This window comes from Nomascus leucogenys, chromosome 5 (genome assembly GCF_006542625.1).
Source record: "Nomascus leucogenys isolate Asia chromosome 5, Asia_NLE_v1, whole genome shotgun sequence".
Classification (NCBI taxonomy): domain Eukaryota; kingdom Metazoa; phylum Chordata; class Mammalia; order Primates; family Hylobatidae; genus Nomascus; species Nomascus leucogenys.
In genome coordinates, this window is record NC_044385.1 from 29225665 (window position 1) to 29297753 (window position 72089).

Sequence of the window (72089 nt, forward strand, 5' to 3'; positions counted from 1 at the left end):
GAGCAAAACTCTCAAAGCTCAAGTGACTCTCCATAGTCAAGTTGGAGATGGGAGGTTTGCTTTCTCTCTTCTCGACTCAGACCTCCCTGTTCCATCTCCCACGGCCGACATAAAACAAGACATTGACCTGGGAGTTGAAAAAGCTAAGAAAAGGGCCTAGCGTGAGTGTGGGCAGATGTAGTAAATTTATGTCTCAGGTCAACCCAATTTACTCCTGCCTCCTCCCCCCAGTTCTTCCCTGTCCCTCGAGTCTTGCTTCAGACAATGAATTTCCAGGGAGTTTTTTGCCTTTTGATCTCCTCTCTGATCTAATGCAATTGTCCACTGGCAGAAGCGCTGTGAGGTGCAGAACAAAGTAATGAAGTTAATTTGATTTCCACTCCACCCCCACCCTTAAGATCTACATGTCTTTATTGTATTAGATTCCTAATGAGATTCTCAGTCTGCACTCCAGCAAGAGACTTGGAGGGCAGTGGCTGTGGGAGGGCTTCATCTCAGGAGATTTTTCCCCATTTACATCCCATCTTTAATGGATATGGACCTGCCTGCCCTTGAGTCATAGGTGATCATATTTCCCTTCCTGGACTCTACTGGACAAGAAGTGGTAAAACAGCCACAGCTACAGGGAAGCCTGGGACTTCCTTTCAATTCCAGTGGAAAGAATACAAAACTAAAGGTTTGTACTGAGCTGAACAGCTCATGGAAAGAGCTTCATACAAATTTCCAGTCCCAAAGCATCTGTTTCAGAAGGAGATTTGCTCCTGTGTGGAGGTGCCTTTGTTTCTATTTTTGACACCAGCACTATAAATAGTGAACAACAAAAAACATTTCACAGGGCCTTCCCTAGGATATCAAATTATTCTCTGGACCATTTCATTTGCACAGAGGTGATTCCATGGATTTCACATTAAGTCTCATCCAAAGTCTGGCTGGCTAGGGACCATTTGAATGGGACATAAACAGCAAGTCTGTTCTGGAGAAGTCTGTCCTTTTCAACACAATGCTCATTCACTCCCTCAACCCTCCCTACCACCCACAATAATAGATTTAAACCATTTCATAAATGTCAACCCTCCATTTATCTAGTCTGTCCTTAATCTACCAGGACTTTTGCAGTGATACTGATACTACCCCTTACCTATTTTCCAGATCCAAAATTAATTTACCTGTCTCAAATTATAATAGACACAAGGAATATAGTGTGATACAATTTTGCTGTTTTCAGTCCAAAAACTGCTTTTGAACTGGTGACAATCTTGCTGGAAACTGATTTAATCAATATAATGCACTTATTTGTACAGCTTAGTGAATTATCTTAAGACCTAGTATGGGGGGGGCGACAAACAGCAATAATTAACAATTCGCAAGTTGATTATTACAACCTAAAAGACTTTTTTTTACTACTTCAGTTAAATAAAAAGAGAGAAAGTAGAGTGCTGTCCTAGTAGTGGTTTTATAAAAGCAAATATTGCTCAGTTTGTTTCAGACCTCTCTCGAATCTTTGAAATCATGTGAGGAAAGGAAAGGAACGGTGATGGGCATCATGACGACTTTTCTAGGGGGAAAAAGGTAGTTTATATCTAATCTAAGGTCTTTAAGAGGAATCTATCAGCTTTGGTTTGGCTCTCAGTGGACAGGTGTCTGTATCATAGAAGCACCATACATAATTCACCACCAGAGAGCCCCAGAACTTAGCAAGAAGGCTAAATTACCTGTCACTTCCAGAAAAGGTGTTCCCTTCAGGTCAAGGTTGAAAGCTCTGGTAAACCCGTGTGAAGAAGAGCACATCAGACCCTATTTAAATGTCAGCACTGCTTCTCAGCTGTGGGAAATGCAGGCTGGCTATTTACCCCACGAATTTGCCTTCCTCTTTTGCAGGGCCAATTAATACGTTATCATTCTGAAGTCAGATTGGAGAGAAGTGAGGTTGCTTGTTTTAGTGACAAGAAACAACTTTGTTTATGTCAAATCAGTGGATGCTGGGAGAACTCTCTTCATAGAGGGGGTGGGCTGTGGGGGGTCTTGTCTGAGGTGTGAGCCATTAAAGCTTACACTGAATACAAAAACATCTCACTATTACCTGGGGATAGAACATTGAGTCTAGTCCCAGGCCGACTCTGACTTAGGAACACAGTTCATGAAAGGCAGGTGCCATCTGGCTGTCATTAAGCTGCTGATTGTGCCCCTTTCCTTGATTGACTGGTGATTGATTGGCAGGTGAGATGTGGAGTCGAATGTAGCGTGCATCGGGGAGATGGGAGGGCTTGTGTTTCAGCTCTGTAGTTTGGGGAACTAGTTTGAGGTATCACACATGAATTTCTCTTCAGATGTATCATCTGTATTTCAGAAATTTTGTTTTTGAAGTAATATAATACAACACAAAATAAAACGGAAAACATAGAGCCACCAGAGACAGAGAGAGTGTGTGCTTATTTCACTTAAAAGCTATTTCCTAGGGTGGGCATAGTGGCTCACGCCTATAATCCCAGCACTTTGGGAGGCCGAGGCAGGAGGATCACCGGAGGCTGGGAGTTCGAGACCAGCCTGACCAACATGGAGAAACCCCATCTCTACTAAAAATACAAAATTAGCCCGGCATGGTGGCACGTGCCTATAATCCCAGCTACTTGGAAGGCTGAGGCAGGAGAATCGCTTGATCCCGGGAGGCAGAGGTTGCGGTGAGCCAAGATAGTGCTATTGCACACCAGCCTAGGCAACAAGAACAAAACTCTGTCTCAAAATAAAAAAGAAAAAAAGAAACTGATATTTTCTAGGTTTAATTCTGAGCTCAGTGAGACAAAACCAGTTCTATAGTATTTTTAGCACTTTTGCTGCTTTATAATTTTTTATACTTATAAAACATTTTTAGTTTCAATTAAATAATTGGGTTTTATAAGTTCTTTATTTCTAATAAAAGAAAAAAGACTGCTTAAGATTTCTGAAGGTGTTTGAAAAGATATTTTGTTATATTAAAACACTTTAATCAAATTTAAGTGTTAATCAAATTAATAAAATCAAAATTAAGAATCAACTCTGCAATACTTGAGAAGTTTATTGTACTTGGTAATGCAGAGGAGCAGGAAGGAGAAAAAATTCACAGCCACAAAACTTTCTTTGCAACCTCTGCCTCCGGGCTTCAAGCAATTCTCCTGCCTCAACCTCCCAAGTAGCTGGGACTATAGGCACGTGCCACTATGCTCAGCTAATTTTTGTATTTTTTGGCAGAGATAGATTTAAACAATTTCATAAATGTCAACCCTCCATTTTGGAGGGTTTTACCATGTTGGCCAGGCTGCTCTCAAACTCCTGACCTCATGTGCTCCACCTGCCTAGCCCCACAGGCTGGGATCACAGGCATGAGCCACCGCATACCACCACAGCCACAAAAATTTATAAAGGCAAGAAGCAAAATGCAAGACAATTGGGTATCACTGTTATCAGATGTTGCTAGATAAATATGTGCTCAAATAATTGAGAGCTTAAATTTGTCCCAGCTTTAAAAATCTTCAGTGTTTAAATCTGTATGTTCTTTTTGCTGAGAAAACTTTCTCGGTTATATCTCAGTAAAGCATAGTGATTTCAAATTGTGTAAAAAAGTGTATAAAATTGTGTAAAAAAGTATCATTTTAATTTTGAAAGCTCAGAAGAAGTATAAGTGATTCAACAAAGAGCATTTTGTATTTTTTATGGTAGAAATTAATACTCTTTTTAGAGTATTATTTTAGGATGATATACATAAAACTAATGCACTTTAAAAAGTAGCTTTTACAAACATATCTAATTTTATAAAAATAAAATCTGAAAAGTTTTTGCTAACTACTGATTCAGAACTAAAAAGTTATATTTTCTCTTTTATAGGTATTATTTGTATAAATGTACATAAAGTCACAGTGTTTATTTTTATATGCCTATTCCAAGTTCTTTATATATGTTTTGCTTCTAAATGATTCTACATATAGCCAAATGTAATATTTTTAAAGAATGAAATCAAACATCCCTTCAAAGTGTACATATAACACTTAGATGCTGCAAATTCCTAGGTGACCTCACTATACAAGCCACAGCTGTGCCACTGATACCATTAATATGGGATATAGGCCTAACAGATTATTACATCATAAAATTCTGAGGGAGCAGGATATGAAAGAAGAAGTTTCTGTGGCTATTATTTCAAGCTGATTTTTGACTTTCAAGTTAAATGTTTGCAAAAGCTCACTTCATGCCTGTTGTTGAAATTTTTGGGGGGAGAGAAGCACGCTTAGTACATAAAAGCTTAGAGCTAACTTCTGTTCCACAAAGGTGTGAGCATTTGGATACACCTATGGGGCCTACGGCTCCTTTGGGAAACGACTCAAATGGATCCCATGACTTTAAATACCATCTATACATTGATGACTCTCAAATTTGTATCTCCTCCTTGGATGTTTCTCCTGAATTCCAAACTCAGTATATCAAACTGTCTACCAGATATCTCCACTTGGAAATTCACATTTGAAACAATAACAAGTTCAAAAATGAACTTATTTTTTGAATGCATGATTTTTGCTTCTAGATTTGTTCTTCCTGCAGTCTTCCCACATTATAGTTACAGCAAATCCATCTTTCTAGTTGCTCAAATCCCAGACCTCAAATCCTCCTTGACTCTCCCTCCCCTTCACATTCTACATTCATTCTTTGATGAAATCCTGTTGTCTTTTACTTCCAGATTTGGAATCCAGTCACTCTTCACCAACTCCAGGGCTCCCCTCTTCTCATCCTGGATTGTGCGAGCCTTCTGATTGGTTCCCCTCCGTGATTCTCCCCCAACCCGAGCCATACACTATTCTCACACAGCAAGCAGATTGATGTCAAAAAACTAAATAAAGGTAAGTAAGCTCATGCTGCTCCTCCACTTGAAACCCTCCAGTAGCACTCTTCACACCAGTAAAGCCAAGTCCTTACGTCTGTCTAGGACTCTCTCAAGACCCACCTCCCTGCTCCTCTGATTGCATTTCCCACTGCTCTCCCTCTGGTCCCCTGCACCAGCCAGCCCTCCTCTCCTTTTCGGATTGTACCAAGCACATTTTTCCCTCTGGGCCTCAGGGCCTCTCTTTGGCTTCCTCTGTATGGCCATCCTCTCATCTCCTTCAAGACTTTGCTCAGATACGACCTTCCCTGAGAGGCCCTTCTCTCTGTTCCTCTTCTCTGATTCACTTTTCTCTGTGGCACTTACTACAATCCAGTATAACTTAGTTATTTTTGTTTACTATCTTCCTCCACTTGACTGTAAGCTCCCAAATGCAGGTGTTCCATCTCTTCACTGCTCTATCCCCAGAGCCTGCCAGTGCCTGGAATACAGTAGTACTCAATAAATAATTATTGAATGACTAAATGCATTTTCTTAAGCAAGTGTAAAACTGAGACCTGACAACTTCCTTGCTCTCTACTCCTTTGAAAAATATTTTTAATTCCCTTTTTTAATGTACAAAAAGTAGAAATTTATTCTTTTTGCTGTGCAGTTTTATGCATTTCCTAAATGTATATAAAGCCACGTAACCCCTACTTCAGTCAAGATTACAATTCCATCACCCTCAAAGGAATCCCTCATGCTATCTCTTTCAAGTCTAATTCTTTTCTCACCTGTAAGCCCTGGAAACTCGATCTGCTCTTCATTCTACAGTTTTGCCTTTTCCAGAATGCCATATATATGCAACCATACAGTATGTAGTTTTTAGGTCTGACTTCTTTTACTTAGTATAATGCATTTGAGATTCTTCCATATTGTTACATATATTAATCATTCATTCTGTTTTATTGTTGAGCAATATTCCAGTGTATGGATATACCAGTTGGAATTTTAGATATTTCCAGGAGACTATGAATAAAAGGAATATACTGTCAAGTTGTATATCACAAAAACAATTCTTCACAAGAACACATACACTTTTGCAGAGATTATAGAACTAAATTTGTTTGTTTGTTTTTTACCTAAGTATGGAAAAAGATCTGAAGAAAATACACTGAAGTTATTAACAGTGGTTGTCATTAATTAGTAACAACTTTCCTTTTTCTGTTCTTATTTGTCTGATTTGACATATGCTCTTTACAATAGAAAAACTTTAAAAAGATTATACATTTATGTAGAAGTTAAAATATCCAGTGGATATGATTTTAGGAAATAAAAATTCCTCTTATTTCCTTCTGATTTAAATCATAACAGATAGTTACACTTTTATTGGGGGATCAGAAAAACATGAGTTTCAGCAAAAAGTTTACTTAATCCAAAGGAGGAAAATAGATGCTAATTTTAAGGTTATAATTGACAGTTATATCCATAACAATTTTATACCTGCAATCAAGAAGTCTGCTGCCTCTTTAAGAAATGAGGGTCTCCAAACAGTTTATGAAGTAATAGATCATATATAAATGGGTTGTTTGCTCTCGGTACAGATGCCATCATTACTAACTACTTTCAGGCTCTTTGAGAGCTAAATAATTCCGTAATGCATCATTGAACATTTAGTTGCTTCATAGCAGATGGTTTCAGGGGTCCATCTGCTCACAGCAATGTTTTCAACAAGCCCCCTTCACCTTCACCAAAAGGTTCTTAAGTATTAGAATATTCATTCTCCAGTACAGGTGCATTTCCTTGGCTCCCTTTATTAGGGAAAGAGGCCACTGTCTTTTTTTACTCCAGAAAGGAGATGCTGGCCTGTGTAAGTATAAGAAGGCTTACCATAGGTATCAGGGAACCTAGTAGAAGAGTTGCTTGACTTCAAGAATTTGTAAACTTATTCAAGTGTGTGTGTGTGTGTGTGTGTGTGTGTGTGTGTGTGTGATTGCTTTTCTTGGCTGACGAGATTAAAAATAAGATATTAGGCAGTCATTTTGTTCTGTTACTCCTGCCCCTGATATGTGCAGAAGCAGTCAGCTTCTTTAGGGTTTGCTGGGAAAAATAATACATTCTCTCTACCTTTGAGGGTATGGGGAAGTCCCTCAGGCAAGGTCGGGATGAACACACGAAATACATGAAGGAGCTCCAACTCAAACGATGTGGATAAGAGCAGACTGAATCTAATATCTGAATGCTGAGGGGATCTAGGCATAAGTGTTATGGGGACACAGCTAGTTTTATCCTAGAAATCCCAGATGCCCCATTACCTATGTGATCACTGAAATTTGCAGTCAGACTGCTGAAGAAACAGAATAGTGGCATGCAATGAATAAGACATGGGCGGCAGCTGCTCTTTAAATATGTAGAGTTTTCTTTTCCAAATTGGAAAATAATAAGGAAAGACAAAGTTGGAGAAGAAGAAGCACAGAAAATTCAGAGGAGGACTTTTCACAGATCACAAGAAACTAACAGCCAGTTTACTTGTATTGCGTTAATGGATACCTCGACCCAAATACATCGAATATGTGGATTCAACACTGTGAACTGTGTAAACCCCTTTCAGGTACTGAATAATTAGAAATGTCACTTTATCACCAATTTATCAGCAAAGGCAATGGTGAAGAGACTGCTATTTGAGACAACAGTGTAAACGCCGATGCTTGCTCCTCTCCATGGCTGCAGAGCGTACAGAGAAGAGATTATACTGTTTTCTGTTCAAGTGGCTGTATTTTAATTTGCCTTTCTAAAAGGAACAAATGGATTCAGATTAGGATATTGAAGAAAATTACTGTAGCTTTTAGAGTCATATTTCAGAGAGCTGTTTTAAGGCAATTTAATTATCTATTATCTTCTCTTAATATAAAAAAAGGAAAAAATGAAAACCTCTGGCTTACTGGAATGAAAGGCCCTAGCTCTGCAATTGTCATTGGTGGTGGCTCTAACCTTATATTAGTCCATTCATTTTTAATAGGCATTTATTAAATACCTACAAGTTGCACAGAATTGAACAAGGGTTATAATAGAGACCCTACTTCCAACCTCAAGGATCTTCCTAGAGTCTAAGCTGAAACACCTTTGCTAAATGGTTTGTGTCAAAGGTGAATGATTTATTACTAACCACAACTCTGAAGGAGTGGCCTGTGTTAGAAGCTGGAGATGTCAATGTCATCTTGATTATCCTGTCAGGGATATCCACTGAAATTGACTTGACCATCACTCTTACTTTTGCCGTCAAAGCAGAAATACTACTACTGACATGTTTTCTGTGTTTGTGAATGCTCTAGAATTCATTTAATTTAATCCAGTTTTCTTTTTTAGACATCAATTGAATACTTGTGAATGTTCCGCCCTATTAGCACTATAAGAAACCTAAATTAAGTAAAAAGCTTGCTCTATGTTCTCAAGTAGTTTATAATCTAGTTAGGGAAAGAAGATAGACATAACACTGTAAGAAACAATTTAAGAAACTGTAGGAAGCATTTAAGGAGTGTACCGCTAAACATTGAGGACATGATAACCAGAGAAAAAGGAACAGAGAGAGGGGTCACTGAGAAAGCCATTCATCTTCTCGTACATTATGGACTCAGCCAAACATTTGACTTTTTAGAGAAACAAGAGGAGACAAAGAGGCTTGAGTTAACATTAAGGAATTTTAAAGGTGAAAGTGGCTAAAGGGCTGTGTGTTTGGGCAAAGCACAGACTGAGTGAATACACAAATGGAGTGGAATTAAGGAATATTTGGGCATGGAGTTGGTGGGCACCTAGCTGAGGCTAAAGGGCTGTTTTGAAGAGGGGAAAAAGGAAGGTGGCTTGAAACTTACTTAAGATCTACTCTCTTAGATAAGTTGGAACCTGAGATTGGTCAGCATCTAGGGAGATGTGCATATGGAAGCTGAACTCTATTGGACCTATGTCATGTGCAACTCAACATAGCACAACTGAACATAGCACAGCTGTTGGTACATTCAAGACTGGCTGAGATCCAGACCTACTGAGTTGCAACCAGAGCTCTAGAAGCTCTAGAAGCTCTGATTATAGTGAATATTTATTACACTGTCTTATAGCTTAAATGAAGATCACCAACCAGTAAGGATCTGACATTATACATAAGAGAATCGACTTGGTGTTTGAAGATACAAATATTACTTTAAACCTGAAAGGAGGACAACTTTTTAGAAAGCATTTTAACGAAAAGAATCATCAGAATGAGCAGAAGTATTTCAGAGCAGGGGAGGTCCTTATAGTTTTCAAATCAGAGAATAAAGATACCAGCAGATCCGGCTTGGTGACTCAGGCCTGTAATCCTAGCACTTCAAGAGGCTGAGGTGGGTGGATCACCCGAGGTCAGGAGGTCAGGAATTTGATACCAGCCTGGCCAACATGGTGAAACTCCGTCTCTATTAAAAATTGGCCGGGTGTTGTGGCGCATGCCTGTAATCCCAGCTATTGGAGAGGCTGAGGCAGGAGAATCGCTTGGACCTGGGATGCGGAGGTTGCAGTGAACCAAGATTGCACCACTGCGCTCCAGCCTGGGCAACAGAGGGAGACTGTGCCTGAAAAAAGAAAAAAAAAAAAAGATGCCAGCAAACTAATTTAATTCTCTTAAAAGGTTTGAATTCACTGAAAACAAGTTATAATTAGAAGAGTCATTGATTCCTAAGTGTGAATTTCGATATGCTCAGACGTTCATCCAGTGATTTTAAGGGATATTGTGAGGTCGCGTGATCTCAAAAAACCCCAACTTTGAATTGCTTTATCTATCTGCTTATCTACCTATTGCCTGTAACACTGTAGGGTAGACAAGCTGGGAAGGTCATGGCAGAAAACAATGCCAAAGCAATGCTTTTTTATTTTATTTTATTTATTTATTTATTTATTTATTTATTTATTTTGCAAGCAATGTGGCCCTGTTTTCATGTAAAATCTTGCAGGAACCCATTATAACCATTAAAATCAAAAAAGTTTTTTCTGAAGCAAAGGAGAGCTCAGCCTCCAGGCAGTCGATGCCTGGCCCTTGCATCTTCCCAGGAGCCCTAGTGCCAATCATAAACTGTTCTTCTTTTTCTTTTTTTTTTTCTGTGGATTTTTATGTCGCTCTTTTTAAAATTTTTAAGTGACAAATTAGAATTGTAGATATTTATTGTGTACAACAAGATGTTTTGTGTATACACTGTGGAATATCTAAACCAAGCTAACATATGCATTACCCCACATACATATAATTTTTTGTGGTGAGAACCCTTAAAATCTACTCTCTTAGCAATTTTTAAATATATGATATATTGTTGATTATAGTCACCATGTTGTACTCTACATCTCTTGAATTTATTCCTCATGTCTAACTTGAAGCTTTGTATTCTTTGACCAACATCACCCCCACCACCACCCACAGCCTCTGATAACCAACATTCTACTCTCTACTTGTTAGTTGGATTTTTTTAGATTCCGTATATAAGTGAGATCATGTGGTATTTGTCTTTCTGTGCCCACTCAGTAAGCTCCTACACGGCAGCAATTTCTCATTTGCAATCAATTTCTTTAATGTGCAGAGGAAAATGGCATAGATAGTGTCACATTTGGATATTGACCAACTTCTATCTTTCTGTGTAAGCATGTCTGTATTTTCTCTTTACTTACTTGTGCAATAAATGAATGTCTTGCAAGCATCTCTAATAAAATATTCTGTTGTATACTATCCTTAGCATACAGTTTATTTGCATAGTAATCAGGAGATAACATGTCAAAATAACTTTGTTTTAAATACTCTATTTTCTTTTTCTTTTCTTTTTTTGTTTTTTTAGGCAGCGTCTTACTATGTCGCCCATGCTGGATGGAGTGCAGTGGCACTGTCTCTGCCCACTGCAGCCTGAATTTCCTGGGCTCAAATGATCCTCCCTCCTTAGCTTCCCAAGTAGCTGTGAATACAGGCAGGTACCACCATGCCTAGCTAATTTTTTTATTTTTTTTTTATAGAGACAAAGTTACGCCATGTTGCCCAGGTTGGTCTCAAACTCCTGGGCTCAAGTGATTCTCCCGCCTCGGGAGAATCTCCAAATGCTGGGATTATAGGTGTGAGCCATCGCGTCTGGCCTGTTTTAAGCACTCTAAATAATATATTTCATTCACAAATTTGTGTATAATGACCCAGACATTTGAATTGCTGTGCTAAATTTAAAAAAAAAACATGAAAAACATTATTTTTCTTGTAATTGTAAGTAGAGACAGAAGCTATTTAATTAAAGCCCATTGTCATTAAATCTTACTATAAGGCAAGCATATTTGGCTTCCTAGGGCTGTTGTAACACAAACTGAGTTGCTTAAACAATAGAAATGTATTCTCTTACAGTTTGGAAGGCTAGAAGTTCAAGGTCAAGGCCCTCAGCCTTGATTCCTTCTGAGGACTAGGAGGGAAAATTTGTTCCATGTCTCTCCCCTGGCGTCTAGTGGTTTGTTGGCAACCTTTGGCATTCATTGGCTTATAGAAGCATCACCCTGATCTTTACCTTCATCTTCACATGGTGTTTTCCTCCTTGCATATTCGTCGCTGTATTCAAATTTCCCTTTTTTAAATAAGGACACCAGTCATATTAGGTTATATCCCATCCTAATAATCTCATTTTAACTTGACTACATCTGCAAAGACGCTGTTTCCAAATAAGGTCACATTCACAGGTACTTGAGTTTAGTATTTTAACATCTTGTGTAGGGGACACAATTCAACTCGTAAGAGCAAGTGTTATCTTATTTGCCGTTCTTTATAAGAATCACTGTATGTGTGTCTCTCTCTGTCAAAGAGGCAAAGGCAGGCACACAGGGTCATATCTGGTGCAACTTCCAGTGCCTGGAAGCTGTGGTAATTGCACGCACAGTTAGAATACATGTATGTTTCTAGACTGGGAAGCAGCCTTTAAAATACTTTAAGGAACAATATAATTGGCCAGGAAGCAAGCTAATATTAGTGGTTCAATAAAAACGAAATACTTTCAGGGACTTTGTGAATGGTCATGTAAATTCTACCAAATCTCATGGGCCATTTACATCTAGAATTATGGTACAGCATAAAGGTTATTATTTGTTGTAAAATCTCTATCACTTAAATGGAAAACTTAATCAGTCAATAGTGTTAGGGATTTTCTACTGCTGAAGTTTTGTCTGTTCAGATACCATGGAGGATGGTGGTCTTCTCCTCTTTTGCCAACATTTGGACTCCTCTCTAATTGCCCTCCCCCAGCCTTGGCTCCATTTATTACTGAGAGTTGGCCATGAGTTTGAAATCGGGGATACGATGATAAGTAAGATAAAACTCAACCACTTTATCTTAATCGTCTTTTTACCTGTATGTCCCTGTCTTAAAAAGGTACAAACAGGTAAATAGATGACTAAGATAATGTAGTTGAGTTTTGCATAGACTGTTGGCCTCACTGGAGAGTATCAAGACATTACTGGATGACAGAGTACTTAATAAATACTTTCCATGAGCACAGCACCATGTGACTGAGGTGGTATAAAGAAGCGTCATTTATTGTGCTGGACTCAAGACATGTATGGACTTGTGAGGTAAAAATTCCATGGGATAAGACATTATCCCTTATTGAATAATTAGGTCACTATAGGCAAGTTGTTTAATGTCTCTGAGCCTTCGTTCATTCCTCATTTGTATAATGGGTATGATCTGGCTTTCCTCATCCCATTGTGAGGATGATGTGGCATAGCATTCCTCAGTGCCTACCTGGGAGCCTGCTAGATTGCAAGTACTCAAAAGTGTTTTAGTATGATTAGGGAGATGAGACAAGTCCATATTGAAAGATAATGACTAGCCAGAGGTAGGGTGTATTTGAATAAAAAATGAGTGATCTTTAATTGCTATAGGATTCAGAGGAGGGAGATCACTAGGGTTTCAGTGATAAGTGGTGACCGCCCAGAGGATCTGTATAGCTAACTAGAAAGAAGACAGAACAGCAGTGCTTACTTATCTAGAACATTCAATTAACAAGGATGCCCCGTGGCACTCATTATGTTGGCTAACAGACATTGAGTTATGAAGCATTTATAGAAATGAACCCTAGAATGTGAGAATTTAAAGTTCTTATTAAAAAGGTAGGCTATGTATTGCCACATAGAATTTTAATTATTTGTCACAAAATGAAGCAAAGAGAAACCCTTGGAACCAAGGTAAGCCTACTGTCCTGAAAAATCTGTCTTTTAACCAACCCCAAATCTGTGAATTAGTCTTAATTTCAGAACTATTTAGGTTTAGCTTTGTTAAACATAAGATTTCTTCAAATGGATATCTCCAAAACAATACAAATTTGTATTTCCAAAGCCATGAAACATGTGGAATGTAAACTGCTCCATAAATATTTTCTGCGATCAAAACCAAGATCAAGTCTGTTCACCAGCAAGTTTACTACCAGTAGAGTTTCCACTCCTTTTTTTCTCCAGGATATGCTGCTTGAAAGGCAGCACAGCCTCCAGCCCCCAAAGAAAGGAGTCATTCCTGGCCAGGTGCAGTTGCTCACACCTGTAATCCCAGCACTTTGTGGGGCCGAGGTGGGCGCATCATGAAGTCAGGAGATCGAGACCATCCTGGCCAACATGCTGAAACCCCATCTCTACTAAAGACACAAAAATTAACCAGGGGTGGTGGTGCACATCTGTAGTCCCAGCTACTTGGGAGGCTGAGGCAGGAGAATCACTTGAACCCAGGAGGCAGAGGTTGCAGTGAGCCGAGATCACGTCACTGCACTCCAGCCTGGTGACAGAGCAAGACTCTTGTCTAAAAAAAAAAAAAAAAAAGAAAAGAAAAGAAAAAGAAAGTAGTCATTCCTCGTCTTTGCAGAGCTTAAGACTGTGGAGAGCTGGTGACTTCATACTAAATATTTCTGCTTTTAAGGTGTGGTCAAAGGAAATGTAAAAAAAAAAAAAGAGTAATACAGGTGCTCACATTATAATTTATATTGTGAGACAGTAATTTCTATGTCCATTCTCAGTCTCCATTCTGAGGTTTTGTAACTTTGTACAGCTGCCCTTCTAGACACAAAACCAAATTAATAGTTTTTTAAAAAATAGCCAGATAATTATCCCAACATATACTTACTTAAACTATTCAGGTAATTATCACATTTCTACTCATTTTATTGTTGTTGCAGTGGTGGTAGTAGAGGTAAATTTTATGATATAGTTTGCTGATAATATAGGAGAAAGAAAATTACAGAGTGAAGGTAACAGGTTTTCACAGTCGGTGCAAATACCTAAGTAATTTCTGTTAAAAACCATCGCTTTGGTCTCAATTACTAATGCAGTCACAAACTGTGAGGACTTGATCTTAAAATCAGGCTCAGGCAACTCTTTGTAGATAGTTTTATTTGTGCTCTATATAAGGAGACTTAATTATCTTTATGCTTCATTGATAATTTTATACGTCTTTCGAATAAATTGACTGAAAATTTGAAGGTTATTAGTGAAAAACTATGCCCTTTAAATAAAAAGCATTACTACCAACAAACGACTGACCTACATTCACAAAATGACTAAATTACTGTGATTAAATCTGAGGCAATTTAATCATTTTGTTACAATAGGAAATTGAGCTTCTTCCCACATTTATTTATGGGTACTAGCTGCTCATTTTAGCTTTTGGCTCAGTTTTACTCTCTAAAATTAGCAGTATTTGTTGTTTTAAAATAAGCAACAAGAAAGATATGCACAGCTGAATTAAAACAGTTTCCTCGTTCAGAACAGCTTGATTCAGTCAGATGGGTTCATTTCAAAGTACGAAAGCAGAAATCAGGAACTGACATTGACGTAGGGTGGTGATGTTTCCATATTTGGAATATTTTATTTGGGGATGTGGAGTCACTTGGTTTCTACAATTAAGCTTTGGGTCACTCTATAACTTTTTTCAGAGGCACGATAAAATGAACCCACCGCTGGATGCCAAAGTAGGATTTCGCTGACAAAACCTTCTCCCTCGTCACTGTTCCATTTCGTTTATATATAGTGAATGTCCAATAAGCTCTGACTGATGCTGCTTTCCTTCTTAACATTTCCAGTCTCCCAACATTATTGCAGATGGAATCAGAGTCATTTACTTTTCAGTCTGCAGTGCCCCTGGTGCCAGACCGGCTGGAAAGGTTGACACGGCTGAGAAGGCTGCTAATCTCAGTGGCCCTTGGGTCTTTCCTCTAAAAGACACAGCAAGCAAACATGCCAAGTGCTATATATAAAAGGGTGGGATGTCATTGTCATTGCTGCGCAAAAGCACTCATGGTGTTGTGTGTCCACCACTAGGATTTTTTGAGATCATGTACAAGTTGAAAAAGCACCAGTGGCAAGAACAGTTGCCACTCTGAATCACGATTCCTTTTTTACAATACTGTGGGAGAAGGGCTAATAAAGCTTTCAATCCTTCTCTGCCTATGCGTGCAGACAGAGGTCTAAGATGGGACAATACAAAATGTTTCATGTTAATTATTGCCTAACTGTGGAGACAGGCGAGTTCAGGAACAGGGAAAAGTCACTTTGGAAAAGACGGAGGCTCAGCTTTCTTTCCAAAAGCTGCGACAAAAATGAATTATCTTCTTGATGAGAAATACAACCCTTCATTAGGCAAAGTAAATAGAAAGCTTGTACTTGATCTAATAAAACCAAGTTGCTCTGAAATTCTCTGGATACCACTGATCTTCAGAAGTGTCATTTTGTTTTTATGACTGTTTCTATGAAATTAGGCAGCTTTCATTTTTAAAAGGATGAAAACGAACAGCTATATTCTTAAAAATTAATGAAATAGCTGTTGTAGTAACTTAGTTGTTCTAGGAGCTTCACCAGATCTTATTTCAAATGAAACGAAAATAGATAAATTCTGACTTCTTCACCAAATAAAGTATGTAAGTATTTTTGTCTTGGCATTGTCACTTTTTTTCCCTAAAAATCACTTGTAAAGTGATCTTTACTTGATGTAAAGATTTTCACCTAAGTGACACCTATTGTACTAAAAAAAATATAAGATTCTCTATTTTTGCCTTCCTAGTATATTCACAAATTATCAAAAATGAAACATTTTAAATGAATTTAAGATAAAAAATTATAGTTTATAAGGATAATAAATTAAATCTGGTTTGAGATTATAACTTTAAAGGGCTAATATTGACTTTACAAGATATTTATTGTTTAAAATTATGAAAAATATTTACAAAAATTTTAATCTTTCAACATGTTTTTTAAATTAAAAAATGTTTCTTTCTTGGAGAATTATATGATCATACCCAGAATTTCTGACTACTTTGACAAGAGAAGCATGTTAAATTTTATTCTTACCATAGCTAGTTGAAATTTTTTATTATTATTTTGTGATCATTAAATTATTATTTTGTAATAATATAATGAGATATTATAGGACAGAATTACCAATCTCATAAAACCATTTCCATTTCAACTGGAAATAACATAATTTTGATTTTAAGATTAAAAAATATTTTGTAATTAATTTTTTTACTGTGCTTTATGCTTATTTTCAGAGTAGAATTTCTAATGAGAAGAGGACTATAATCTTAACTGAACTACTATTTCAGTTGCTTAAAATATTCAATACATTCACTTTAAGAAAGAAAAATTATTTAAGGTTTTAAACACTAAAATGGTTGAAGTGCTCTTTTTCTCTTGAATGAATATATTTAAAGTTTCAGATCTTTGTAGTAGTAAAGATACGATTTATCGCCAAGAAACAAACCATGGAAGCCAATGTTGGGGGTGGCAGAGGGAGAGGTGGAGGACTGAGGGAGCTCTGTTTTCATTTCTTTTTCTTACTTGTGAAATGCTGTTCACCTTTAGTAGCCATCACTCTAGGTCTTAAATAGTTTGGGCCAACAGCATTTGAAACCCTATAACCTCAATTTTTAAGTGGTGTGCTTTCCTGGCCTAGTTGGGCTGTGACATTATTTCCTCTGCCTTCTGAGTTAAGAAAATTACTTTTAGCAGGTCATAGTAAAGGCAGGATTATTACATAATTGGAAGAAGCATGTTCCATTTTTCAGGAACCAGACAGTATTACTGGGGTATTGCGTGTATGTGTTTTCTTTCTTTTCCCACCATTTACACAAGTGCCCTGTGTTCCTTTCGGATAAAGACAAGACTTCTCAGCACCCATTTCGCCTCCAATTTAATGAAGTTGTTAAAGTAGCAAGACTGACAGGTTAATTATCCTTTATAAAAGGGGGACAAATTGAACTGTGTCTTTCCATCATTTTTTGATATATCAAGAAGCTCTGGAGGTGCCCAGATGCGGCTCTGGTGAATAGAACAGCTAATCCACTCTGCAATTCTTCGCTGACCCCGCTCTCCCCACCGGGGCCTCACTATATTGCAGTTGGTTTTTGTTTCACATTCAACAGATTCCACTTTATTATAAATTCAGAAGGATTTTTTTCTCCCTCTCTCCATATGTTGGCTGACAGCTCCCCTGAAATAACTGATGGCTAAATTTAAACTCTGATGAAAATTAACCCAAGTGTTAAATGCAAACAGGAGCTGCTTGGAAGAGAAAAGAGTTATCATGGTAGATGCCAAACAGTGGAAAATGTGTGTAAATTAATGGAGCCTCGCTGATGACAAGCCGTCAGGCAGTTTGATGGCTCTTGCTAGCGCTTTAGTCCCACTGAAGTTGGCCAGAGGGCAGAATGGACAAGTCCTGCTTTTCAAAAAGACCGCGGGAAGCTTGACAGTAACGCTAACTAGATCATTGAAAGTTCATGGTCAAATAAGAGATTTTTTTTTTTTTTTTTTTTTTTTTTTTTTGCAGAGCTTTGCACTAACCAGAGTTTGCAGACAGCAGAGCCATGAATGAGATATCAAATTGCAAGTGCAGCAAAATGATCAAAAAAAGAGAAGGAAGCCAGTGAGACATGATTTAAAAATCGAACAGACAAATTCGCCACTGATTTTAAAGTTATGTTGAGAAGCTGGTTCTTAATAATTAAAAATAATAAGCATTTGACTTGAAAGATTTTCCACTTAGAAAGTAATACTTCGCTCGCCCTAGGAATTTTTCACATAAATTACACTTGCACTTCTCATTTTTTTTAGATTAAAATATGTAATTTTAGTGAAATTCATTGAAAGGAAATGGAAAACAAATCAAATATAGCTGTTTCTTATTGTGATATATATGTGACAGTCATAAGAATCTAAGAAAAAAGTTCAGGCCGGGCGTGGTGGCTCACGCTTGTAATCCCAGCACTTTGGGAGGCCGAGGCGGGCGGATCACGAGGTCAGGAGACCGAGACCACGGTGAAACCCCATCTCTACTAAAAATACAAAAAATTAGCCGGGCGTGGTGGCGGGGGCCAGCTACTCGGAGAGGCTGAGGCAGGAGAATGGCGTGAACCCGGGAGGCGGAGCTTGCAGTGAGCCGAGATTGCGCCACTGCACTCCAGCCTGGGCGACAGAGCGAGACTCCGTCTCAAAAAAAAAAAAAGAAAAGAAAAAAGTTCAACCGTTCATTCAGTCATTCTTCATTTTTTTCTCCATGAAGGAGGCAATCATCTGCTTCTCTAAAAATATAACATTAATAATGTGCTATTATAACTTAATATTAGTAGGATAAAATGAACAAGGCATTGAATCCTGAAAAAGCAAAATTGCTTTCAGTCCAGGCTCAATCTCTTAACAGTCCCATGATCTTGAACAAGTGAGTATCAGTTTATTCATTTGTACAAAGGGAGTAATAGTAATAAGATCAGGTGGGATTCTGAAGGTGAAAGCTAACCTATACCAAATGAGCTAAAGGAAGCTTGCAAAACCAAAGACAAAAACTTCCAGACACTAAAGAAGGCTCCTGAGCATGGGACAGTGGAAAGAATTTGTGATATCAAGTCACAAAAGTTGTGTCACTCTAATCTCTGCTGCTGATAAGCTGCATTTTCTTGCTCAATAACAAAAAAGGGGTATTTATATTTTTTCAAGATTATTGTGAGCATCGAGTGTGATGATGTCCGTGAATATGCCTTCTGTGAAGCTGTCATGCTCTACGTAACTATTAGTTCTTATTGTGTTGCCTCCTCTTCCTTCATCTGTGTAAATCCTGTACATCAAATGAAGGTAGACCTCAAAGCACACCTTTCTAACCTCCTGGCACTCCAGCCTCCTTCATTTGGTGTGCTTTTCTTCAGCAGGGCTTAGCAGCTTGGGAATAAAAGTAGAGAATTTAGAAGATTGAAGTTTTGAAGAGTCAGCACATCAGAGAGACAATGAAGTGTGGCAAGTACAAATTTAAGTTCCCAAAGCTGCTATGTGACAAGGTATGTATTTTTTTCCTATGACTAAATTCAACTGGTATCTAGAGCCCTCTATTTGTTTTTCATGGTAGGAAACTTAATCTGATAATCCAAGTAAACTTGATCAAATTCACTCATACATCAGTCATATTAGCAAACTAAGCCAAACTTAGGCAAATTCAGGATTCTTTGGTCCTCCTCTCTCTGGCTCCCAGGGATTTCATAGTGTCATGGCAGTTCTCCCGTGGTAGTATCTAGTCAACAGTTGGGGTCTTCTGCCCATTGTTGTACCCCACTGAGATGTAACTCTTAGCATCCATTTTTCAGGTATGTCATCTTCATGAGACTTCTGTTGAGAGATAATAACTGATCTCCACAGGCTGGCCTATACTGTTTCTTCTTTTGCGGCTTCTCTGCAGACTGGTTGCAAATGCCTCTGCAGGTCTACCAGTTAGCTCAGCTACCTTTCACAGTTCCTTCTGGGACTAATAAGAGCATACAGAGTATTAAATGCTCTTTTTGCTATTCTGGAGTTGCTGGAGACTCCACCCTCTCACTACTCCCTAGAAATCCTTCACCCATCACTATTCTCCTGGTCCCTATGCCATTCTGGCTGCCAGGCACCTCTGCAAGGCTTGCTGCATCCCAGAACTCTAGACGGAAATTGGGTGCTTATCCTGTGCCTTCAGATTCTGAAATATTTATGAAGTTATCCCTACCATTCCCAGGACACACTGACATCTCCTTTTTTCTCTTTTCCCACTCTCCTTCTCTTTGCTCTCCAACTGGATTTTTTTTTTTTTTTTGGAATGGGGAGAAAGGGGATTGCGAGAAAACAACAAATTCTGAAACATGACATATATTTTCCAGTCTTTTTTTTTTTTGAGACGGAGTTTCGCTGTTGACGCCCAGGCTGGAGTACAATGGTGTGATCTCGGCTCACTGCAACCTCCACCTCTTGGGTTCAAGCAATTCTCCTGCCTCAGCCTCCCGAGTAGCTTGGATTACAGGCACCTGCCACCATGTCTGGCTATTTTTTGTATTTTTTTAATAAAGACAGGCTTTCTCCAAGTTGGCCAGGCTGCTCTTGAACTCCTGACCTTGGGTGATCCGCCTGCCTCAACTTCCCAAAGTACTGGGAACACAGGCGTGAGCCACTGCGCATGGCTTTTCCAGTCTTTTTTATCTGATACGTGGATTGAGGCTTTTGATGAAAAAAGATATGAATTGGTGTCTTCATCCATCAGTGCTTTCTAATGCAATGGTTGAACACTTCTCTGGCTGCTCAAATTGGAGAAGGTCACAGGCAAGCACATCAATTAAATATTTGAAGTTTTGGTGTTTCTGTGTATGTAATAGGCAAGAGGGCAGGGCCATAGGTGAGAGAGTGGTTGAATGAAGGAGGAGAAGAACTTGGTTAGAGAGAGGAAGAAGTAAAGACAAATTGGGAGGAGGTGGACTTATTGAGATATGGAGCTCTCTGTAAGAGTCATGTAGACTAAATGGAGTAAGGGAGGAAGAACACCAAATGGATTAGAGGTTGTATTGAGAGAGTGGTGAATTTTCATTAGTATTTCTAAGATTGAATCACTCTGAGTATTTCATGCAAAGTAGATTCCCAAAATGGAGGCCAAGGAATTGAGAAGACCAAAAATATGAAATTTGAATGTTAGAAAATTGGTAATCTTCTGGATTCTGAGCTTGCCTTATTCATTACCAAACTCTTATGGCACCAGTTCTATCAACACATACTTTTGAAACTGATTTCTTGTGTAGTTAGTGGCATTTCATGTGAGTTAGGGAGTTAGAGTCCTGTTCCTTGGGGATAGAAACTATGCCTCTTCTTCTCCTTGAGAGAACAGAATAAGGGATATATCTTGCCAGGGAGAAAAGAAAAAGGCTATAAATATTGCACTCCAAGATGCAACAGGAAACATTGTATTTGGATGATGCACTACTTTAAGGTATTTATTTTCCTACTGTATTAACAAATTTAGAAGATCCACTCTACTACCATCCTTATTTTACGACCTGCATTTCCAAAATGCCTCACCTCCCAATACAGCTGAAATGTATTCATAAGTTTGCCATTGATTTAATCAAAGTTTACTGCTTGCCAAGTCATGTAATATATTGTAGAACTTGAGAAAAGTATTTTGAATTAATGGCTTTGTCTGATTATATGTCCGTTTCTCAATTCAAATGGAGTAACAAAATTAAGAGTTGATTAAAGAAAAAAACACATTATTAGCCATTTTACTTATGTGGTTACTCACCTGTCGGGAAATATTATGGAGAGAATCTATTGTACAAAGCGAGCTCTACTTAAGACAATTTTTATATATGTGAAATATTTGCCATCTCTTATTGTACTCTGTAATTTGCAAGCAGTTTTGTGAGATCTGATCATCTCTCATATTGGGAGAGTTACAAAGCCACGTGTTTTTTATGTAATGAATTGGTGGATGGGCAAGCCTAAAACCTATGTCCATATATGTCCATTCTTTCATTCAGATGCTTTCAAAACAAGAGGTTCCTGATTATGTCAAGGGCATTTCCTCATTCTGCAAAATGGCCAGAAATCCAAATGTTTATTTTCTTAAAGTGCTTATCTTCACTTCGGAGTCCTGCCTGGGATTAGAAGAGCCAAACATACTAATATCCGATGTATTCTACATCCAAGGAGGGATCCAAAGGCCTGGGAGGCAGGAGGGCTATGGGAACTCCGGTCAGCAATTCCCGCAGCTGAGCCAGGTGCCGGGAAGGCCCCGCGACCCTGGCGGGAGTGATGGAAAGCCTTTGACATCTGACGGCCCTGCCAGTGGCCTCTGCCAAGAGATCAGGGAGGGGCGCTCGTCCTGGCGGACCCATCTCCACATCACAGCTAGCACTAATTGGTCCTCTCGCTGGCTGTCACGGCAGGGAGGCCTGAGATTGGCACGCGTCTGTGCCGCCCGCCAGGGCCAAGCGCGCCTAGGGCCTGGGGTCCCGCCAGCCGCGGGCACACGGAGGGGTCGCGGGGCGCAGCGGAGCCGCGGCTGACTCAGCGCGATCCGGAGCAGCAAGCGAAGGCGAGAACGGGGCCGTTCTGTGAGGCTGGCACCCAGCGCTGGCTATTTTTAAAACCACAGCAATGATTCATTGGAAAATGTAGAAATCTGCATCACCTACATTTTTTTGGTAAAAAACGTCTTTTTGTTGTTGTCTTTCAAAGAGGCATGTTCTCTTTGTCTCAAACTCAAAAGTTGGCGAGTTTAGCCTTTCAGGAACCTTGCAAACCCTCTTATCTGGTTAGAGCATGCATTATAAATTTCAAGTCGTATGTTCATTTCAGTTATTCATGTGACCTCCATATATTGAGTGACATCAAAATGTAAGCTCTTAATGTGAACTCCTATGTCTGTCTTACACAAGATTCAGGATCTGATATAGATTCCCATCGCCTTCTGATGAGAACTAAGTCTAAGTCACGTGCTTTAAATGCTCGCTAGAGCCCATGGGTTGGCTGATAACGTGATTCTAAGGTTGCCAAGGGGCCGTGAATTCTGATGTTGTTTTTGTCTCAAGTGCATGGGCATTTTCTGATGACCTTAGATCATGTAAATATCTTTGTGCCCTTCCCATCTTGTGCACTTCAGTGCACACTTGCACACACATCACCCAGGGCCACAAATAAGAGGAGACAGAAACATACCTCTAATCAGTCACACTATAGTCCTTTCCTAAAGCCTCCATCCCATTCATTTAATTAATAAGATGATAGTTAAATAAAGTAGGAGGTGGTCACATAGTGAAATACTATGCAACCATTTTAAAAAGATTTATTAGTGTTATATTTATTCACATCAATATAAAGTCCATGGTATATTAGTAAGTTATTTTTTTAAAGTATATAGTATAATCTATTTTGTAACAAAAACCTTTTTAAAAGGTCATATTATATATATTTTTGTATACAAAAAAAATCTGGGACGACTTGCCCCATGAGTATGGGTTATTTTGTCACAGTTTGCATTAATTGTCCCACTTGTTGGTTGCAGAATTCTCCTTTCCTAGACTCAGGTAGGGATGACTGCCCTCCTCAACCCCAGTCAGGAAAACGTACACTTTGGCCTTGCTAGTCAGAATACTCAGACAAGTTGGAGGTTTAACACAAGACCCAAGATGGGCTGTTCAGAGATTTCTCCACATTTTTGGGGGAGTTATTAGAGGAGAAGCTCAATTTCCACTGGGATTGTTCCTCTAGAGGTATGCCCATTTGTGGTCCTTGGCAGCTACTGTGTCCCCTGCAGCAAGACAGCTGGTTAGGAATGCTCAGAGTAGACCCTGGATGGCAAGGGATTTGCCTCTGGATCCAGCCGTGCCTGAAGCTTGAGATCCAACCCTTGACCATTTCAGTTACGTTATCCTTTTCCTCAAGTTAGATTATGTAAACTACTTAATAGGTAACTTGTGTTCTATTCTCTATACCTCTTTATTTTCTAAATCTTTTGCATTTAGCAAAATTTAGCATTGAGTATGTATACATTTATAACCAATATGTGCATACGTACATACCTTCATAAACTATTTTAAAAGATACAAAAAACATTATTTACTGAAGATTTTACTATGTTCCAACAATAGACATATCTAATTCTCACAACAATCCTTTGAATTAAGTGTTATTAACCCCACTTTACAGATAAGGAAACAGACTTGGACAGATTAAATATTCTAGCCAAGATCATACTGTTAGTAAGTGGTCAAATCCCTATGCAAACTCAGATTCTAAAGCCTATAACTAATATTCTTTACTGTGTTAGATTAATTGAAAGAAGAAATCAAGCCTGATTCTCATATGAAAAGGTAAGCATTCTGTTTTGTGTGGCAATCATATCTGTGTGCATTTATCTATATATCTAGATACATAGATGATATATATCATGCACATTTGTGAATGAATATATTAATATATACGTTTTTTGGACAGGTGATGATTTTCCCAAACCTTGCTGTGTCTCCTCAGTAAACTCCTGCCAATCCTACATCAATAAGTGCTCTTCAACCATTCCTATTCCATTTTTTTTTCCTGTAAATATTCCCTCTGATCTATTTGGTTATTTGTAGATTGACCCTATGTTCTACTTTCCAAGGCTGTCCTGGCTTATGCTTATTGTCCTAGTATACTTATATTGACACTGACTTTTATACTCAGCAGTTGGGACAATAAGTGACATAGTTACTGTAGTTACCTGTTCATATTTATTCCTCCAGGGAGGCTTCCTGGAAGAATGATACTGGAGTTGAATTTGAGATGTTCCTTCTCTGTACCCCACAACACCCTGCACAGCTTCCCTCATGGTGAGTCTGATTCTGTAATTACCCAGTTCTTCTCTGTCTCACCTCTAGACTGTGTGTCCAACAAGGACAAGGACTATAGTTTCAGGTGTTTATTTTTTTCTGTGTTTATGTCTTGGGCCTAGCATAGTGCCTCACACATACATGCCACAGTGATTTTCTTGTTCACTTCTTTGCCTGTTTCCCGGGCTGGGTATTCATGGTCAGCCCTGTGGAGAAGACGCCATTTTATTCATCATTGTACCTCAGTGCCTGGAATGGCCCCTGCAATGTCACGTTCTCAATATCTATTGAGAATTTGTTGAATATGTTATTAAAGAATGAGATTTTAAAATCCAAATCTCTGTTCTGTCCATGAGCATACCTTTATTTTCTCCATTACTAAGTTTTTTGAGGAAGAACTTGACTTCTGAATCTGAATCAGTGCTGCAGACCTCACAGTGCCTAACACTGTATCTTGCCCACAGTCAGTAGGTAACATATAAAAGTTGGAAAAAATGACCCAAGTCAAGTCCTGGCTCTATTAATTACTACTTGCATGACTACTGGAAAAGGCAGTCATGTGCACCCCATCTTCTGACCCCTGCAATGGTTGCATAAGGATGTACCTTGGGCCGGCACATTTCCTTGCAAAGAGATAAGGAGCCCTCACAACCTGAGCCGGGCATATCTCTTTGTTTGGGAATACCTTTCCCTGTTCAGACCTTGATGTGCACATTATTGTTCGACTTAAGTGTGTGTCCTATGGCACTCAGTCAACTCCACTGCTCTATCTGTTCCCGGCAGGGAGGGAACAGAGTTCTTTGCCTGCAGCATGAGAGAGGTATGTGCAGACCATCTCCCTGCACCAGCCAGAGCAAGACTCACTGGCACTGTAGACTGATGCTCCCTATTGAAGCTAATCTCACTCTGTTTCTTTTCCATGTGTTAAAGCATTGCTCTATCAGTGTCTGCGTGAGTCATGTCTTCCTTGGTGACCCTGCTGCCTGCAAACCCTGCAGCAGGTTGACATTCTGGGACTGCTGCTCCTGGTGGTAAGCATTGTTAAGCTTTTTGCTATCCACCGTGCATTGGGACTCCTCACCCAGAGGTGGTAACAGGAGTCGCTTGTTTGACAGTGACCTTCGGTAAGTTGCTTCCCTTCCATCCTCAGTTTACTCATCTTTAAAATGGGAAGATATATTCATGTCATCTATGATAATAATAATAGCTAACAGTTTAAAATTCTTTACGTATTATTATTTCTATCCTACAGATTAGAAAACGGAGGCACAGAGTGATTGAGTTACCCAGCATCACACAGCAGGGAAGTGAGAGAGTGTGTGCACCTGGCATGCAGTTATTGCTTAACAAACAGCTGAGTCGCTGTGGTGGTGACTATTGATGTCATTAGTCTTGTTACTATTATTGTTGTTAAAATGGGCCTAGTAAAATCATATGCAGATAATATCACTACTGCATGCTCCTGATTCGAAGTCTGCATCACCTTGGGCTGGAGACAGAAACAGCGACTTATTGTCTCAGCATTCAGGGGCTACTAGGATGCAGGAGGTGCCCATGGCATCCTTTCAAATCCCTTGCTATTGACCAGTGTAGGCTTGTGTACATATAATTCGGCCAAAACTGTGCTCCTGTAAGTCCCACCTCCCTAGAGCTCCACAAGGGAATGCTGGGATTGTCCCTCCTTCAAGAGACTCTAGAAGAAAATCCATCCAATGAAGTGATCACTAGATCCCAGAGCTCTAGGGGTTTTGTAGATTCTTGGGGCTCCTTTCTTGGGCCTCCTTCAGAGGCTCTTTTGGGTGGGAAAAATGGGGAAAATGTGGATGTTTGCAGTATCTTAGGACGGACATAACAAAGTACAACAAATGGAGTCATTTAAGCAACAGAAATTTATCATCTCACACCTCTGGAGGCTGAAGTCTGAGGTCAGTGTCAGTGGGGCCACACACCCTCCGAAGGCTCTAGGGAAGGATCTGTTCCAAGCCTCTCTCCTGGCTTCTGGAAGTTCCTTAGTTGTGGCTGAATAATTCCAGTCTTCACACGATGTTCTCCCTGTGTGTGTCTCTGTGTCCACATTGTCCCTTTTTGTAAAGACACCAGTCGTGTTGGATCAGCGGCTCAGCCTACTCCAATACGACCTCCGCTTAACTAACTACCTCTTCAATGGACCTGTTTCCATATACGATCACATTCTGAGGTACTAGAGATTAGGATTTCAACATACAAATTGAGGGCAGTGGGGGGCAGGAGGGGCATAATTTGTCTCATAACAATATCAGACGCTGCAAGCTGACAGCCAGCAGCAGCTCAGCCTGTGCTTCCAGCTCTGGGCAGAGCAGCAGACAAAGGGAACTAGGGGGCGCTTCTGCAGCCAGGCTGGAGTGGTGCGGATCTGACTGCTCCTGAAACCAATAGCTCCATTCTCCCTGGGATAGCAGCATGAGAGGAAGCATAGCAATAACTAAACTTCAAAAACCACCCAGGGAGGCAGCAAGGGAGAAGTGAAGAAATAAATGGCCCAGCTGCCAAGTAATTCACTGAACGTGGCTGTCCTTGCAGGCATCACAGTAACTTCAGTATTGGAAAAGTGAATTAAATGAGAGTGAGAACCCGCTAACGTGTTGTTAGCTCACTGTTACAATGCAGTGTGACATTTACTTTAAAAATCATGTGGAAGTGGTTAACAAATTCTATTACAGCATTTACAGAACTTCAGTGCAGCTGCTTTTCCCTGAAAGGGAGGTGTGAAGCCATTGAGCCGAGCTCAGCAACAGTGCCCAGAATGTGTAGCACAGGCAGCGGGCAGAAGGAGACGACACTGCATGCTGGGTCTGAGTGACTTAACCTTTCAGAGTTTCACTGTCCTTACTTGGAAAAATAGGATAGCGACAATGCAATAATACATGTCAATGTGCACCACAGCCCACAGGGCAGACGGTGTGTAAAAAGGAGAAAACATAGGAAAAAATTTTAAAAGGTATATAAACTGAGATAATTCACGTCAAAAATTCTGCCTTTTTCCATGTGAACTCATGATTTTTCCATGTGAACTCATGATGTTGTGCCTCAGTTTCTCCTTCACCCTGAATATTATTAGAATTAGTAGAAATCAAAGCCTTTGATATGTTGAAGGGAGATAATTTCTGAAAAACTGCAATATGCAAACAAAGGCATTCTGCAAGCATTTATACTTTACTCTGCAAATGCTCCCAAATGTTCAAAGAAATGGAATAATTTCTGCTTAATTCCTATAAAAGGCAGAATAGTGCTAATGACCAGCAGCCAGGTCAGTTTCTCAAAGGTCTGAGTCATTCAAAGCACATTCAATAGATGGGAAGAACTAAGATCAACTCAACTCAACATGTGTTTGGGTCTCATGGATCGTGAGAACCTGATCATTTGGCTAGTCAGGGTGAGATAAGATCATGCCTAGTTATGTACACACAGAGTAGTGTACCAGGGAGAGGACAAAGTTTACTGGGCCCCACAAAGTGGGGTGGGACAGGGGAGGCAAGAAGAAAAAATGCAGGACAATGAGGAGACCTAGCTGAGCCCCTAAGGACTTCACTACTTACTTTTCATGTCTGCCTAGTTCCTCGCCTTTAAAATACTCCTATTTCACAGACATATTGTGAATACAGAGCAAGATAATCAAAGCAAAAGTGTTATAAAATGTAAAAGGCCCAGTGCAATCGAAGGAATGATTACAAGTCTCCAGCGAGCGCTCTCCAGGCTTTCTGCAATCAGTGGAATGGTTCGAAGGCCGTGATTAAATCTGTGCATCCAACTCCTCCTCCTTTCCCCTCTCCCTACTTTCTCAACAATGTGGTCCCTGCAGTTTAGGCAGCATTCAATATTGGCAGGATTTTAGGTGTTCATGCTGCTATCAATCAGCCCCACCCTGCTCCTCAGATCAGAATGTCACTTAAATCCCCCATGGGAGACCTGAGGGACCCCTTAGATGGCTCATGGTTCCAGAGATTGTGGGGTGGACAGGGTGGCCTTACCCAACCCAAAACATCCCATCAGCTAACACATTGTCTCAAAGAGAACCAAATCCCAGATTCATCCCAAATGGATTTGGCTGGAAGCCCCATTTTACATGCCCATGTTTTTTAAAGATAAGCACCTATCTTTGAAATACTAACTCCAGTTTGTTTGTTTGCTGTTTGTTTGTTTGTTTGTTTTTCTTGCTTTTTCCTTAAGCTGCGGTCTAGGTTGAGACCTTGGGAGAATGCAGAATGAGCAGAGACCAGGTTACTGCCCCAGACTAGATGAAGATTCTTAAAGGTGACTTAGCAGGGAAGGGAAGAGTGTGCAGGTTTTGGTGTAACCTGCCTGCTGAGGAGAAGCAGGAATAGAATAATCCCTATGAGCCTGAGTGTCAAAGGCTAGATGGAGCCTGAGATAGCCCACGAAGTTTCTCCAGGCTGGCACAGTCTTGGCACACTAGACTGATAGCAGTGCATACCAGAAGGACCTGGAATAATAATAAGAAGAAATGGAGCAGCCAATGAAGCTCTCTTCAGCAGCAATCCATATGGACCAACCACCAAAGGGCTGAAGGGAATGATGGATACCCCAGCAGTGAGCAGTGTGGACAGATGACACAAGGGCTTCATGCCCCTCCCTTAGGACTTTCTAAGTCTCCTACTATTTCAGTGAATTCCAGAGGAAGAGAGGATGCTGAACGAAATAAAGTTTCCATCACTCCAGCAGGGCATGATGAGAAAATGAAATTACAATAGAAAAATAAAGTTAGATGTCTCTCATACACTTGGGTTTGCAGACTGAGGCTCATTCAGAACAAAAGCAATGGGCTCTCATTCCCTTTTCCTTTATTTTTATTATTTTTCTCTCTCTGTCATCGACGTCTCCTTTTTGGAAAAAAGGATGTTGAGCATGCAGAAACAGAAAATGAAATGTAGGTGTGGCCATGGAGGTAAGAGCAGAGACATTGCCAATTGCCATTGGCAGACAGTGCCACCAAATGGAATTCCAGGGCTCCGTTGTCTTTCCGGAAGTGACGGTGTTCAGGGATTGCAAGTGCTCATCCCTGTCCTGTGTGCTGCATCTGACTGCCCGGCGCCTGACACTCCACCTTTCCCCAGTCTCTCCAGCACGTTGGGCTTCTCCATCTTTTCCCCTCCTAGCCATCTGTTCCTGCTGCTCCAGCAGTCTCCCTGCTCTCTCCCTGCCAGGGCCTGTCTGAGCAGGAGGGTGTGAGGGCCTCTGATGAGGTGGGCCTCGGCCCCTCCATCACTCGCAGCCTCGAGGAGAGCACCAGCTGTCTGGCTTCATTTGCATTTTTCTCTCCCAAATAATGAAATTAGCCATGAGTTTCCTGAGGTGATGCAAGACGCAAATTTAGGCTAGACATGTCAGTGTGTGATGGAGAGGGAAGGGGAAGGTCAGAGAAGTATTTTGATAACCAATTTGCAGCACTAAAACAGAAGGGGAAAACAATACAAATGTTACTGGAGATGGACATTTTAGCTCAGAGGAAAGTTAGATGAGGCTTTTAAAAGGTAATTTCCAACTCTCTGGGATGAAGGCACAAACATTTTACGAACAAACAGAAAGGGATGCCAGCTAAGGCTGACGCAACTCTCAATTACTGAACATTTTTGGCCACATACAGAATTGTCCTAAAATGCCAACATTTGCTGAGCTGTATAGGCCAGGAAGCCACATACTGCTGCAAAACCCCAGTGAGGTATAGAAGCTGACTGCCTTTTCCTCTGAACTAACATTTCAGCCTTCCTGACTGCAAATAAAGCAGGACTCTGCTCATTCATCATGAAGACTCAGTTACCAGTTCAGTAAATGGTTCTCACGTTTGTCATCTCTTTCTGATATTTTTAAACAAATTAATTGGTTATCATCTTTGGGGCAAATAAACAAACTCTTGGTTCTATTTTGAAGCATGTTCATATATAAGGATTTTTAAAGATCCTGATATTATCCACAGGCTCACAAAGTTGTTCAAATGACCCTCTACAGTGGCAGAGAAAATTGGACCCTCAGATGGATAGACAATGAACTAAATACTTCACAAAGGTTAGATGCCATCCCTCTTCTACTTAGAATGAAATTTAAATTCCTTCCCAGAGTTTGAAAGCCCGTACATAATCTGGCCCCTGACACCTCTTTAACCTCCTCTACTTCTCTTTCCCTCATTCATTCATCCATCCATTCACCAATTTATCAAATATTTTGGAGTGCTTTCTGTGTTCTGGGTACTCTCCTAGGTACACGGAGTATAACAAAATAATGATTTTTGTGTTATGAAACTTAAACTTTACTGTGGGGGCAAGACAGACAATAGTCATTATACACATAAGTAACTGAATTTTATGGTATGTTAGATGCTGACTGCTATGGGAAAAAACATTAAGCAGAGTAAGAGACTGAGCATGACGGGGGTTGTTATTTAAGATAAGATGGTGGATGTAAGTTGCATGGAGAAGGGGACTTTTGTGCAAAGGCTTGAAGGAAATAAGGAGTGAGCCATGGGGAGCTCAGGGGAAGGCAGCAGCAAACCTGAGATACTAAGGAGGAGGACAGAGGCCACTGTAGCCAGAGCAGAGTGAGAAAGGGGCAAGGTGGTAGGACAAGAAATCCAAGAGGCCATAGGGCCAGATGGCATGGGGCTGTATGTGCTCCCATAGGGATTTCGGCTCTTACCCTGTGGAAGGTAGGGAGTCTATACAGTGTTTTGGTAAGAGGAATGGCCTGATATTATTCAGTATTTTTTTGTCATTTTTATCCTTCTGTTTGTCTTCAAAAACACACAAAAGTGAAAGTGGCTTACAAAAATTCACTTTTAAAATACTTTTCAAAATATTTTTTGTAAGTGAGGAAACTAGAATAAAAGGAAAATCAAGGCAGGCAAAATAAAATTAAATCAAAGGTAAGCATAAATCACAAAATGAATGCAAATGTGAATTAATTTGGGAGCTAGAGGTGGGCTGCAATTTGCCTCTGAGTTTCATAGCTGGTAAATCAAAGTCAAGAACACAGTCAGGTAAAAGATAAATAATAAACCATTGTTCTGGGGAAGCATAATCTGATTTTGGTCCTGAGACATGAAAAATTTTTCTTGAGCTTTTAAAAAGAGATGATCATGAGGTGTGTCAGATAGCATCCTTCATAACATCTTAATAGTAATAGTAGATGCAATCATAAATTCCACGACCTCAGTAGAGAAAAATGACACAAACTGAAGCAATATATTTTAATAGGATCATTCTGTTTGAGGAGTTGAGAACAGACTCTTGAGGAGGTAAGGATAGAGTATTAGGAGGTGATTGCATTCATCCAGGGACATGATATCTTAGAGGGTTATGACAATCGAGGTGGCAAGTGGTGGTTATATTCTTGGTATATTTTAAAAGGATGGTGTGTTAGTTTCCTTAGGGATGCCATAACAAATTGCCTAAAACTTGACGGATTAAAATAAGAGAGATAGGCCAGGTGCACTGGATCATGCTTGTAATCCCAGCACTTTGGGAGGCTGAGGTGGGCAGATCACTTGAGGCCAGGGGTTTGAGATCAGCCTGGCCAGCATGGCAAAACCCCATCTCTACTAAAAATACAAATAACAATAATAATAATAATAAGAGAAATGTATTCTCTCATAGTTCAGGAAGTTAGAGGTACTAATTAAGTTGTCAACAGGATTGATTCCTTCTAGAGGCTCTGAGAGAGAAACCATTCCTTGCCTTTCTCTTAGATTCTAGCGACTGCTGTCAATCTTTGGCACTCCTTGCCTGGGGGCAGCGTTACTCCAGTCCCTACCTCTGTCTTCATTGGCATTGCCTTTTTCTCTGTGTCTCTATTTCTGCTCCTCTTCTTATAAGGACACGAGTCATTGGATTTAGGGCCCATTATAATCCATTAGGATCTCATCTATATCCTTAACTAATTACATCTGCAAAGACGCTATTTCCAAATAAGGTCACATTCTGAGGTTCTGAATGGGTATGGGTTTTGGAGAGGACACTATTCAAGCCACTTGACTGCTGCCATTGCTGCAGTCTCTAGAGGTAAGGGGTAAGCAGCAGATAGCAAGGTGAGATGGAGAAGGGGCAGAGAGCCGACGGGGTTTATATACAGGATGAATGAGAGGCATGAAGGAAAGAGAAGAATCAAAGATGACCTAGGGTTTTCAGCCTAAGCAACTGGAAAAATGGAGTTGTCACTTACTGAGAGGGCATGGTTTTAGGAGGAGCAGAATTGGGTTTGCAGTGGGAGTAGTATAAAAAGTTTTATTTGGGGCATGTTCAATTCAAGGTATCTTTAGACATCCAAGTAGAGATGTCAAATACACAATTAGATATGCAGTTGTCTGAAATGGCTTGTCTTGGTGTCATCATGGACATATTTCATGTGGAATGAACATTTTAAGTCTTTTTATCTTCTGGGAAGCCAAAAGTACAAGATGCCTGCAGAATGCCCCATAGATCATGCCAGCCTCTGTCATTTTCACAGACTGCCAAGCTTACCTGGGAAATTTAGGATCTTGCTGCTGGCCACTTTCAAGTTCTGCCATGTACTATGTGGCTTCAGTCGAGTTACTAACCTTAGGCTCAGTTTTCTCATTCATAAAATGGGGATGAAAATAATACCCACCTTAGAAGAGTGCTGTAAGAATTATGTTAGCTAACATATGTAAAGTGCTAGTGGACACTAATAGAAGGTCGTCTGGGGTGATAACTTTCTGACAGTGAGGGCATCTGTATTTTGCTGACTTCTGCACTACTAGAGGGAAGGGCCTGGCCATTTTTACCTTCAGGACTCATTCCATGTTGTGGACCAGATTTCCAAGTGGAGCTAGAGTAAATTTCTTGGACATACAGGGAGGAGATACATATAGCTGACCTTTGTCTAGGCAGGGTCCCAACAGGCATTATGCCCAAATAAGGATATTCAGAAGGAATTGATTTGCAAAGAGACTAATTACAAAGGTGTGGATGGGTCAAGAGGACTGCTTAGCAATACTTTGAGAATCAAGGGTTAGCTATAGCAGAGCGACCATCACTTCTAGGCTCAAAAGGAGGAACGACGGAGAAGTTATTGGAATTTTGAAGAGAAAAGAGTTGTATAGAATTGCCCTATTTAGAGGAGCAAGGACTTTCTATAAAGGTTACTCATGGGGAACCAGGAAAATTCATACTGTGGTTCATTTTCCTCCTTCACTCGATCTGTGATAAGATTCTAGCACTGTTGTTGAGGGAAACCAACCAGACACTGGAGGACACTGGAACTCATTCCTGCAGTCTCTAGAGGTAAGGGTTGAAGAGCAGAGAGCAAGGTGAGATGGAGAAGGAGCAATGGAAGCTATTCAGCAAAAGCTTCTTCTACTTACCATAAACCCAATGCAGAGGCTTGCTAAAACTCCCTACATTTTTCAAGCCTGAAAACTGTCCAGCTGTGTTAGACTATTCTCACACTGCTGTAAAGATACTATCTGAGACTGAGTAATTTATCCACAAAAAAGGTTTAATTGACTCACAGTTCCACATGGCTGGGAAAGCCTCAGGAAACTTACAATCATGGCAGAAGGCAAAGAGGAAGCAGGCACCTTCCTCACAAGGTGACAGGAGAGAGAGAGAGAGGAGGGGAAATACCAGACACTTATCAAACGACCAGATTTCATGAGAACTCACTCACTATCATGAAAACAGCAAGGGGAAACCGCCCCCATAATCCAATCACCTCCCACCAGGTCCCTCCCTCGACACATGGGGGTTAGAATTCCAGATGAGATTTGGGTGGGGACACAAAACCAAACCACTTTGCCAGCCTAGTCTCTTTTTTTTTTTTTTTTTTTTTTTTTTTTTTTTTTTGAGACAGAGTCTTGCTCTTATCACCCAGGCTGGAGTGCAATGGCACAATCTCTGCTCACTGCTACCTCCACCTCCCGGGTTCAAGCAATTCTCTTGCCTCAGCTGGGAGGAGTACAGGCGCTGGGAGTAGCTGGGAGTACAGGTGCCCGCCACCATGGCCGGCTAATTGTTGTAGTTTTAGTAGAGACGGGGTTTCACCATGGTGGCCAGGCAGGTCTCAAACTCCTGACCTCAGGTGATCCACCCGCCTTGGCCTCCCGAAGTGCTGGGATTACAGGCGTGAGCCACCGCGCCTGGTCTTCTTTCCTCAAACTTTAGAAAAAGATACAAAGGCCTGAGGATTGGTGCAGTAGAAGGAGGATTCCACCCCTTCATCCTCGACTTTGCCCTCTCCCGTCCCCCAACCCCATGTCTGTCTCCAGATTGGTCTGTGCAGCTGCTTGCAGTAAAGTGGCCTCCTGGGGGCAGCACCAGCCTTGTTCTTTTACATATAATTCCAATTTTGCCAAAAAGCAAGTTTACCAGCTTTCTTGGGCAGGTTTCTTAACCTCTCTGGGCTATAGCTTCTCATCTGCAAAGTAGTGGTCATAATACCGACCTCGCAAGGTTGTGGCGAGGATTGGAAGTCAGCGTGAGAGTCAGTTAACACAGTTTCTAGTTGGGAAGAGGCATCTCTGTGGAGCAATAGCAGCAGCCATTAAGCACAGGACAAGCCTGGATTTGGGTAGCATCACTATTTAATAATGGAATCCTGTTGTCTGTCAGGACACATCATCACAATGCAAAAGGAAAAATCTGGAATATAAAATGACAGCGTCTTGATATGCAAAGATATCTAAACTATGTGGATATTGGCTGTATTAAAATATAGGATAAGTGATATTGCAAAAATAGGATCCACTCTATAACATTCCCCTTGAAAAGGTCATTGCTAGATGCTAAAACAGGAATAGCACAGATTTGCGTGCTTCTGGACCTCTCTAACATTTTGGTGCATATTTCTATTCAAGGACGTAAACTTTCCTATGTGGTAGCATGGAAAAAATTTTGCTTTAAATTTCATGTTTCTCCTATAATGATTTTGGAATGTGGGTTAAAGATAATATTAATGACAAGGTTTTATTTGATCAAGACAAACTTTATTATTTTTCCAAGTCCCATTCATGGAATTCTTGGATTTAACTGTACTCCTCCAGTCCTTTATCAAGCACAGGTGCTGAATGAACATCATAACTGAGCATGTAGTTTCCTGGGGTGCATCTAAGAGGACACGACTGTGTCTACCAGGGAGTGAGAACTTTCCCTGATTTTCTCTTTCCTCTCTCTGCTCTCCTCCTGCCTTATTGTCATCACTGGGAAAGAAGATTTCTTCTTGACAGCTCTTCATGTCAGTCAAAAGTCTAGGTCAGACACTTATCAATTGACCCAGTGTTAAGGGTAGACACTCATTTCAGCATCTGTCAATAGCTTCTTTTGATCCATTTAGACCAGAGCCTGCATTCCTCCCGTGATTTATATGGAAGCGTGCATAGACTTTTAAAGACAGGGAAACATTTCTAGAACTCTAGAAATCAGCTGATGTGTATGCTGCTGCTTCTGTTGCACTCAAACAAAGAAATCTAAGAGAGAAGATTATGCCTGGGGAATAATCCCGAGACCTTCAAAGATCCTGACTACAGTGTCTGACCATGAAGTTGGGCACTCTCCGAGGCCAGAGTATGGAAGACTGGAGTTCATTCTGCATACCTTGCTTGTGGTCTCACACACTCAGCAGGCTGGAAAGACCTCTACCAAGTTAGTTGAGCTAATTCCTGGGTTACCAGGCTGTGGAGCTCTGTTTCCAGGGGACAGAAACCACAACTAACCTGTAAACTCCCTTGGAAGAGTGTGCAAAGTTACAGGAAGTGGGGCCAGTATGGGATGTCCCTGTGGACTAGTGTGGCCTGCCCCCCGCTTTGATTTGGCAAAGGATCAGCAGAGACTTCCCCCTCAAGCTCAGGTGTCTTTTCACCTCCACACCTCCCTGGTGCCTAACAGGGATAATGTACATTTTTCTTTCCCAGGTGTTTGTCACAAAGCTGCCAATCCCTCCCTACTTGTGGGAGAGGAAAAGAAATGTGAACATGTAAGAAATTCAGAGGGGCTGAGGAAATTTTCCTGACATGCTCCTGCTGTGACACCACGGCAGTTGAAGAAGGCCTGTCATTGGGCTGTCAACCTTTAACCTCCCCCAGACGTATTTTGAAATGATGTGAAAAGAATTGCTGTGCTGTACCACCAGCTCCTTCCAGCTCTGCATGTCTGTCCTTGATGTCAGTCAAAAGTAGTTAACTGGCACCCATGGTGCCTTAAAAAAAAAGCCTCTGCCAAATATCAGTAATGACTTTAGTTAGGAAGACTAGCTCTTGTCAAGTAATGACTTTTTGACATAAGGTATTGTTTACCTAGGCAACGTTCTCTTACTTGCATTTTAATGAGCCTAATTAATAATAAGTTAGGAGTCCTCAGCTATTTCTTCACAGCTGGACCATATGCACTAATTACACTGAATGTGCAAACCTAAAATAATCCATTTAGTCAGAAGAAATAGTTTAAATATGGAAAAAAGCTTGATTTATGTCTATTTCTTCTTCTTCCCCTTTATGATGTCAACTGTGATATCACAGCAATTTGTAAACAATTAAGGCAGATATCACCACTAAAGTGTAGGTTTTCTTTGTGGTTTTTGGTTGAAGTTTTCATTTGTAAAAGTTTCCAGAGTTTGTATGAGGAACTGATTGATAGACTTGCTTGGTCAAACCAGAGTAGTTCTCAGGTTGAAGAATAAACACCAGAGGTAGTGAAAGGTAGTTTCTTAATGACACTATTTTACTTATAACAAATAAATAACCTCCAAAGGGACATTTTGGAGCTTATAAGAGTCTTTATGTATTATGTAAAACAGGCTTTTATGAGCTTCCCTTAATATTAAGTTTCTAGTTAGCTTTTAAGCAATCCTCAATATAATTTTAGGAACCAAAATAAGTATTTGGAATCAGGGCAAGACAACAACTCCAAAGAAAAAACAACCTAAGTCACTAGACAAAGTTGCCAAGAGTGACAGGACAACTCTGTTCTCACTGTCTACCTGGCTCACAAAAGTACAGGGTAGCCTTGCAGAAACATGCTTTCAGAAAGTGCAGGTAAGACTATTGTTCCAGAGAGAGTTTAGTCTTATCAAAAACCGGTTGCAGAGAGGTGGAGACTTTAGTGTCATTATTTGACTCTTAAGTATTGGGACTGTCACAAGGATATGATGAGCTGAGGTGCAGCTGTTAAAGGAAAGATAATCTGTGATTTAATACATCATTGATCCCTTGAGCACAGTTGTATTTTTTTTTTTTTTCAAAATAAATTGTGCAGTTTGCTTTTAGGTTGTGGAAAGATCCTGGAGGAAATGTCGTGAGGAATGCTTCAGGGAAGGCATTGCTCCAAACCCTACCAGGATTCTCCTAGAAGTCACACTGAAAACTAGAGCACTAAGGCTGCTAACTGCATTAAATGGAAGAGAGAGGAGTTTCTGGCATCGGAGCTGTATTAAGAGACTTCATTTTTAGAGTGACTTTTGGACTTCACCAGGTCCCTATCCACCCATGTTTTAACAAGACATAGTTCAAAGCAGTCAGAGACAATCTGAGCTAATTGGTTGATTCAGCAAGAAACCTGGGAAAAGGTGGTGCTGAGGTTGGAGGCATCAGGCTGGCAGGGTTAGCAGATGCTCTCCAGAAAGGGCCTTGGAGTGGAGGTGCACCCTGCCAGGCACCATATGTGTGACGGACATGACGGAGAGCACAGGATGCCTGAACGAAGGTGACAGCCCAGCTCTCATTCGCAGAAAAAGAAACTTCTCTTAGAGTAAACACGAGTGAAAAAATGTCCACAGAGTGGGCACATTTTCAGGCTGGTGGCCACTTGGCAGAATTTTCCCTGCTGTAATCTTCTTCACTAAGGAGAGAAACCTATACTATTTTCCATGAACAGGACACCTGTCCCAGTTGTCTTGCAAGGCTCCTCAAGACTGCAGAGGAATGACAGAATACAGAGATGCAATCACCAGGAACATTTGGGAGCACATTGCCAGCACATTCACAGGTATTCTCTCCTTGAATATGTTGAATTCTCACATTATCCCAGGTGAGACAGACATGCGTTCATTGACAGTGGAGCTGGAATTCCGACTCATGGCTTCCTGACTCCATGGCCAGTGTTGGTTTCACTGCCTTCTTGGGTTTAAGCCAGAAGAACTTGGGAAAACAGAATTGCAATATATTATGTTGAAAACTGCCATTCCTAGGCCGGGCGCAGTGGCTCACGCCTGTAATCCCAGCTCTCAGGGAGGCAAGAGGCGGGAGGATAGCTTGAGCCCAGGAGTTCGAGACCTGCCTGGGCAATATAGCAAGACCCTGTTCTCCTGAAAGAGAAAAAAAAAAAGAAAACTGCCATTCCTTTCTAATGGAACAGATGCCATTCTCTGAGAGCATTTGCTGGTCTCCAAATATCCCAAGTTTCCCTCTTTTCCTGCCCCTGCTGGGAACTTCTTCCCTGCCACTGCATTGAAAACCTACTGTTTGAGACTGCCCCACTTGATTCTGTCTCCTATACCAAGAGAAGATTCTTAAAAATCTAAATGATATATAGATACATATTATTTCAGTGGAGGTAGGTGGATGGAGGTCAGTTGCATGTTTTTGAAGACTGAACTCACCAAAAAAACTTCAACTCCTTATTGGGTGTGACTTCCAAATAGAAACCATTATTGTCTTATTTATACTCACCACAACCACAAAACATTTGTAAAGCACACTTGATTGTAGATGACAAGAGAGGTCTCAGAGGCAGGTTCTCTGACCCTAGGAGCTCACCATCTTTACATCTGAAGAAATAGGCTTCTATGGGAGGTTTGTCAGTCTTCTCAACAAGGATGTTGAGTCATTGCAGTCACTGCAGATGATTGGACATCAGAAACACCTCCTGAGTCATCATTTCCATTGCTCAACATTGACTGTTGTCATCGAAACCATCTACCCATTTAGGCTTGCAAGTTGCCGAGTAGACAATTCTCACTTTATTCACTTTATTCCCCAGTATACTTTTCAAGGTAACAGAGCTAGTAGATATGACTGGATGGGATGAATCTTATTTACTGATGTGAAAGGTTGGCAGTCAGAGCTCTGGCACCCACCAATACTGCCTCAAACTCCCTCCCAAGCAGCCTGCAGCACCAGCCTCTCACCCAGCTTCCCCTGCCTTTGGGGTCAGCCTGAGTTAGCTCCAGAGTAAGTATTAACTCTGCGTGGTCCTGGAATCTGCAAGGCACAGAGAGAACTTATCCTGGGATTGGGACCAAACTGGAATGCATCTTCTTTAATCTCAGCTGGAGGCTTCAGGATGTCACTTAATTAACACCCAGGCTAGAATTTTCACTCTGGATTCGCACCCTTGGGCCAATCTGAACTGGAATAATTCTCCAGAATCTAGATGAGGAGGTTATGACCCTGGCTCTGTTTAGAGCATGTTCTGGTCCTGGGATAGATCCTGAGCCCCACTCCCTGCCTTTACTCAGGCTGTTCCCTTCTCTGGGAATTTCTTCCCACCTCCACACTCACTTGCCCTATTTTGTTTTATTTTATTTTATTTTGTTTTGTTTTATTTTATTTTATTTTATTTTATTTTTTGAAATGGAGTCTCACTCTGTTACCAGGCTAGGGTGCAGTGGTGTGATCTTGGCTCACTGCAACCTCCACCTCCTAGGTTCAAGCAATTCTCATGCCTCAGTCTCCAGAGTAAGTAGGACTACAGGTGCACACCACCATGCCTCGCTGATTTTTGTATTTTCAGTAGAGATGGGGTTTCCCTATGTTGTCCAGGCTGGTATTGAACTCCTGACCTCAGGTGATCCATCCGCCTCAGCTTCCCAAATTGCTAGGATACAGGCATGAGCCACCGCACCTGGCCACTGCTGAATTTTTTATTTGAGACCTATCTTTTGAGATCCATGTTTAATTCTATCTCCTATGCAGAATCCTTCCCTGTCCCTTAGTTGCAAATGTAAGCTTATCTCTTTTTTTGAATGACATCCCTACCTGCTTCTGTATCTTTTATGACCTCTTTCCTATTGCGTTAGTTGTGCAAGTGGCCACAAATTTAACAACCTAACAGAACATATATTTATTACTATCTCACAATTCTGTAGGTCAGAAGTCTGCCCACGGTGTGGCTCATTTGGGTTCTCTGCTTATGGTCTCACTGGGTGAAAGCCAAGGTATCTACCAGGGCTACCCTTTTCACCTGGGGCTCAAGTCCTCTTCCAAGCTCACTGGTTGTTGGAAGAATTCATTTCCTTCTCATAGTATCTATATGTTTCCTTCCATCTTCAAGCCATCAGTGATGTTGAGTCTCTGTTGAGCTTCAAATCTCTGTGAGATCTCCATTTTGATGCATCTCTCTGCCTCCCTTTCTTTTCCATTCTCATCAGGGGAAAAGCCCTCCTTTTAAGGGCTCAGGTATTAACATTGGTATGGCCGGGGTAACCCAAGATAATCTCCCAATGCTAAGGTACCTGATTAGTGACATCAATTACAATGGCAAAGTCCCTTTTGCCATGCAACATCACATACTCATAGGGATAGCCCCAGAGGGTGAAGGGCATAGGAACCAAAATTCTGCCTATCACATCTATCGAGCAGCCTCTGATATGGCGCTACCTCAGAGAAGGTGGCAGTGAACTGCTGTGGAAACATTGGATTTCCCATTGCCTCTCCTGATTGGCTGTCCTAGAAAATGTAATTTAAATTCTATAAGGGTGTCCCTTAGAGGTTCCCAAATGTCTGAATGTGATCCCAGAAGATTTTAGAACTTCTTAAGTATGAACTAAAGGAATCTTTACAAAAGCAAATAAGGCCTAGACTTGAGTCCAGTTCAGCTTCTTAGTAGGCACAAGCTTTCAGGTTTGGGGTCTTCTAATCTCTCCCTCACCCAGAGTTTTAAAGATCACGTGGGGTCACATAGATGAAAGCATCTGAAAACACTAAAACGCCACACAAATATAGAAGTAGTTTCCTATTGATGCTGTAACAAATTACTAGAATTTTCACTCTGGATTCGCATCCTTGGGCCAATCTGAACTGGAATAATTTAGTGGCTTAACACAACACATATTTATTCTCATACAGTTCTAAAGGTCAGCAGCCCGAAATCGGTCTCACTGAGCTAAAATCAAGGTCTCAGCAAAGTTGCATTCCTTTCTGGAGGCTGGAGGGAAGACTATGTTTCTTTGCCTTCATCAGCATCTAGAAGTTGCCCGCGTTCCTTGGATCATGACCCTCTTCTCTTTCCAAAGCCAGCAATGATGGCAAAGTCTTTCCCACATTGCAACGCTCTGACACTGACTCTTCTTCTGCCTCCTGCTTCCTTATAAGGACCCTGGCGATGACACTGGGCCCACCCAGAGAGATGATCCAGGATAATCTCCTGATTTTAAGGTCAGCTGATTAGCAAACTTAATTCCATTTGTAAACATAATTCCCCTTTCCCATATAACATAGTCATGGGTTCTGGGGATTAGGACATGGACATCTCTCAGGGGCCATTACCTATCTACCTACCATGATGATTATGAGAACAAATCAGCACTCATCTTCTTTAAGATCGAAGTGCCTATCTGGCTCAGTGTTAGGGCTGGGACTACTTCTACAAGGTTTTAGAAGCTACTGATAGTAACTTTTTGTTTTGTGGCTCCACTCCCAAACCCCTCTCCTGTGGGCAGGCCAAAGTGACAGCTGCTTTGCAGGTTTTCCACCCTGGGTGTTGCCAGTTTGTTTTCTTGGGGATAACCCTGTCACTGGGCCTCCAAGTTTCTCTGTAGCTGCTGGAGTCATGCGAAATGGGTACTTACCCTGCAACCTCTTCTCTGGGAGTCAGCTTCAGACTATTTTCTGCTATCTTGACCTGATTCTCTTCATTTCTCCATGTAGTTTGCATACATAACCAGTTAGCGTAAGTTCTATTTAATATCCTTGCCAACCTATAGAGTGTAAATCTTTTGGCTTCATTCACTCATTCACTAAAACATCTATTGAGTGTCTACCATGTGCCACACTAGCACCTACAGTCAACAGTCACCAGCCAGACTCTCAGACTATCTCTTAAAATGCACAGTTGATTCGCATTGTGTGTGGTAGTTACATTTTATAAAGTTATTGTGAACACGAAATTAGCAAATACTTAACCCTTGCTCCTAGGAAAAACACAGAGTTAGGTTCCTGCAAGCCTCTGGTCATAACATTTTTGTAAACTGATCAATGTACAACCTTGTTTTATGTGTGTTTCTGTTTAAAGATAACTTATGTAATATATATTGCTGATTCTTTAAACTGATAGCTAATAAGTATAACTCATGCCTGAAGGAACCTTATCTAACACATATATTTTCTCTGTAAGCCTCATCTCAGCCTTCTTGGACTAACAAAACTAGGCAGGCAGCCCTTTAGCACTGCACTTGGGATCCATTTTCAAAAGCAAAATCACCACAAAACGTCCAAAAATGTGGAAAAGGTGGCACTTGATAGACTACAAAAAAGCTTTACAGTATATAAGACCTGAAACAAGAAGGTAGACCATCACTTTGACCTCAGCTAAGAATGTGCACTCCAATTTTTCACCACTCTATATATGTCCTCAAAATTACATAACATTACCAAGTATATTGACTTAAGGATTACAAATACATTTTAGCAATCAGGCAAATTCATACACGTGGAATTCACAAATAGTGAGGATTGTCTGTATTTTATTAAAAAGGTGGACTTGAAAAAATCAATTAAGAGGCAATATTGTTACAGGTTTCCCCAAAATGTAATACTTTATTTTTAAAAAATAGTAAAAAGTATCATGTGTGTTTATAGAAAATAAACCTTTTCAGAAACAGACTTAAACACGCTGCAGATTTGGATTCCGTAGCACTCAGATATCTGGAATCTATCGATTACTTGACTAATTCATATCATTTCTCTTGGGCTTCTTAGCTAAAATGAGCTCGTTTGCCATCTGATCTGCCCTCAATTATGCATTTTACATTCTCATTCTTTTAGCATCTCTCAGTGCACGGAGGTCCCTGAGTTCAGTCCAACATGCCCTGCTTTCTCGGGGTGGGTCTAGTGGAGGAGGTTGGACCCACCCCCTGCCTCATGCCTTCCTAGCCGGCCTGCCTGGAACTCACAGTGCTTTCCCAATGGAAGAGCCCCGGCAAACTGCTCTTCAGAGGGTGACGAGCTGCAGAAGGAGGAAGAGTAAGCCCAAGCTGCTTTGGTTGGGCTTTTTAAGCATAATCTTCAGTTGTTCTATTTCTGCATATGTGAAATGGGAATTATGCTCACAGTCCTGCCCTGCTTATGGGGTGGCTCTTCTTAGACTGGAATAAGGCAGAACATGTTGGAGAAACTTATACACTGTAAAGAGATATTAAGATTATTAGAATTTATTTGAGCTCGTTGCTTCTTTTCTTACTTTCCTCTTCCTATCTCAGGCTTTGCACTCTCAGGAAATAGCTAAAACTCGAATAACCTTAAAAGATTATTTGTGAGTGGTTCTAGCAAAATGGACATTAATATAAATCTTTGGACTAAACCATAGGTTTAGGGGTTTTTCTTTCCCTTTTACTGTGCCCACATGTAAGGAAAGTTGTCTAGGTCTTGACTTCATTTTCCTGATTTGTCAAAATCAAGCTTTTAGGTCTTGAGAGTTAAAAGCAGTGCTCTTTTGGCAGCAGTATTTCATAAAATAATAATTCAATGAAATGTTTGTCACATTAGGCACTTATTAAATACTCCCAGTATGCCAGACCCATGCCTTGCACTGCAGCAGACATAATGTGAATAAAATACCTTTAAAAAAGTTGGAAATCCTCCTTGAAAAATGTTGGAAATTCTTCCTTTTTTGTTTTTTTATGAGACAGAGTTTCGCTCTTGTTGCCCAGGCTGGAGTGCAATGGTGCAATCTAGGCTCACCGCAACCTCTGCCTCCCAGGTTCAAGTGATTCTCCTGCCTCAGCCTCCCCAGTAGCTGGGATTACAGGCATGTGCCACCACACCCGGCTAATTTTTTGTATTTTTAGTAGAGATGGGGTTTCACCATGTTGGTCAGGCTGGTCTCAAACTCCTGACCTCAGGTGATCCGCCCACCTTGACCTCCCAGAGTGCTGGGATTACAGGCCTGAGCCACTGTGCCCAGCCAGAAATCCTTCTTAACTGCCAACTAATTTTACTTTTTAAAAAAGCATTTAGGCAAAGGCAAATTATTTAAGCAAAGTGTATGGTGCCTAAAGAATTCTTGGTAACTATTTATAGTGCACCTTTGTCAACCAGGGACACAACAGGCACACCTGCCCCTCAAGTATTTTCTAAGCACAGCATGGGGCCGTGAAAGGAGCTAAGTATGAGAGTCACGTAGACATGGATTTAAATCCCGAGCCTCCCACCCACTTAAATCTAGGCTCACATAAGTTACTCAACCTCTTTGAGCTTTAGCTTTTTCACATACCAAATGAAGACACAGAAGTCCCCCATTATTACAAAAGCATATGTTCCAAGACCCCTGTGAATGCCTGAAACTGCAGACGGCACTAAACCCTATATATGCCCTGTTTTTTTTTTTTTTTTTCCCTGTACAGTCATGTATCACTTAAAGATGGGGACAAGTTCCGAGAAATGCATTGTGAGGTGGTTTCTTCATTGTGTACACATCATAGAGTGTACTTCCACAAACCTAGATGGAATAGCTTACCACATACCCAGGCTGTATGATATAGCCTATTATACACCCAATGTATGTGGTATAGCCTATTGCTCCTAGGCTACAAACCTGTACAACATGTTATTGTATGGAATACTGTAGGCAATTGTAACACAATTGGAAGTATTTGTGTATCTAAACATAGAAAACATACAATAAAAATACAGTATTATAATCTTATGGAACCACTGTCATGTATGCAGTTTGTCATTGACTGAAATGTCATTATGTGACACATGACTGTGGTGAAAGGAAAATATCTTGGGCCCCTGAAATCATGAAGCTAAAGGGAAAAGTCAAGCTGTGAACTGCCTAGAGCAAACCTGCCTGTCATTCTGTTCAAAATTACCCCTCTGTTCACTGAGAGAAATGCATATCTGATTGCCTCCTTTGGAGAGGCTCATCAGAAACTCAAAAGAATGCAACCATGCCAGTTGAGGTGGCTTTTGCCTATAATCCCAGCACTTTGGGAGGCCAAGGCGAGCGGATCACCTGAGGTCAGGAGTTGGAGCCTGACCGACATGAAGAAACCCAGTCTCCACGAAAAATACAAAAATTAGTCAGGCGTGGTGGTGCATGCCTATAATCCCAGCTACTCGGGAGGCTGAGGCAGGAGAATCCCTTGAACCCGTGAGACAGAGGTTGCAGTGAGCCAAGATCACGCCATTGCACTCCAGCCTGGGCAACAAGAGTGAAACTCTGTCTCAAAAAAAAAAAAAAAAAGGAATGCAACAATTTGTCTCTTATCTACCTATGACCTGAAAGCCCCCTCCCCACTTCCAGTCCTTCTGCTTTTGCTTTTTGCTTTTGCTTGTCCTCCCTTTCAGCACTGAATCAATGTTCATCTTTCTTATGTTAATTGATGTCTCATGTCTCCCTAAAATGTACAAAACCAAGCTGAGCTCTACCTTGGGCACATGTCGTCAGAACCTCCTGAGGCTGTATCATGGGTGCGCATCCTCAACCATGGCAAAATAAACTTTCTAAATTAGCTGAGACCTGTCTCAAATTTTGGGGGTTCATACTGTACATACCTATGATAAAGTTTAATTTCTACATTAGGCATAGTAAGAGATTAGCAACAATAACTAATAATAAAACAGAACAGTTATAACAATATGCTATAATAAACTGTATGTAAGTGTAGCCTGTCTGTCCCTCAGCATATCTTATTGTGCTGTACCACGGGCAACTGAAACAGCTAAAAGCAGACTCAGGTAAGCGGGGAAGCTACTGTAATTAGATGCCCTCCAGTGGGTTTGTAAGGATTAAGTACAAATTTATCTTCTTTTATTTTATCTTTTTTTGAGGCAAAGCTTCACTCTGTTGCCCAGGCTGGAGTGCAGCGGTGTAATTATAGCTCACTGCAGCCTTGAACTCCTAGGTTCATGCCATCCTCCCACCTCAGCCTCCTGAATAGCTGGGACTACAGACATGTGCCACCATGCCCAGCTATTTTTTGCAGAGATGGGGTCTCACTATGTTGCCCAGGCTGGTCTTGAACTCCTGAGCTCAAACAATCCTCCCGCCTCAGCCTCCAAAAGTCTGGGATTACAATTTTATATGTTAGAGCTCTGAGCCTAGTGACCAGCACATAGGAGATGACCAAATAGGCTCCCTTCCCCCAACGAACCCCCAAATGGAACTATTCAGACAATTTGCTCATGTGGCCACAATCACTTACTATACATTTTTATGTAATAAGCACTCTACCTAGAGTTGGAGATAAAGATAAAGTAATATACACTTTCTACCTTTAAAGGAGCTCGCAATCTCGTGAATTTAATCAAAGAACAGGTCACAGTCATTGCAAATTAAATAAAACTTTATTCAAATAGAAATATTCTTCATACAGCCAATTTCAAAATTTCTTATTCCAATCTTTTCTCCACAGAGACTCTATGGTGATGGCAGGAGTTGTACAGTACATTTATTTGTTTTCCCACAGAGATCTTTTTTTGAAAAATCTACTGAGTTCTGCCAGAAGAAACTCATGACATGTTGTAAGTTTAATTATGTTCAATTCATTAACACAATTAGAGCTGTGAACAAATTTATTGACACAGCCAGAATCACTTAGTAACAGGCAGTAAGTCATAGATTAAAAAACTCATTCTTGTAGGCCTCTAAACTCTGGGAATGAGAAATGGCGAATTCATCTTTAGTTCTCTGAAACAGTTCTAAGAGACCTGACCAGAGGTTGCCACTAATAATTTATTGCAGGAATCGTTCATATTTTAAGAATGGTTCTTATGTCCCTTGGAACATAAATTGAATCCCTTTGAAATACTACTTTTCATTTTAACATAATAAGTGATCCAAACAGGGAGATTTGATGAATATGAATTTGATTTTAGCTGAGCTGAGATGGCCTCTCTTGCAAACAGGGGATGGAAACTGACTCTTGCTTTTCTAGTGAAGGCTAAAGGGATGCAGTAGGTTGAGATGAACCTAATGATCAATTGCCTTACCTTCTGGATTAATCCTTTCTGGGCAAACTTCTGTCCTTCCTCTGAGGTTGATTTGCACAAACAGAAGGCAAGGAAATTTGATGTACATATATGAAGCAATGTTTCCAAAAAAGATTTTTAGTATCTGAGACCATTTTTAAGAATATGTTTTGGATGAAAGTTAATCTGTCATTCAGCAAGTAAAAAATTTTTAAACAGGCATTAATAAATTATTAAGTTGTTTTTTTAAAATTACTAGTAAGAAGTTAACTAAAGGAAAACATTTTTAAAGGTCACATATAATTAGCAATTTTTCAGCCAGAGTTGTGTACTTCTCTAAACAATCCTTAGTTGATGTAACAGCCTTTGCAACTTGACTCCCAAAGTTTCACAAATATATATTTGATAACCAAGGCTAGGATGGATACCTCACTGATCGTCTACCTGAGTTTACCTAGATTTTTGAAGTGCAAGCATATTTCTGACAGTAAGAAGTGATTGGGGCCAGGCATGGTGGTTCACGCCTGCAGTCCCAGCATTTTAGAAGGCTGAAGCAGGTGGATCGCTTAAGGCCAGAAGTTAGAGACCAGCCTGGGAAACATGGCGAGATCCCGTATCTACTAAAAATACAAAATATTAGCTGAGTGTGGTGGCCCCCACCTGTAACCCCAGATACTACAAACAATCCCAGGATTGCTTGAACCCAGGAGGCAGAGGTTGCAGTGAGCTGAGATTTCGCCACTGTCTTTTTTTTTTAAGACCGTGTCTCAATATAAAAAAAAGACCAGACACGGTGGCTCATTCCTGTAACCCCAGTGCTTTGGGAGGCCGAGGCAGGTGGATCACTTAAGGTCAAGAGTTCAAGACCAGCCTGGCCAACATGGTGGAACCCCGTCTCTCCTAAAAATACAAAAAAATTAGCCGGGCGTGGTGGCATGCTCCTGTTATCCTAGCTACTCGGGAGGCTGAGCAGGAGAATCGTTTGAATCCGGGAGGTGGAGGTTTCAGTGAGCCGAGATCACACCACTGCACTGCAGCTTGGGCAACAGAGCAAAACTCTATCTAAAAAGAAAAAAGGAAGATGAAATGATTAGGTCCGAAAGTTCTTAAGCATACTACCTAGGTTTGAGTCCTGCATTCAGACAGTGTAGTTACTAGACTGACTTTACACACGTTTTTATTGTTTCTATGCCTTTGTTTCTGCATCTATAAAAATGACCATAATAATTGTGTCTCTCACAGACATTTTAAGTTTAAATGAGATATATGAAAAAAACTTTAGAGTAGCATCTTGTAAGCACTCACAAAATGGTAGCAATTATCACGTACAGCCTATCATCAACACTACCCCCAATCCAGGGGGTCTTATCATTTAAATTGTCCCTTCCCCAGGTCTAATAATGAAACTGGGACTCTCGTGTTACTTCCCAAGTTTTCCTTGTTGCTTATCAGACAAATTATTTGCATGTACGACAAGCTTGCCACCTTTGCAAAATAAGGAATTTTTTATTAGAAAAAATGTCTGTATGTTATTCCTCTTCTAACACAGACTTACAATTTTCAGCTGACATGCAGTACAGTTTAGTAAAGAAATGGAAAGTAGAATTAGACATGGAAAGTTAGATATGTGGCCCTAAAAATTCAGAGATATGACTTGAAAAATGAACCAAACACTAACTCACATTCATAGCAGAATCTTATTTAGAGAGAAAAAAAAAAAAAAACAGGAGACACAATACATATGCAAGAAGCATGTCTTCAAGTTCCCATTATAATGTGTTTTTAGTCTCACAAAATGATGGGAAGTAGATGTCCTATGAGACAAAAATCAACTGGCATCCTTCATACTATATGTGGTACCCAGCCGAAGCTGAATGTGGAATGGCGAGGATGAGTAAAGCAGCAAATGCCTGTACTTCAGGAGAAGATAGGTGCCATCATATTAGAGAAAATTCAACAGAGATCAATAAAAATGATTAAGGGACTCAGAGAATTGATTTTTGAGAGAAGATTAAGAAAAATAAATGTGCAGTTTGACACATAGCCAAGGAGGAATATGAGAACTGGGTGGTCAAATGAGGTATGTAAGACACTGCCGAGAAGGCATTCCCTAGGTACGTGGAGACAAATTCCCTAACAAGGTCTCTGAGGATACATCTTCCCCAAGAACTGGTGGAGAGCTCTGCCTCTGCAAATGTTGACGACCCAAGTGGCCAGATGATTCTTGAACTTGGCAGCAGGCAGTAAAACTGGACAAGACAACCGTGTATGTCTTTTTTTAATGTAATTGTAATAATTCCTGGGAACGAGAGAATGCATGATGGCAGAGTTACAATTTCAACCAAGCTCCTATTTTCAGGTTGGCGAAATTGTAGGAGAGTATTAACCTATTTCAGACACAAAATTAAAATTAAGGAATGAGGAATAACTATAGCATTCAATTTGATATATCTCTGCCCTTAAATGCATACTCACCGTCTGCGCGTGTAAAAACACATTTGTGTATTATAAATACCTATATGTAAAACAGATGTGTACATGGCATACGCTTACATATAGGTATATGTATATATAAATATATGAATTAAAATGTTTGTATTTAGTGATGTGCCATCTTTTTCCAAATTGGATTGGATGATGATGGAGCTCCTTAGTGAATTGCCTCTGTCCTTTGTTCTGGCAGTTTCCAGAAATGGCTTCTAAGCCAAGTATGAATCATTTTTTCTGGCACTGGAAAAGCCATTTTCAGCAGAGCCACATTGCAGGGTCATTATTCTTAAGGCTGCATTACAGGGCATCAGGGGAAATGACATAATCCAACTCAATTCACAAAGAATGGCAAGTGGAGGGTGCTTAAGGCTACATCATGCCATCTATATATTCTCTTCCAAAAGTGGCAAAACTTCCAACAGTCTCTTAGGGAGAATATCTCTCTAAGGATAAATGCGGGGAAAGGGCTAGAGATAGGCCCTTCTGCTACAAAACTTCCTTAATTATTTAATAATGAATGTATATAATATACATATAATACTGTAGCGCACCTTTATTTATATTACAAAAATAACTATACAATGTTTGGCTGCAATTTTTCACCCTTTCCACAGAGTGTATAAGACCCTTTAATAGCCATCATAATAATAAAATGCAGAGAGGATAAAATGACTGTAGAAAAATGTCAGGGAAGAATGTTGACCTATGTATTTTTGACGACGTAGCCTCACATTCATGGTACGGCGTTACTTAGATTTACTTCCCACATTATTGAAAGGATGCAGGGGGTTAATGTGCCACCTTTTCACTGCTCGAGGACTGAGAGAAAATTTGATTTTCCTCTCAAGTGAACTGTGTTGGACTCCACTGAACAGTTTTCCCAACAGGCCTCTTAGCGTTGTTATCCCTTGAAGAGGGCTTAGCACCACTCAGCATGAAAGAAGATTGGAGTAAGTGGCCATGCTATTATTGGTGTATGTGCCAATATACAAAAGCCAAATTTTAACCCTGTACATGCTCATGTCATTCACTGCAGATTTTCTGACACTTTTTTTTTTGGCTGTTTCTTCAAGTGATATAATCACTGACTTATGCTGCCCTAAAAATGTCTAAATATTACTTGTAATTTTAAAAAATGGAAAAAAACCACTCATTCCGATCTAAAGTATCTTGTACTCTGGGAGATAAGCACACTCATTATTCTGTGAATGAACAGAACTTGGGGAGGGCAGGGTAAGTATTTAAAGCAAAAAAAAAAAAACAGAAAAAAAGAAAAAAATACAAAAACAAAAAGCCAAAAAGTAGTTCTATGTTAATAGGATATTTACGTAAGAATTTTGACTGAGATAGTTGGGTAAGAACCCTCTTCATAACCCCTAAATCTCTCACTCACATTGAGAGTATAAAAGGATCAGGTGTAGGAGATTAGAGGCAGATTTTGGAGGGAGGATTTCCGGGAAAAGTTGTTGCTGTGCTGTGAGTACCACCCCACCAAAGAGAACAGGTGACGGATTCTTCTTTTACCTCAAGCCAAAACAGTAAGACTCTAACAGACAACTTGGAGAAATTACTACATAAGCCACGCAGTGTTGGGTCACAGCAGACTGTAATATGGGTCATTTCTGAGAAACAGAGAGTGATAGGCTGGCTAAGATGGCGGGTGGTAGCAAAACAGAAGGCTGAGGTTTGGAAGTAATTGTCCTCCTAGAGATTTTCAGTGCAAAAAATGCATAATTTTCTGTGAATTACATAAGAATCATTTACAATAGGGAGTAAATATGGGATTTTCTCATATCTTACCCTAGAAAACCACTTGGAGAGACAGACCTCAAAAGAAACAAACTGCAGGCCAGGCAGCATGGCCCAAGCCTATAATCCCAGCACTTTGGGAGGCTGAGGGGGGCGGATCACTTGAGGTCAGGAGTTCCAGATAAGCCTGGCCAACAGGGTGAGACCCCATCTCTACAAAATTGGCCTGGGCGCGGTGGCTTACGCCTGTAATTCCAGCACTTTGGGAGGCAGAGGCGGGTGGAGCACAAGGTCAGGACTTCAAGACCAGCCTGGCCAACATGGTGAAACGCCATCTCTACTAAAAATACAAAAATTAGCTCGATGTGGTGGCATGTGTCTGTGATCCCAGCTACTCAGGAGGCTGAGGCAAGAGAATTGCTTGAACCCGGACAGCAGAGGTTGCAGTGACCTGAGATCGAGCCACTGCACTCCAGCCTGGGTGATAGAGTGAGACTCCATCTCAAAAAACAAACAAACAAAAACCCAAAAATTAGCCAGGCATGGTGGCGCAGGCCTCTAGTCCTAGCTACTAGAGGGACTGAGGCAGGAGAAACTGGGAGGCGGAGCTTGCAGTGAGCCGCGATCGCGCCACTAAACTCCAGCCTAGGCAGCAGAGTGAGACTCCGTCTCAAGAAAAACAAAAAGAAACAAACTAGAAATGGCCCCTCAGACGACTAGCAGCTGTAGGAGTCACAGACGATCAGCCAGAATAGAGGTGAATTCAAGAACACTGCAGGGATGTATTTGTGATATTAAGTCATTAAAAAAACCCATTAAAGATCCCAAGAGAGAATGGACCATCTGAAGCATCTGCCAAGTCCCACAGCATCAAGCTACATCACCCAATACGACCAATCAAGTGAGAACTTTCCTGTTCTTCCCTTTTCTTTCCCTTCTTTATTTTTATGTTTTTCCTTAAATTAAAAAAATAATAAGATTTTACTCTCAGAATGTGCTTAATCTTTCCCTTCTCTAAAACTGGAAGGATCAGGCACTGCAGTTAACAAGGTACAGGAGGAGAAGAGTTGGAGGAGGAAAGCAAGAAGAAATCAACTAGAGAAGACCCAAGATAGGGAAATGGAGACACCTCAATTCTAAGTTTTAATTACTACAAGGAACGAGCCACTTTACTGAAACGAGACTGCGTTTTGTGGCTTAAAGGACTACAGAAATTTTTAGTATCTAAGCATGACTAAAGCAGTCAGGGGAACCACCTGCATTCTCACCCAAGGGCAGAAGATCTAGATCAGTGGAATACATTTACAGGGACAGTAGGAGATGAAAATAAAGTTGCTTGTGATTACATGCCATGACTTGTCTTATTCAATGGAATAGTTATATATACACATATATATATAATGACATAGTTTTACATATGTATATCATTGTGTGCATCATCTGACCAGAACAACTTTGCCAATATATGCTATATATGGTTGTTGACTGTAGAGTTGCCTATTTATAGATTCCAGGCAACTTCTGAATGACCTGTGTATTCCATGGCTTCGTTGACTTCATTATTTCTATTTCTCTGAACCATATCAATACTTAGGCCTGTCAGGAAAAATTGCCTATTGTTTGTAGTTCTGAGGGTTTTCATTATCTCTACACTCTCATTTGTTGTTTCTCATCTACTCCTCATGTTCCTTTATATTTGCTTCTCCCCTTCCTAGATAACATCTAAGTGGAGAAAAAGGGAATAGAATTTGAGGAGTAAAGTTTATAGATTACAGGGGATAATATTGATTTATTTCTCCCATTTTTCTAATCTCCCATGGCATTACAACATACTTTTCTATTGTGTTTGAAAAATGAGTTATTATTAATAACACTTTATACAATTGAGGTATATATATATATGTATGTATGTATGTATTTAACTCTTTATTTTAGAACAATTTTAGATTTACAGAGTTGCTGAGTACAGAGAGCTCCCATAACACCCAGCTTCCCCTAATGTTAACATCTTACATAAATTGTACTACATTTGCCAGAACTAAAACATTAATACAGTAGTCCCTTCTTACGCATGGTTTCACTTCCCATGGTTTCAGTTACCTGTGGGCACCTGCAGTCTGAAAATGCAAAATGGAAAATTCCAGAAATCAACAATGTACATATTTTAAATTGTGCACCATTCTGAGTAGCATGATGAAATCTCACACTGTCTCTCTCTGTCCACACAGGACATGAATCATCTCTTTGGCCAATGTATCCACACTGTCTAGGCTCCCTACCTGTTAGTCACTCAGTAGCCATCTCAGTATCAGATTGACTGTCATGGTGTTACTGTGCCTGTATTCAATAACCCTTATTTTACATCATAATGGCCCCAAACCTCAAGAGTGGTGATGCTGGCAATTTGGAAATGCCAAAAAGAAGCCACAAAGTGCTCCCTTTAAGTGAAAAACTTAAAGTTCTCTACTTAATAAGGAAAGAACAAAAATTGTATGCTGAAGTGCTGAAGTTGCTAAGATCTATGCTAAGAATGAATCTTCTGTCTGTGAAATGGTGAAGAAGGGAAGAATAAATTCATGTTAGTTTTACTGTCACACCTCAAACTGCAAAAGTATATATAGTGTTCGTTTTCAGGCATCCACTAGGGATCTTGGAATATATCCCTTGCAGAAAAAGAGAAGACTACTCTACTTACTGGTATAATACTTTAACTAAGCTATAGACTTTATTTACCAGTTCTTCATTAATGTCCTTCTGTTCCAGGATCCAATTCACATTGCATCTATTTGTCATGTCTCCCTTGTCTCCTCTAATCTGTAATAGTTTCTTAGTTTTCCCTTATTTTTTCATAATCAGCATTTTGAAGAATGCTTGTCAGGAATTTTATAGAATGCCCCTCAATTTTATTTTATAATGAGATTAAGGGTTTTGGAAAAAGGACCAGAGATGTGAAGTATGCATTATATCGGGGTATGTGAGAACAACATGATTAATCACTGGTGATTTTAACTTTCATTATTTGATTAAGGTGATGGTATCTGCCAAGTTTTTTTCCCTGTAAAGTTACTACTTTTCCCTTCCTATGTTTTATTCTTTGGAGGTGAGTCACTAAGTCTAGCCCACATAGGAAAGTGGAATTAAGCTCTATGTCCTGGAGGGAATAATCTCTACCTATATTATTTGGAATGTTTCTGTAAAGAAGATTTGCTCGTTCTCCCCATTTACTTATTTATATCTGTGTGTACTTGTGGGTTAATTATATTTTGGGGATTACAATCCAATGCTCTCACTGTTATTTGTTGCTCAAATCATTCTAGCTTTGGCCCTGGGAGTTCTTTTGACACATCTCCATCCTTCTTTTTTATTAACTTTTATTTTTAATTTTAATTTTAATTTTTACAATTTCTTTCTTTTGTCTAGAAATAGTTATTTTTCCAAGAAGCCCTGGTTCCTTTTATTGTAGAATGGTATTTAGAAACCAAAATCTGGGTATCAGGTGTGCTCATTGCTACTGAGGTATCATTGCTCTTAGGTCATCTCAGGAAATAGGGCTAGAATAAATGTATATTAAGCCATGTATAAACACATATCTACATTTACTTCATATTTATCTATTGGTATATATGTTAAAAGAAATCAAGCTGATATCTCCAAATTTAAGCCACCACAATGGGAATTATTCCAGCCTTCCCCCACCCCCACCCTTGCACCTCTACCTGCTTATTTGCAACTTGTTTCTCTAATAGTAAGCAAGTGAGCTCCCCTTATCTACAATTTATTTTTCAACCTTAGTGAACATGTAAATTAGTTTCAGAATTTATAACCCACACCCCTACGAGAAACAAATTTACCAATCAGAGTACAGTGTTCATGCACAGTTTTTTGTTTGTTTTTGTCTTTAGCTTTACAATGTCAGCCCAAACACCACTGTTACAAAGTTACTTAGATTGGCTCCTTTTTCCTCTCCCCTTCATTATGCCATATATTTGTAATTCATAGATTGTATATTTAGATACAATCTTCATTCCATCCTGGGATCCCCAATATTCTGGTTGATTTTTTTTAAATTTTGAATACAAAAACACTCACTCTTTGTAATGTACTGGTCTATGGGTTTTGACAAATCCATAGTCATGTATCCACCAAAACAGTACCAGACAGAATGGTTTCATCACCCTAAAAATTCTCCTCTGTTGCAGCTTTTTAGTTAACCCCCTCCTTCCTCCATCTCCTGGCAACCAGTGATCTGTTTTCTGTCCCTATAATTTTCCCTTTTCCATAGTATCATGCAAATGAAATTAATTATACACTATGTGGCCTTTTGAGTTTGCCTTCTTTCACACAGAAAAATATACTGAAGATTTTTCGTGCTATTGCATAAATCAATCAGCTCATCCTTTATTTGTTTTAGTATTCCATTAGATGGGTGTACCATCCACTCATCTATTGAAAGACATCTTGATTTCTGTCACTTTTTAGTGGTTTTGAATAAACCATTAATGTACAGACTTGTGTGTAAACATAAGTTTTCAATTTACTTGGGTGAATCCCTAAGAGTGGAATTTGGGGTTATATGTTAGGTATATGTTTAACTATATTAGAAACCAACTGTCTACCAAAGTGGCTATATCATTTTGCATCCCCACCACCAATGAATGAGAGCTCCTGTTGCTCCGCATTCACGTCAGCATTTGGTATTGTCAATTTTTATGGTTTTAATAATTCTAATAGGTGTGTAGTGGTATCATCATGGTTTTAATTCACATGTATTTAATGACAAAAGGTGTAGAACATCTTTTCATATACACATTTGTCATCATTATATCTTCTTTTTGAGGAAGTGTCTGTTTATATATTTTTGCCAATTTTAGAATCGCAAAGTTTTTCTTCAAAAAATCAATTTTCATAAATATTTTCCTTACCCTTATGGCTTTTTATGCAAATTTAAAAATCTTTTGCATATCCATTTGACAATGGGGAAGATACTACAATTGATTCTCATTATTCATGGAGTTAAGTTCTATAAAGTCAGCACAAACACTGAATTAATTCCTACTGAATCTTTGTTCTTAGGGGAAATAAAATATATATATAGGCCTGGCCCAGTGGCTCACACCTGTAATCCCAGCACTTTGGGAGGCCAAGGTGGGTGGATCTCGAGCTCAGGAGTTCAAGACCAGCCTGGGCAACATGGTGAAACCCCTTCTCTACTAAAATGCAAAAAAAAAATAGCCCGGAGTGGTGGTGAACGCCTATAAACCCAGCTACTCGGGAGGCTGAGGCACAAGAATCACTTGAACCCGGGAAGCGAAGCCTGCAGTGAGCCAAGATTGCTCCACTGAACTCCAGTTTCAAAAACAAAACAACAACAACAACAAATATATATATATATATATATCTCACAGAGCTTATTGTCTTAAAACCTGAAAACAACACATTCCGATATTAATAGATTCTATTTTCTTTATTTTACAAAAGACAACATGAGATCCAAAAGCGTTAAGTGGTTGGTCAGAGGCCCTCCACTCACAGATGCCAGAGTTGGGATTCAAACCCCACCAAATGGTCCCCAGAGCAGGAGCTTCTTGCACTACCCTGCGCTGCCCCCTACTGTCCCTGTCCTCTGGCCAGCTTTGCATGAGATGGGAAAGAAGATCCTTGCTGGACCTTAGCAGGAAGGTACTGGTAGAGCGACTCAAATTTTTCGCTACTCTGCGGATGTCCGCGAATGATTACAAAAGCACTGGCAGTATTGATTTTGAAGTTGCAAATAAATTTTAGCAACTACAGAATTTGTGAACAAGAGGATGGAATGTACTTTGAAAGTTTTGGAAACCTACACAGGAAAAAGATAAATAGTTGTTCTGACTTAGAGCCTTACCTTGAATAAAGAAGTTAAATGGAGGCAAAAGCATTACAAATATACAGATGCTCCTCTACTTAGGATGGGGTTACATCACGGATAAACCCACCATAAGTTGAAAATATTGAGGGTCGAAGACAATCTACCGAACATTGTAGCTTAACCTAACCTACTTTAAACATGCTCAGAAGACTTTACATTAGCCTACAACTGGGCAAAATCATCTAACACAAAGGCTATTTTAAAAGAGTTGAATACTTTATATAATTTATTAAATACTGCACTGAAAGTGAAAAACGGAATGGCCATATGGGTACCATCATAAAGTCGAAAAATTGTTAGGTCGAACCATCTTAAGTGAGGGACCATTTACATAACAATCTCATTCCTGTCCATGGCACTTTCCTCCTGGTTTTCATATATCTTGCATTATGTCCTTTTTAAGTAATGCAAAACTTAGTTTGATCTATTATATATTGCTTAACACCAATATTAAAATGTTAATATTAACATCTAATCTAACGAATCAAAGCTCCTATCTTTGAAGAGTAGAGGCATCACCTACTTGCCTCTGCAGTCAGTCAGTTTCATGTTTAAAGGAATTGCCACAGCAGTGCTCCCGCTGTCAGAATCATTATCTCCCTTGACTTTTGGAGCCAATATGCCCCAGATCTTTTATTTTTCCTAAAGCACAAGAACTACATCTATTAGCAATGGAGTGACTAGGGATGACTCGAATGTGCAGAAGCTGATTGATGGAACATGGTGCATCCCTTAATTAAGCAGAAGCTACTAATAAAAATGAACTTACTGGATGATTTGTGGGGTCCTAGCCACCGCCATATGTGTCTCACAGCAATAGGAAACAGGAGTGACACCCAGCTGCTACCAGCCATTAATGGGGATGAGCATTTTTTTGTAAAGGTGGTAGAACTTTGTGTCTGCTTTTGGCTTTGCAGAATGCAAATTGAAAGCCCCTGGCATAACAAGTTGTCTTATGATTCTTCCCTGGCTTAGCAGCTCTGACATCTGCCCCTTACTTCTGCCCTCCCTCCACCGGGAAGCATGGGACAGGTCTAAGTGAAGCTCTCCTTAGTTTCCCCAAGGCTTTGGAGTGGGGCTGGGTGGAAGGAGCAAAAGGGCTAGGGAGAGTGAGAGACTGGAAGGGTAAACTGGCTTGTCTGCACTCAATTAATATATTCCACGGAAGGGCACACTGCTTGTACTGAGAAAATTATTATTCCAGAGAAATACTTCAGTGTAGTCAGATTACATTAGCCTTCTCTTCAAGGAGCTCCTCCAATCTCACTTCCTCTATGACATCATAACGCAGCACAAGCCCGACGCAGACACCTGCCCTTTGGCTAGCATCCCAGCTGACACTAGCACACAGTGCCAATGTCTGATGTCCTGCCCTCCACTCCTAAGTGTTCTTACTTTCTCCGTTGTCATATCTGGGGACCAGGTAAGCTCATGCCTACCAATTCCTGCATCAGTCATTTCCATGGCCAGGTCTTAGATGGTAGGTTCCGGCATCAGCATTCTCAGGGGACCTTCCCTGACTCCCTTATGTCAAATTCTAACCCTTCTCCCAATACCTCGCCTTACCCTTTAGCACTCTCTATATACATTTGCTTAGAACTTCTTACTCTCTATGTACATTTTACTTTAGTTTTTATTCTCTCTCTCTCTCTCTGTCATCAAAATGTAAGCTCTGAGATTGGGGATTTGAGTTTGCTTTCACCTCTACTATACTCCCAGTTTATAGAACAGTGCCTGGCATAGAAGGGACTCAGTAAATATTTGTTGAATGTAATAAATAAATAAACTTTCCTTAATTTTCCAAAGGAAGAAGATATATCTATTTAGTTCACATTATCTAAGCCCTTGAAATACATGAATTTTTATTAAAATGCCTACCCATTCCTGCCTCAGTCATCTCCACAGCAAGGTCTTAGATGGTGTTGGTACCTTTGGCACCTTAGATTTAGCCAATATGGGGATTTGACTTTCCTTTGTGGTCGGTGCTAAATATTTAGAATGGTAGGCCTGCTGCTGCTTCTAATGTCAGGAAGTTTAGCCATTACATTTTGTTTTTCCTATTCAGACCCTTTCTTCACAGTCAAAGCTTCTATAAAGCCCTTTATTGACTCTCAGGCATAAACGTACATAGAAATCAAAATCAATCAATTTTTTTTTCCAACTTTAAGATGAGGATACCATCTGGCTGTTTAGAGCATTTCGTGTCTGTGTAAAGTCCTGAAGCTGAATTCATGTCAACATTCTTTGGAATGAAGCTTTTTTTGTTTTGTTTTTGTATACTGGTGGCTAATATAAACAATACATATTCATAAATGCTGATGAGGTGGTAGATCTGACATGGTCTCCAAAGAGCAGCAGGACAAGTGTGGGTTGGTTGGAAAATGGAGGGACAGTCACAAATATATGTGTCCTTCCATCAGGGATGAGAGTGCTGTTCCCTGGGTCATTTTCTTTGTGAAGGCCACATTTCCTCGAGTGCATTGGTAGTGAAATTTAGGTCTTTTTGACTTTCATTGGACTTTGCTTTATTTATTTATTTTTTTGCAAAGAAATCATATGACAAATGTTTCTTCAGTGTTTATTATATAAAGGACACTGGATGAGGGACCAGGAACACAGAACCACACACAGTCCTGTTCTCTCAACCAAGAATCACATACTGAATTTTATTTGGGGTCCAGCAAGTATTAAAGAAGGATATTTGGAGAATGTTAATAAAATATCTCTGAGCGGCTTGTAGTCTTGGTAAGAAAGTGAAAATTACATTCAGAAAATTACAGGTGAACAATGTAAGAAAAAATGCAGATTGACTACTGTCTTTGGTAGCTCTAGTATTTAAATCTCAGGGTTTGGAGAAGGAAAAGAGACTGTATGCATGACATTATGCACGCAGGCCACTTTAGGAGATTTTTTAAAAGTGTAAACTCTGGTCTCTCCAATGGCTTACACTCTAATCCAGAAAACAAAATGACCTGAATAGATTATTTTTACATAGCTTTTAATACAAAAGCTCTCAAACTATTTTTAGTCTCTTCCACTTATCTTGAAATCTTTTTAAAAGAAGAAAGAGAAAAAGAGAAAGTCAGTGCTGCTTCTAGTATAAAAACTATGAAAAGCTTGCATCCTAAAGCCTATGTTATGCAGATACAATAAGGGACAGTTTTCTTCCTATCTCAGCAAAGCTAGAAAACAATATTCTATACTCCTAGCAGTAAGCAAACTTTTCCTGTAAAGGTCTATACAGTAAAAATTTCAGGCTTCTTGGGACATACAGTCTCTGCTGCAAGTACTAGTCTTGCCGTTGTTGCACAAAAGACGCCATAGACATTAGGTAAATGCAAAAGCTTGACTCATAAAACTTTACAAGAACAGGCAGCTGTCCAGATTTGCAAGCAGTGCCTCTCAAACTTGAATGGGCATATGAATCACTCCAAGGATCTTGTGAAAATGCAGATTTAGATTCTGTAGGTGTGCACTGGGGCCTGATTTTGCATCTCTAACAACCTTCCAGATGCAATGCTGATGCTGCTGATAACTAGACTCAAGACAGCACACAGATAAAGGCAACCAGGAAAATGTTTCTAATCCCCAAACTACTATAGTTACATCATTTGACTGTTTAAATGGGGTGCTAGCTTCTTAAAAGCAGTCAACAAGCTCATATTAAGAATGTATTTAACATTACTTCCTCCATGCATCTTTGATGGTCTGTGTTTGTGTCCTGAAATTTAGTGGATTTAATGTTAATTTTGCCTCGGCCAAGAGCAGTTCTTCCCTGGTGATCTTCTGTCATTCTCTCTTTCTCTCATTTTGGTAATAAATGAGCTCTTAAATTAATGGGATTGGTCTAGAATTACACAAAGTATGAACTGGTCATCACATCTCACTTTCCATGATGATTATTAATGATAAATTGTCCTAGTCTACTCCAGGAATAATGATTTCTGATGATAGCCTCCTATGCCATTTGTAAAGATGCCATTCTATAAAAGCAGTGAAGGAGGTGGCAGTCAGCAGCAAGCAGCTGTAACATTAGTCGATATTAATTGGCCTTGCCCGATGCTGAATCAAGCTTACCTGCTCAACTAGATACTGAATGCTTTGCTTTTTGAGTAGAACATGTCTTTCTCTGAAGGCATGGCAATTGTGGCTTTCAAATTCATTTTAGCTTCCTGTGAGCAGAAGCCTACTCCTACAGAGAGCTGGATCCTAGCTCAGAACATAACTTTATGTTCTAGCATTTCTCATCCCAGATAACTCGGGTACAATACTCCAAAATTAATCCACCTTCAAGCTGAAGCTTAAACTGAAGTGCCATAAATACGCTGTGTCTACTAAAACATTCTAATCTGCTTTTGGAGCCTAAGCCACTGAGTTTATTTTGGATATGGTTTAATTTCTGAGCTTAGGGGTGTTACAACAAAAACGGCATCTCTGTAAGGTCAACTCTAAACTTAAACTACCCAGAAAGATAAAGAAATGCACTTTCTAATTTTTTTTCTAGACAAGGAGACTCCATAAACCTTGATAACTATTTTAGTTTTCCATCTTCTTAGTTAGCAAATTGTCCTCAAACTGAACCTAAATTCTTCTTGCTGCAATAGAAACCCATCTCCCTTTTTTTCTTATTTCAAACAGCTGCTAAACACTACTTATCGAGCAGCAATTAGCCTGAACTAATTTTCAAAGTCTCCTGAGAGGCACTCATTTTCCAGAGATTTGGTTGGAGATTCTAGGCAGGGTAGAAGGGCCAGGAGCTGGTGGGGACGTGGCTTGACAAACACCATTTGTCTTTACAAGCAGAATGCAGAGATAAAGAAAACTATTACCTGATTGTAAGAAATGTACAAAAATGTGTCCTTGCTTTACACTCTGGTGTTTCTTAAACATTTACTGAATTAGAATGTCTTTAGAGCTTACTCTTCTTTGTTTAAGTAAAAATTTAAATTGCTGTAGCATTTTAAAGCTGGGAATTTTTTTGGTCCATTTTTTGCCGTCACCTCGGTTTATAGATGAAGACAATCCGGAAAAGACAGAAGTTAAATGGTGAACAGCAAAGGATTAACTCAGGCCTGTTCACACTCTGCATATTTCAAGGAAGGTTTGGGCCTTGCCAGGCTCCTGGGAGGCAACCTATAAGCCTTTAGAATGTCCTGCCTGATAAGAGTATCTTTGTTTACCTGGGGACTTTGACCATGCCACAGAGTCTGTGCTAATGATGTGATTTATGGTGGGGGCCTTGAACCATGCCAGAGAGCCAGGGACTCCAAGCTAACAATGTGATTTATGGCAGGAGCCTTGGGCTATATGCTATCAACCTGACCTCTGGTGGGCTGGAGAATAAGGTCAGCCACATAGGTGGTCAGCAATGCATACGTAACTGGCCCCCAGTAAAAACCCTGGACACTAAAGCTCAAATGAATGTTCCTGGTTGACAATGCTTCCTAAGTGTTGTCACACATCTTTGCCAGGAGAAATAAGTGCTGTTCATTTAACTCCACTGGGAGAGGACAACTGTGTCTTCTGGACCCTAGTTTATGCTCCTCCTTTTTCTATGGTTTCTTTTAATCTGCATCCTTTTACTGTAACAACCAACTCAAGGCATAACAACTTTGCTGAGTTCCGTGAGTCCTCCTAGTGAATCAGTGAACCTGAGGGTGGTCTTAGCGACCTTCCAACACAAGAGACTTTTTCAAGCTCACAATTAGTTAGTGGCAGAATCTGAACAAATCAATTCTTCTCATTCATTTCTGCAACCCCACATAGATGGTTGGTTTTTCCTTGTGCGTACTGACAATCATCAAATGTATAGAGTGAGTCCACCATGACCAGGAGTTAGGAAGGTGATGACAAATACAGTGAGCATCCTTCCTTATGGAGCTAACATGCTCATCCTTTGTGATCTTCTTATATAATTTTGATTATGAAATTCTATTTTTAACTAATTGATTTTTAGATCATAGAATTTATATCTCTCTTTAGTTTGCCATCGTGAACTTCTTTAAAACATCTATCATAGTCTCCTCTGCATCATAGCAATTGTACTATCTGTTTCTCTCTAGATTTTGAAGTGCTGTCCAGATGGGAAATCTGTCATGCATTTTTGCATTCACCCCTTTTTCCATAATCACCCATGGAAAATTATATGCTCAATATATGTTTAAATACTAAATGAATCAATGCAGGAATGAATAACTGCAGAATGAATGGATCTTTGTTAGCATAAAAAATGCCTTCAAGTTCAGGTTGTAATAAAATATTTTCCAAAATCTCTGTGGACTTAATATGGTGGATAGATCACTAAATGAATTAAATAAAGGTCTCCAGAGACTTAACAATGACGATAACAAACACTATACATGCAAAGCATTTTCATTAATGTAACATGTTTTTACATTTTTTTTTAAATACAATAAATGCAAGAGCTTTTTGAAACTCTGGTCTGTACCTTTCAAAGTAAAAATAGCTCAACAGTCCTGAACTCCACTGAGTCTCTGTGTAAAACTATCTAAAGCAACATGGCCATCTTTGTAGGCAAAGAAAGACAGAGTGTACATTTTTGAGACTCAGGATCACTCCAGAAAATGAGTCAAGACAAGTGCAATATCCTACTGTCTATCCACATCCTCAAACACCAGGATGCTTGGATATATTTGCCCATGAGAAGAAAGCTCAGAGTGGTAGAGGTATAAGCTCACTCAGGAATAATTTCAACAAGGAGAAAAAAAAGGTATTATCTTTTTTGAGAGAGAGGAATGTGAAGAGTTGTGTGGGGTCACAGCATGTTATAAATAAAAAGGTTATTGTATCTATTGATCCCCCAAGAGGTAAACATTCTCAAGGATTGGAGGTGGTAGAAGGGAATAAAATCCCCAAGTAGTTAGTCAAGTCCAAGTATCAGAATTGCTTCACAGATAAAACAAACAAACAAAACAACAACAGCAACAACAAAAACGTTACATTAGCTATAGAGATTGCATTAAAGAAAGTACTCTCTTTGCCAGTTACCAATTCATTACCTCTCAGCTCCAACTCCACCCTCAATGCCTAATCTGTGAAAATAGGTTTGGGGCCTTGAAACGTTTCCCTTTGGTCAGTTGGCATGATACATTCTATCAGTAGAGGACACTAGAGAGACATTTCAGGAAGCTTTCTTCCTGGTTCCAGTGTGCTCAATCAGTAGGCTTTTGCAGCACGACCCACTTCTCCAGTAAGGGCCACTTCTTCAACATCTGTCCCTTGTGACTCCAGAGCCAGGCTTCTACAACACATGTAACTTCTCCAGCGCCAGACTCCTAAAATGTAGGTGGCTTTTCCAGCATCTTGTTCTTGAAGTATGAGTAGCATCTTCAGTATGCCTGGCTCCTGCAATGTGTAGCAGACAGCACCCCCAGCCAGCCAAGGAGAAGGGAATGAGATCACTTTCCCAAGGCTGTTACATGCTCTCTGATATATAGCTTCCCGCAGTAGCCCCCTTGAGCAGTTTTGTAGCAGACTGGCTCCAGCGAGACAACTCCAGTGAAAATGTTTTCCCGGCACCCTAATGGGTGGATTTACAAGTTCTGCTGGTACATCAACACAGTGACTTCTCTGCCATTCAGCAAGCCAGAGCCAAGTCCACCAGCTGACCTAGGGAGTGGGAGCTCTTCCTTGGATGCTCTATCTCAGTCCTAGTGGTAGTATCTGCTTCTTTTATCTGTATTCTTGCATTCTTTAGAGTTCCCTGTACTTCTTCCTGGACAATCCCTTGGTATGCCAATCTCGTGTTACAGTTATTAATTCTTTATATGAAACTGTCCCTGTTCAAATTACTGTGTGGTTTTGTATCCTGATTGGACCCTGACTGAAACATTCTGGCTTCTATGAATCATTGCAAAATAACTTATATTGGAAGGATTAGGGCTTTCATAATTTTTTTCCCTATGAAATAAAGCAGCATGTAATCTGTAATTTTTTTTCTCTCTCCAATGCTGCTATTAAAAATGCTACTCTTGATGATAGATTTGATTTATTGCATGTATTACCACAGAGCTATTCAGAAAGTTCCTTCAAACCCATGGCTTTCACTAAACATAACACCAAAGCCAAAATTACTTCACTACACAAGCCTTTATGCAGAGCATTATATCAAGGAGCGTATAACAGCTTTGGGAAAGTGATCTCATTCCCTTCTCATTTCTCCTTCTAAACACTCTTATCTCATAGACAAACTCTAGAAGGACTTTTCATTGCCCTGTTCCGTCTTCTGCCTCTGAGGAGGGGATGTCATCCTGGGTTTTTTTTTTTTTTTTTTTAGTTGAGCAACTCTAAGGTGAAGTAAAGGTGTCTAAATTCAACCTCTCAAAGCCCAAACATGACATAGATAAAAAATGTGAAAAAATGTTAAATTTCCTTGGCATTAGTAATAAAGGTTTGAAAAGGTGGGAATGGCAGGAATGACATGGTCACATCCCCCCAAAACATCCTGTTGATGAGATTACGAGATCTTATGTCTTACAAACTTATAAGATTGAGATGTAGTTACTATTCCCAGAAGGGAGAAATAGATGACCTCTTCCAGACTTTGGGTTCATTTGAAATCTTCTTAAATGGCTTTATATATTGTTTATTTATAAACTGCTACATGAACAGATAGTTTGAGCAGATATCCATTTAACTGTATAAAACCTCTTCTCAATAACTTATTTATGGAGAGAACTTAATGCTCACTTTGGAACGTGTTCTATAATTTACTACTCTAAGTATTCCCTTTCACATGGTAATCTTATACTCACATTATTCAAGAAAGTAGAGAGTATTATGTGTTTAAATGTCTAAAATCCAAGAAATATGTTGAAATGTAGGTATACTGCCAGGAAAGAATGTGAATGGCTTGGAAGTCAACTTATTTAGTGTTACGGAGTCCAGTACTATAGCTGGTTTCCTGTCTCTCAATTAGACAGATACTAGCTTAAACTGATAATATTTCTGCTACATAACCATTATTTGGCTGTGTCCATAATAATTAATACAGACTTTTTGTTAGCATACCTCAAGGCAAACATGATATTAGTTGCCTATTGCTGTGTAACAAATTACCACAAATTAAGGGGCTTAAAACAACATCCCTTTATTAGCTCATAGTTCTGTAAGATAGAAGGTATGGTGTCTGGGTTCTCTTCTCAGGGAATCACAATGCTGAAATCAAAGTGTTGCCTAGAATGAGTTCTCTTCCAGAGTCCCTAGAGAATAATCCACTTTCAAGCCTATTTTTGTTGCTGGCAGAATTTAGTTCCTTGCAGTTATAGGACTAGAGCTCTCATTGTTTTGCTGGCTGTCAGTGGCTTTCAGTTCCTAGAGGCCATCCACATTCCTTGCCATATGTTTCCCTCCATCTTCAAGCCAGCAAGAGTACATTCAAGTCTTCTCAGGCTTCGGACTGCCGATTCAGCTCTGTGACCAGCCAGAGGAAAGCTTTGTTTTAAAGGGCTTATGATATTAGGTCAGGCTTACCTGGATAATCTTCCTACCGGTGCCATATACAACTTACCCTCATCATAGGAGTAAATCTGCACTAATTTGCTCTGCTGGGGAGTATGGAGGATGTGAACAGAGGGGGCTATCTTAGAATTCTGCCCACCATACACCTCAGCCAGAAAACAAAGTTCATGATTCGGAGTAGCTTCTGTGTGGACTGAGGTTCAAAACAGACAGAAATGAAGAGATCTGAACATCTGAATTAAAAATAAATAAGAGCATAGATGTAGTCGATTAGGATTGTTCACCAAATGCTAGAATAATTGAACCAGAAGGCATATTATGAAACTGAAAGTAAGAAAACTCAGTATAGAATAAATGTATGCAAGGACTAGAAAAATGGAAAATTCATTAAAGCAAAAGGTAATAGACGTTGGACATAGTAAGTTTTGTTAAAGTAGATCAATATTTGAGCTCCTATAATATGTCAGAATATAATATGTCAGAATATAATATGTCAGAAGTATATTCAACAGAAGATAATAATAACAGCATTTACTGAGTACTTACTATCTGCTAAAGCAGCAAGACACTTCATTATGAGTGATTTACATGCATTTTATCATTCATTCATACTTAGGGACTATTAAAATTATTTTGTATTTTTAACAGCAGGGCAGAGAGAGAATAAGTAACTTTCCCAAGATCACCTTTTAAGTGGCAGAGCCAGGACTGAACCTCAGAAATTAGGCTCTGGTGCCTAGTATATGTTTATGTTTCCTGTAAGAAGGAGAAGAAGGAAAAGAGAAAGGAAGTGTTTATGGAGGAAAGATGTCCAAGGGTAAAAACAAAGCCTCCTTGGCTCCTACCATTCATAGCAAGAAGACTAAGGGGCGATGACTGAGAGCTCTCTCTTCTGGAAAGTGCCTGGTTGGGCATCATAAGCTTTTGCCTCTGTGCGTCCATGTTCTAACAAACCTACTCTATGACTGACCTTCTTTCAGTTACATCACTACATTAAGTCTCATTACAGGGCAGACTCACTGGCCTAGGAACCTCCACCTCTTCTGTATTCATTTGCTCACTCACTCATTCATTCAATAAAAATATATGAGTGCCTACCATGTGTCAGATATTGTTTGAGATGAAGAGACATCATTAATGATGAAACAGAAAACTTCTGGTTCTTACGAAGTACTTATTCTGGGAAGAAGACATTCAATAAACAAATGAACATCCAGTCATAACAAGAACTATGAAGAAAGTAAAACAGCGTTGAAGTGACAAGTGAATGGAGGGGTAGAGACACTAGGTTTGGTTACCAGAGAAGGTCTCACTAATAAAATGATATTTAAATTGTGACTTGAATGACCAAGGTAGAGCCAGCCACTAGCTTTATAAATTTCTGATCTGCTCTATGTTGGTTTTACAGCTTGATGTATGGAGATGTTATATTTCCCTTCTAATTCTTGTGGGGAAGCACCTCCCTAAACTCCTTAGGCTCTTGCAATAATAAGAACATTGTCAGATTTGTTTTTTGAAGTGAATTTTGGATGATAAAAACATCATTAAAGTGAATGTTGGATGACAGAACTTAAGGGAAGTTAGGGATTTCAGTGGTGGCCCAAGGTTCTCAAAGTAAAAAATGCTTCTGGATTTACCCACAATTTTTGAAATCTATGTTATATACCATTTTAAAATATTTATTTATCTGTAGTCAGTTTTAGATTTCTGAGGATAAATGCAAATCATGAACAGGTAATGGTCATTTGGCCATTCACTGTAACATATATTCCCATTTCACCTTCTTTTTTTACTCAGGAGTATTGAGTATAAATATGTTGTTTATTTTCAGAGAGAACCTACCATTTCAGTTAATCCATATTGTTGCATTTAATTAGATTTTCTAATCAATCATCTCTGTGTATTGCTCCATGTTCAGAAGTCCATATTAATAAAACGTCTGCTTACTTATAAGAATTTGGTGAAAAGTTTAATTTCAGGAAGTTAATCCATCTGGCCTTGCCACCTGCAGAACTAGAGAAGGATAAGCTGGTGGTAAAGAGAACACCATCTGTTCTGAGAACGAGTTGATCTCTGCGTGATGAACATGAAGTCAATCACATGATAGAAGAGCCAAGATGGTAAAAAGGAAGTAAAGAGTTTATTGGGTCTTCTGTTTCATTCATGAGCACAATTTTCATCAAATAAATCAACACCACAACCAATGAGCAAAAGGTTTACGTTGTTTAGCTAGTCACTTGGAAGAAATTACTTCCCACATATTTGCCCTTTCTTTCTTTCTCTTTGGTGGCAACAAATTATTTAAAAGAATTATATCATTTCTAATGAAACATATGTTTCCTTGAATCGATCAGGCAATATACAATGCAACTTGAATCAGATGTCTAGGCTGGTTAGCTCAGTTGATCATGATGGTATATCAATGATCCAATGTCATAAACTTTACTTTTATACAGTCAAGTTAGTGTTACACAGAGACAGACTTCATTCCATAACCAGAATGCCACCTTCATCCTTAGCTAAGTAGCTGAAAGATGCCATCAGCGGATAAAGGATGACACACAACCCGTTACATTTATTCAACAAAAGTACTTCAAAGTTCATGCCCTAGTGATGGTGGCCTGGTTGAATTGTAACTATGCAGAGCAGCACATTTACAAATATCAGAGAGAGTGATTTGTTTACTGGATGAAACTGGGAGCAACTGGAAGAATCAATGATAAGGAAAAACAGTTCATCTGTACTTTTTCTCACTAATTATTTGACATCTTCCTAGGCAGCATTCGAAGCTGATGACCACTTGAAATCTCTTTGGATTCTCTTTTCTCTAGGCTTTTGTGACAGTTAAAAAGATTTCTACTGTAATTCAATTTCTTTTCTTCTCTGGATCCTCTTCTCCTATGCTCGATTCTCAGGCTCTCTATTCACATTTAACCATTTCAGTGAACTAATCCCCTGTCATTGATTCGAACACAACCTATAATCGGACGGATGCCTAACTATATTTTTGGTCCTGACTTTTACAAGAACTACACTTTCATAATTTTACATTCTTCAAGACATTTTCATGTAAATACCACACAGTCCCTTCAAAGTAAATATATTTCAGACTGAATCATCTTCCTTCCTAAACCAGGCCCTAGTCCAAGATTCACATGGTACCAACATTCTCTAAGTCAACAAGACTCTTCATCAGGGGTTCTTACTCATTTAACCCCAAGGATTTGTTTTACCTACCCAACCACCTCCCCGGAGCTCACTTTAAAAGTATATTTTCACCATGCTGCACATGTCAACCCATCATCACCTAGGTATTAAGCCCAGGATGCATTAGCTATTTTTCCTAATCAGAAGAGATATTTGATGTTTATTTAGCTTGTGTCACCAGCATATATAGAATATATAGGTCAAGTGGGGAGAAATTAAGTGCTCTGTTACTATTTGAAAGCAACCTATTGACAAAATAATCAAACCCAAGAAGTTCTATACTGATTTGTCTCAGATAGTCACCATATTTGCATGCCTAACTTTTTCACAAAAACTTACACCCAAAGAAAGAGCTACAAAATTGTATTAATGATTATTCATCCACAAATTTCAATGGTTTCCTGGTGCTGACAGATAGAGAAATACATACTTTGGGTGGCCTCTCTGAAGTTTGGCAGTAGATGTGTATGATCTCATGCAAGAAAGACAGAACATTCCCCAGTCCCCTTGGCAGAAGATGATGATGAGTGTAAAAGGAGGTTAAACTTCTAAGCAATATTTTTTTCTAAAAACCTTCTATAAGTACTTTATAAGGAAATAGCACTCATAAATGAAACCTGTCACGAACCTGTGGTATACGTTACTGTCAAACAAGAATATTCTAGATTTTAGATGTTTGACACAAGCCATGAAATACATGGACTTGAATAAAAATGAATAAAAGCCAATTGATAATTTCTTAAACTAAACCAAACCCAAATTCTGGCATAATTTTTCCAGATAGCACTCATTCACTTTTATTGCTTTGTTCTCTTAATAATCTAGCACTGAGGATCTTGCAAAATATGGGTATTTTGGTCCCAATGACATGCTCAAAAACAGTCCTTTTTAATGGAACCTGTATCAAGGACACAGTTGATGTCCTATATAATTCTTTAGTTGAATTTAGTATAGAGGAAACTCTGACATCAACCTTGGACCAGTCCCCAAACTAGAGCATGTTCAAATTATTAAAGAGCTTTAAGCCATTCCCTATCTCCATCTTCACTGAGCTTTATTATATTGAAACCAGAAATACCAAGGATAGAAAATAGGTTTCAGCTTGCATCTCAATTCAAATGGAATAGTGGCTGCCTGGAGAGCCATGTGGAGAAGGATTCTGAGATCAAGTCAGTAGAAATGAGGCTTGTGATGAACAATGCCATGGAAAGTTAGTGGTAGAAACATCTAGAGGACAAAGTTGTGGAACCTAAAGATGTTTACCACAGAGAAATCTCGGGTATCTTTTCTAAATGCTTGACAGACAGACGTATGAAAAAGGGAATCAACTTGTTCTAAATCACCAAATTAGAACCAGTAAGTGAAATCACAAACTCCATATAACAAAAGAACTTTTAAATAATTAGAAATGCTCTAAATGGAACATGCACTCTTGAGAGGCAAAGTAACTTCCAAGAATTAGAAGTACTCAAGCAGGAGCAGTGGATATTTTAGAAAGGATTCTATCAGGAGTTGGGAGTTAGAATAAATGAATTCTTAGGGATCTTGTCATATGCTGCCAAGCCTCCAACAATAAAAAACATCACCTTCTGTATAGTAGGGTCATTTGTTTTGTAATAAAAGCAAACATATAAAAATACTGAA